Source organism: Pinus tabuliformis, chromosome 4_1 (assembly GCF_031772625.1).
Source record: "Pinus tabuliformis cultivar Carrire ecotype Pingquan chromosome 4_1, CPIR1, whole genome shotgun sequence".
NCBI lineage: Eukaryota > Viridiplantae > Streptophyta > Pinopsida > Pinales > Pinaceae > Pinus > Pinus tabuliformis.
Window position 1 is genome coordinate 881,542,544 of NC_142303.1, and position 72,089 is coordinate 881,614,632.

General features: G+C 36.3%; 3 protein-coding genes and 2 pseudogenes across 5 annotated transcripts; 2 read left to right on the plus strand and 3 right to left on the minus strand.

Moving 5' to 3' along the window:
* Positions 1-30,662: 30,662 nt before the first annotated feature.
* On the minus strand, positions 30,663-34,422 carry LOC149179003 (uncharacterized). Of its 2 annotated transcripts, none has more exons than XM_089420487.1 (2): positions 33,690-34,422; positions 30,663-32,920 (listed from the first exon to the last, which is right to left on the minus strand). In XM_089420487.1, exon 2 carries the CDS (start codon positions 32,792-32,794, stop codon positions 31,370-31,372), a length of 1,425 nt encoding a protein of 474 aa, XP_089276613.1. In that variant the 5' UTR covers positions 32,795-32,920; positions 33,690-34,422; the 3' UTR covers positions 30,663-31,369. The 2 variants fall into 2 exon arrangements, with proteins under 2 accessions (XP_089276613.1, XP_089276612.1); XM_089420486.1 differs by having other exon boundaries at positions 30,663-32,923.
* A 5,051-nt stretch (positions 34,423-39,473) lies between these two features.
* Positions 39,474-39,956, minus strand: LOC149179004 (protein SRC2-like). Its single transcript, XM_089422321.1, has one exon. It carries the CDS (start codon positions 39,954-39,956, stop codon positions 39,474-39,476), a length of 483 nt encoding a protein of 160 aa, XP_089278447.1.
* Positions 39,957-42,000: 2,044 nt separating this feature from the next.
* LOC149179005 (pentatricopeptide repeat-containing protein At2g13600-like) lies at positions 42,001-45,702 on the plus strand. The gene is made up of 5 exons (XM_089422322.1): positions 42,001-42,184; positions 42,272-43,680; positions 43,831-43,898; positions 44,620-44,693; positions 45,374-45,702. The coding sequence occupies exons 1-5, from the start codon at positions 42,001-42,003 to the stop codon at positions 45,700-45,702; spliced, it is 2,064 nt and encodes a 687-aa protein (XP_089278448.1).
* Positions 45,703-45,808: 106 nt separating this feature from the next.
* Positions 45,809-47,299, plus strand: LOC149179006 (pentatricopeptide repeat-containing protein At2g13600 pseudogene; annotated as a pseudogene).
* A 4,480-nt stretch (positions 47,300-51,779) lies between these two features.
* Positions 51,780-54,053, minus strand: LOC149179007 (uncharacterized; annotated as a pseudogene). The gene is made up of 2 exons (XR_016258889.1): positions 53,634-54,053; positions 51,780-53,533 (listed from the first exon to the last, which is right to left on the minus strand). The product of XR_016258889.1 is annotated as an uncharacterized LOC149179007 (transcript).
* Between the last annotated feature and the right edge of the window lie 18,036 nt (positions 54,054-72,089).

A 72,089-nucleotide genomic window follows, 5' to 3' on the forward strand; every position in this document is an offset into this window, starting at 1 on the left:
TCCTTCTAGTCAATGCATTCAACCCATCCTCAACATATAGTAGGATCTTAGCTACTGGCATTGCTAATTGTATAAGGAAAATTTCAGCTTTCCCATACACTAATTGAAAAGGAAAGTTACCATTGGTCCTCTTGGTGGTAACCCTATTAGCCCATAGGGAAAACTTCAGCTGTGAATCCCAGTTCTTCTGATTTTCTGTTATTGTCTTCTTTAAAATCCTTACTAAGGTTTTATTAGAGGATTCAACCAATCCATTTCCCTGTGGGTAATAGGTAGTGGAATGGCCTACTATAATGTTGTACCTTTGGAAAAAATCAATAAATTTGGCTGACTTGAACACCTGAGCATTGTCAGTGACAATTTTATTTGGGTAATTGAACCTGGCAAGGATGTTTTCCTCCAGAAACTTGATGACTACTGCATCAGTTGCATTCCTAGCTAGGGTAGATTCCACCCACTTGGTGAAATAACTAGTAGTTGTGAGTATCCATTTGTGATGGCCACTGGAAGGTGAATGTATTTCTCCGATGAATTCTAACCCCCATTTCCTCAAAGGTTATTCTACAAAAACATCGATTAAAGGAAGGGGATCCAACCTCTATTTTTCTGCAAACAATTGACACTTCTCACAGGCCCGAACATAGGTATTTACTTCACCAAACAACTTAGGCCAATAAAAGCCTACTTTGAGAATTTTGTGGGTTGTTACTCTCAAAGTAAAATGTCCTCCATGGACACAATTATGGAACTCATTAATCACTTTATGAATCTCTTCTTCAACCATACATAAGAGAAAAATCCCCATTGGGTCTTTCCAATGCCGTTGGCCATTTGAAATCAAATATTTCTGGGCTTGTAGCCTCAAAGCCCTGTATTTAACTTTATCAAAATTAACTAGTCAATTCAAAAAAAGTAAGTAATGAACTATATGTTGATACCAATGTGAGACAAGCTACTTCATTTGAATTCATTATGTTGAAGTCTTGACATTATTCTGAACCTCTTCTCTTTTTCTTTCTCCTTCCTTATCAGTAAGCAAATTTATATCCAAGGCTTGGTAGTTTGCTTCAGATAATATTTTAGCAAACCCCTGCCCTTTTATCAACTTGGTGGGCTTAATATCCATTTCATATTCTTGTATTTTAGCAATCAAATTACCCCTTTTTCATTCATTATCCCCTTGCACATGGATCTCTTTTACTACATCTATAGGAACATAAGTTGTTATACTGGATTTTAGGACATAGATTTTGAGAGCTTTTAGGGCTTTGACTAAAGCATAGGCTTGCTTCTCCAAAATATTATATTTTAAATCAGCATCTCGTAGCACTTAGCTGAAGAATTTGATTGGTTTCTCGTGTCCTTCCTCATTTTTTTTCAACAAGATCATAGCCACCGTGTGGGGAGAAGCAAAAGAAAAAATGAAAAATGGTTTATGACAATCTGGGTTGACTAGCACTAGGGCCTCTAGAAAAGCCTTTTTTATTCTCGAGAATGATTCCCGAGATTCTACTATCCACTTTACTTCCCTGCCTTTTTTTTAACATCTTTGTGATTTCTCTGACCATCTCAGCATAATTTGGTATAAAGCTTCTTAAAAAGGTAATTATGCCCAATAATGTTGAAAATGGCAACAAGAAATGCTAAAAATAGAAGTGCTAAAAATAGCACTTCTAGAAATAGCATTTCGGGATACATTCCAATTTCAGTTAGTCCCTGAACTAAAATTGAGAATTAAAATTCGAATTTGATCTTAGCAGCTGTTTGTAAAATAATTAATTAATTCATCTTGAGTTAGTTAGTTGTAGGAAATCAAACATGAAGTCTATGTGAAGACATGCAACAATTTCTCCATTGATTGAGGAAGTTATCCCTTGATTAGGGAGGTCAGGATGAGTTGTACTTTGAGTTGTAATTAATTAGCTCAGTTATCTGAGTTAAGTCCAGTTAGATTAGTTCCAACAGTTTGTGGAACTGATTGTGAGTTCAGTTAGTTAATGCATGCATGCATGTAACTGCTACACTTCAAATAACTGAATATTCTCTCATAAATAACTCATGCATGTCAGTTCAGTCAGAGATCCAGTTGAGATCAGATGATGGGACAGTGTACTATCAGTTTTAGGAATATTCCATTGAGGATATCTCTTACATGCAAAAGGAATTCATTCCTTGGAGATTACGCAATTACTTTTGAGTTTGATGAGTTGTGTGAAAGGCCAATTCACACAGGTGGCAGCATTGGACCCCAAGAGAAACTGCGCAAGGAAATAGGAGGCTTGGAGGGTTGAGGGAAGGCATATGTTGTGTCTATTCAGTCTGTGAGCTGTATTGAGGGATTGTATTGAGAGCTTGATAGCTTGTGAGCTAAATCTTTGTGTAATCCATTCATATTTCCACTTGTATGATATTACAAAGATCGGGGTTTTTAGCTAAGGCTTTCCCCAGAGTATTCTTCTTTGTTCATGTGTGATTGCTTTCTCATTCTCAGTTATATGTGTTCTATTTGATCTTGCTCAAAATCGATTAAGCTTCCGCAAGTTTGTTGTAGAAGTAGATCTAGTATTTTGCTTTAGTATATTGCATAATATGTTGATCTACAGTGGGAAATTCTACATGGTATCAGAGAAAAGGTGATCAAAGTGAAGAACAGTATATAAAGAAGGGAGAAGTTCGAAGTTTGAAGTTCCTGATTTAGAAATCGAATTCTTATCACATCTCAAATTTCATCAATGGCATTCAACAGTTTAAGACTTGAGTATGCCCTTGATGGCAGTTTGAATTATATAGCCTGGAAGGATCGCATGGAAGCAGTATTAGAGGACAACGGTCTAAAGGACTTCATTGATCAAGAAGTCCCCAAGCCAGCAGCGGCTAATGCTACAGAATTGGCAGAATGGAAGAAATGTGTGGCTAGAGCGAGGAGAATCCTTCTGGAGGGAGTTTGAGACCACATAGTCTCGAGTCTCCATGGGAAGGAGACGTCATTTTCAATGTGGAAAACATTGAAAGATCTATATCAGAACAGCAGCGATTAGAGGAAGTTGGTGCTGAAAGACAAGCTTCGGAAAATCAAGTGTGAAAAGGGCGACATGATCTCTACATATCTGAATAAGCTCACCACCTGCAGGGATGAGCTTGGAAGTGTAGGGATCATGATAGCCGATGATGACATGGTGAGTCTTGCTCTCCTCAGTCTTCCTAAGAGCTGGCATAGCTACCAAGACTCAGTAAATGGAAGAGAGAAACTGCCAGATTGGGAATGACTTTGGTCAGATCTGATGCAGGAGGAGATAAGGAGAAGCACCAGAGATGGATCTTCATCAAAGAAAGATGATGAAGAAAATCTAGCCTTAGCGAGTAAGGCGAGGAAAGGGAAAGGGAAGGCATCCCATTCCAAATCCAGTTCTTCCCATGGTGGGAAGAAGTTTGACAAATCGAAAGTGCAATGCTTTCATTGTCATGAGGTGGGCCATTATGCTACGAATTGTCCACAAAAGAAATCCAAGAAGGGATCCTCGAAGGGATCAAATGGTGAGGCACTAGCCTCACAGTTCGAGTTGGATTTCTCTCTCATCGCATGCATGGTTTCATCCATGGTGGGATGTGTTTGGTACTTAGATAGTGGAGCTTCATTCCACATGATCGGCGACAAGAATCGTTTCAGTACCTTGGAGAAAAAGAATCTCCAGATGCGGATCGAATGGGCGATGATGGAAAGTACCATGTTCAGGTGAAGGTATGATTGTGTTTTAGAGGGAGCATGGAGCTCCTCTCACCTTGACTGATGTAAAGTATGTACCAGGTCTAAAGAAGAATCTTGTATTCGTCGCTATGCTAGAAGACAAAGGCTATGATGTAGTCTTTAGTAAAGGAAAGGTATTCCTGAGGCATATCGGCACTGGACGGAACAAGGGGATTGGGATTCGAGTAAAGAATCTCTACAAGCTAGAGGTATACAACTACGCTACATTGAGTTCCAAAGCAAATTTGGTGCAGAGCCAAGATGTTGGCTAGCTATGGCATAGAAGATTGGGCCACTTGCACCATGGGGCCTTGAAGATCATGCAGCATATTTCTACCAGACTTCCCAAGGGAAAACTGGAGCAGACGGATACATGCAAAGGTTGTATCTTGGGTAAGTATGTGAAAGCTTCCTTTCAAGATCGAGATAGTAGAGCTGGAGCAATCCTGGAGCGAGTTCACACAGATATTTGTGAACCACTCTCTACTGCCTCCACCGCTAAACAAAGGTACTATGTTATTTTTATTGATGATTTTTCTCATAGATGTTGGATCTACTTTATGCAAAAGAAGGATCAGACCTTCTTAAGGTTTTGTGAGTTTAAAGCCTTGGCAGAGAAAGAATCTGGAAAGAAAATAAGGGCCTTGCGTAGCGACAATGGTGGAGAGTATGTCTCCCAACAGTTTAAGGACTTCTATGCTACTGAAGGAATTAAACGGGAGTTGATGGCACCCCATAACCCACAGCAAAATGGGGTGGCCGAAAGGAAGAACAGATCGATTGTGGGAGCAGCTTGAGTGATGTTGCATGACCAAAGCCTACCACTTCATTTGTGGGCTGAGGCTTGCAATACATTAGTATACTTGCAGAACAGAGCCCGCACCATATACTGGGAATGAAGACACCTATGGAGGCCTTCTCCGGGAAGCGACCAGTTGTGAGTCACTTCAAGATCTTTGGATCATTGGTTTATTGCCATGTGACCAAAGATGCCCAGAAGAAGCTAGATCCAAGAACTGAGTTGGGGATACTTGTGGGGTACGTTAATACACCCCACAACTATCGGGTGTTCCTGCCTACCAGTCAGAGGACAGTGGTACGCAAAGATCTGAAGTTTGACTAGCAGAAAGCCATGCGAGTATCACTTGATAGGGAGCTCAAGTTGCATGCAAAGGAGGACCTTTCAGTTCCTAAGGAGGAGGAGCCTCAAACTGATGCAGAGCAGCCACATGCAGAGGATCCCGGAGTGGAGATATCCACTCATGCTGAGTCTTCTAGAGATGGGCGAAAACACTCAAGGGACGCTGACAGGTTGATGCTAGATGCGCAAGAGAATGTGGTACAGCCATATTCTCAGCACAAACATAGGAGGTCACCCAAGCGATACGCTGGTTACATGGCCCTGGTTGGGGAATGTGTAGAGTCCGAAACTTCTTCATTCGAGGAGGCAGTGCAGCAACCAGTCTGGGTTGATGCAATGGTGGAGGATTACGACTCCGTCGTTCGGAACTGTGTTTGGGATGTTGTGCCAAGACCTCAAGACAAGTTAGTAGTGAGTTCCCGATGGCTTTACAAGGTAAAGCAGGCAGCTGGCGGCAGTGCTGAGAAACATAAGGCAAGGTTTGTTGCCCGTGGTTTCTCACAGGTCGATGGGATCAACTACGATGAGACTTTTTTATCCTGTAGCAAGGTACTCATCTATCATATCGATGTTGGCACTATCAGCTCAAACAGGTTGGAAGATCCATCAAATGGATGTGAAGACTATGTTCCTCAATGGGAAGATTAAGGAAGAAGTGTACAATGAGCAGCCGGAAGGTTTTGAGACCTTTGATCGTGAGTCGCATGTGTGCTGACTCAAGAGGGCTTTGTACGGGCTGAAGCAAGCACCTCATGCTTGGTACACCAGGATCGACAGTTATTTCACCGAGTTGGGATTCACCAAGAGTGAAGCAGATGCGAACCTTTACCACATCATGGTTGAAGGTAAGCCATTGATCATTGTTATTTATGTCAATGATCTGATTTTGATAGGTGATGATGAATTGATCAAGTCTTGCAAGGAGGACCTTGCAAGAGAGTTTGAGATGAAAGACATGGGTCTTATGCACTACTTTCTAAGCATGGAAGTGTAGCAGAAGGATGGGGAAGTGTTTGTGTCTCAAGGCAAGTATGCCAATGAGATACTCAGGCGATTCCACATGGAGAAGTGGAAGCCCATGCAGACTCCTCTAGCTGGTAACTGGAGGAAGGAGGATGCTACTTCAGGTGAGGTAGTAACTGCTACTGTTTATTGGCAACTTGTGGGTTCACTAGCGTATCTAGTGAACACATGACCAGACTTATGCTTTGCAGTGAACTAGCTGAGTCAAGTTATGGTTCAGCCTACCAAGCTATTTTGGAAGGCAGCAAAGCATGTGCTGAGATACCTCAAAGGCACATCTCAGTATGGATTATGGTATAGACGAATAGAGGGAGTGAAGCTTCAGGGCTTCACAGATGCAGATTGGGCAGGGAGTCCATCAGACCGAAGAGCACTTTTGGAGGAATCTTCAACCTTGGTTCAGCTGCAGTTTCCTGGTATAGCAGGAAATAGAGGTCAGTTGCACTTAGCTCAACAGAGGCTAAATACATGGCTGCCACTTAGGCAGCATGCGAGGCCATTTGGATGTGGAAGATTCTAGTGGGATTGTTTGGTCAGACGATGGATCCAACTGTAATCTACTATGATAATCAGAGTTGTATCAAACTCTCTGAGAATCCAGTTTTTCATGATAGGTCCAGGCACATTGATATCCGGTATCATCACCTTCGAGACTGTGTGGTGAAGAGGATCATGTTTTTGATGTATGTTTCGATCAAGGAACAGGATTCAGATATTTTGACTAAGGCATTGTCAAAATGCAAGTTTGAGTTCCACAGAGACAGGATTGGGGTGACTAATAATCCCTTTCTTGTTGAGAGGGAGTGTTGAAAATAGCAACAAGAAATGCTAAAAATATAAGTGCTAAATATAGCACTGCTATAAATAGCATTTCGGGATACATTCCAATTTTAGTTAGTCCCTGAACTAAAATTGAGAATTAAAATTTGAATTTGATCTTAGCAGTTGTTTGTAAAATAATTAGTTAATTCATCTTGAGTTATTTAGTTGTAGGAAATCAAACATGAAGTCTATGTGAAGACATGCAACAGTTTCTCCATTGATTGAGGAAGTTATCCCTTGATTAAGGAGATTAGGATGAGTTGTACTTTTAGTTGTAATTAATTAGCTCAGTTATCTTAGTTAAGTCCAGTTAGATTAGTTCCAACAGTTTGTGGAACTGATTGTGAGTTCAGTTAGTTAATGCATGCATGCATGTAACTGTTGCACTTCAGATAACTGAATATTCTCTCATAAATAACTCATGCATGTCAGTTCAGTCAGAGATCCAGTTGAGATCAGATGATGGGACAGTGTACTATCAGTTGCGGGAATATTCCATTGAGGATATCTCTTACATGCAGAAGGAATTCATTCTTTGGAGATTGCGCAGTTACTTTTGAGTTTGATGAGTTGTGTGAAAGGCCAATTCACATAGGTAGCAACATTGGACCCCAGGAGAAACTGCACAAGGAAATAGGAGGCTTGGAGGGCTGAGGGAAGGCATATGTTTTGTCTATTCAGTCTGTGAGCTGTATTGAGGGATTGTACTGAGAGCTGGATAGCTTGTGAGCTAAAGCTTTGTGTAATCCTTTCATATTTCCACTTGTATGATATTACAGAGATCAGGTTTTTTAGCTCAGGCTTTCCCCAGAGTATTCTTTTGTGTTCATGTGTGATTGCTTTCTCATTCTCAGTTATATGTGTTCTATTTGATCTTGCTCAAAATTGATTAAGCTTCCGCAAGTTTTTTGTAGAAGTAGATTTAGTGTTTTGCTTTAGTATATTGCATAATCTGTTGATCTACAGTGGGAAATTCTACAAAGAAGACCTAGATTTATTTCTTACTTCTTAGTAATGGAATGTTATTGATGGCTTCCACCTTTTTGGGATCAATCTTTACTCCTTCCTTTTCTACAATATTTCCCAGCAACTTGCCTTCACTTAGAGAAAATTGATATTTCTTGGGGTTTAGGAACAAACCATACTTTCTGCATTTTGCGAATGTGAACTACAAATGCTTGAATTTCTCTTCATATGACTCGGAGAAAACAGTTATGTCATCCACCTATATTACTACAAAATTATCTCGCTCTGCAAGAAATTATATGTCCATGGCTCTCTGAAAAGTGGCTCCTACATTTATAAGGCCAAAGGGAATTCTGGCATACATAAATGTTCCCTAGGGTGTAGTGAAAGCAGTTTTTTTCTGATCTTTTGGGTGCACAATGACTTGGTTGCATCTAGAGAAGCCATCCATCATGGACATCTGAGTAGACCCTACCACCTTGTGCAGAATGCATTCCACCTTAGGCAAAGTGTAATTATGTTTTAGTGGGGCCATGTTTAATAGATTCCTGAAGTCAACACATAACCTTATTTCTCAATTCTTCTTCTGGACAGGAACCATATTTTTTATCCACTCAGAGTACCTTAACGGCACAATCATCTTAGCCTTTAAAATTTTCTTTCCCTCTTTTTCAATGGATGGGAGCAACATAGGATTAATCTACCTGATCTTCTGCTTATATGGATTCACCCCATCTTTTAAGGGAATTTGTGTTGTATGACACCACGATCAAAAGTTTTTAAATCATCATATGGCCAGGAAAACACATCCATGTACTCCTTAAAAAAGGTTTAGGTACCTTTGTTTGTATTCCCTATGAACTCCTTTATCCAATTTTATTATTATCGAATCTCTTTCGGTGCCAATGTTACAATCTTCTACATATTCTTCAAGCTCTTGCTTAGTTTTCTTAGCCACGTCATTTGAGTTAAAGAGCCTTTCCAAAGGAACCAATCCTTTGGGGATGATACTACCCTTCAGCTAACTTGTTTTTCATCTATTACTTCCTCATCCTCCTAGTCAATAAATGAGTTTGAAAACTCTCCAATAACCTCCATGAATCGTTTGATTTGTTCCTCATCTTCAAACACCTGCCAATACTTGACATTGTCTGGAATTGAAGGTTTGAACCTAACCTCAACTTCGTATCTGAGCAAGGGATTTTGAGGAGGCTTGAATTTACTAGCAACTACAGCCAAGGAATCATCCATCTGATTTATATCTCTAGGAAAAAATTGGATATTAAAGGCTATGAAAGAAATTCTCAATCACATCCCATACCTCATTTTGGTAAGCCTTTAATCTTGGATGTTTAGTTTGGCATTGATTTCTGATTTGCTTCACCACCAACTCTAAATCTCCAAACACTGCCAAGCACCCAATGTTGATATTTCTGGAAGCTTGCAGCCCTAACAACAAAGTTTCATATTTAGCAACATTATTAGTGGCTTCAAACTCTAGCTTGAAAGAAAGAGGAATCAGGCTGCCTTCTGGAGACACTAGCAGTACACCTACCCAATTTCCTTCCTTGGAATAAGCACCATCAAATTATAACTTCCATACTTTATTACACTCTAGTGATTGTTTATTTAGTTGGACATAACATTCCACCTATGTTTCATCCATGATTTGATCATTTTCCTCTAACAAAAAAACAAGAGAAATCCTTCCCTTTATCATACACTAGAGAATTATTTGAACAATCATCCCTTGTAACTATATTTATAAATATTGATTCTCTATACAATTGTCATTCCTCTCCATCAAACACGGGAATGTTGGCATATGTCAAATCGAGTTTGATATATCCCCCAATTGTTGATCCCATGACCTGGACAAAAGCATACCAAACCTTGCAAGGATGTCAACAACTACAATATCCATTACAACACTTTTTACAAGGATCTAAGCCAAATTCACCACCAGGTATTTAATCATCCCTGGACATTTTACTCTCTCAGAATCAAAGAAGCATAGATCTTTATATGGTTTTGTTATTTTCAACCCCAACTTCTCCATGACAAACAAGGGCATCGGATTATGAGAAGCTCATGAGTCAAGCATACAATTATGCAGTAGAAGCTCATGGATTACCAAGGTAACATAGAAAGGGGCAGCGGAAGAGTCTTTCTCCTCATCATAAGGTCCAAATACAACCATGGGTCTTTCTTCTTGGGGGTTCAGGCTATTTTGCATAAGAGATATGGTAGGTGGACACATGAACTGAGATACTTGAGCTTTATAATTAGGATGTTTTAACAATTCAGTTAAGGGAACAGAGATCTTGACCTTCTCCAACTCTTTTTGAAGATTAAAGGTAGAGGGGTTCAGTGCATCTAGATCTATCTTTATCTTGTTGGATTGCTCTGGCTTTGAGTCGGCATCCTTCGGTACTGCATGCATCTCAATCAGTAGATACATTAGCGGGACACAATACTAAATGGGAGGGAGGTCATTCTACACCTGATCTACTATTGAAGGAAACGTTTGAGCCACATACTACATTGGGGCATTTGAATCACGTGCGTGCACCCCATCAGTGGATTTTGAGGAAAGTTTTGTCGTCGTATGCATCTCCATGTTCATTGATTTGATTAAATTGGGGCTTTTATCCAAGTTTAAGATGTTAGTGGATCAAACCTATTTTCCACCCCTTCTTTCCATTCCGTTGTACTTGGACATTGGGGTTGATGATTTTTGTTTTTTCGGCCTCTATTTACCATCGTAAACCCATCTTCAGCATAGGGCAACATTGTTTCTGGGGTTTCAATTTTCTTGACCATTGGGAAGTCACGGTATAAGTTCTCATACTCATGAAATCCTCTACACATGAAAGGGATGTGCTCATAGTTGATCATTTTCTTCCATAGCCCATCTTGGAAGTATATATCAATCAATTTCAGGAGGGGCTTAGATATGTTCATATACATGCATATGCATGTGTATGATGTATATTAGCCTAGCTTCATGCCCTCAAGGGATTTAACATATTTCCCTAAGGCATTTCCAATTCCATCCAAAGTCTCGCCCTCCCATAATTCTCTTGGTAGTGAGTACAATATCCATACCAGAGATATCATGAAATATTCTTTATCTAGGTTAAACTTTTCCATCCACTAGTGGAGGTATAAACTAGCATAATTGAAGAAATATGGAACATTTTCAAATATTTTATCTTGATCTTCCACATTGGCAAAGATGAAAGTAAAGAAACCTCTGGCACCAAGCTCTAGCTTGATCTCCCTTTGGCTTCCACTTGATCTCCCTTTGGCTTCCACTTGATCTCGATCCATCGATAAAAGGTTTTTTCATTGGTCAGATCCCAAAAATTATCCTATAAGCACATGCTCATGTATGTATGGTATGAATTCTCTGATCTGGTTAGATCGGGCCTCGTATTTGGGATCTACAACTACTTTCAGAAAATAGATACACAGTCTTTGTTATTTATACTGGTTTTCTTGTAGTTGTTGTTCCAACTAATCAAGAGTCTGAGTGACTCCAAAAAAATTTGGAATTGAGGCTTTTTGCTTGCCAATTCCTTGTCCATTCACAGTGATCCAACTACATGAGGGATTTTCACTCCCACCGATGGCCTTCACCATAGGAAGAGTGGTTGAGGGTAGAAATTTGCCACAAAACTAGGGTTTGAAGGATTTTCTAGTCAGGAACTTCAGAGTGCTCCTTGAGTTGTCATCAACATAGTCCAAAGAGTTAGCTACACTTACTAGGAATTTTGTGAGGACCAATAAAAATATAATTTGAATCTTGTTAAGGTAGGGGTAATAATATATTTTAAGACATATTAGAGATTCTATATGTTGTAGCTCCTAGAGACAAGCCATGTGTTGAGGAGAGGTCAGTGCCTAGGACATCTTAGTCTCTCTTAAAAAAATTCATTTCTGCTCAAGATATAAATGAAAATGATTTTAGATATGGTTCAATTACCTTTTATCAAAGGAAGATATGGTATATGCAATAACAGGACATCATTCTCAAGAATAAATTCTTCAGGTCCGGTGGCCAACACAGAGAATGAAGTTTATATTTTTTGTTGTAGCAAATATGGAAAGGAGAAATATAAGGGAAGAACCTAGTGTAGAGGGTTGGATAAACACAAAATCCTATGCAATAAATCCCAATAGAAATAGGGAAGAATAAGGAAATGAAATGAAGAAATTATGGAGTTCATTTTAAATTTTCCAACACAATATTTCATGGTTATATTCTGTCACAATATAACATAGTAAATCTTTAACCTCACAGGTACTTTCTGCTACAATATAACATAGTAAATCCATGATTTATAAGTGAAACCAACAGCTACTATTTACACAATTTCTGAGGAAGAGAAACACATATGAAATAAAATAGAAAGGAAGAACACATCCCAAATTCTTGGAATCACCAACACTTCTTCAATAATATTCTAGAATGAAAATAGATCGCAGGCCTAAATTGGTGAAATTTTCCACAGAAACAATAAAAACCTCAGGAATAAGACATTAGAACCAAATTTGGAAACTCCTCTAAAAATAGAGTTCAGAACTCTAGAACACTGACTTCAAAACCTCTGAGAGTATAATTTGGGAACCTTGTTAATGAGTTCCATCCCTATTTCTATAGGGAGAAACAAAGAAAAGAAACTTACAAAATATTTCCCATTATTACATTTGTCTAATCGACTCAGTTGTCTAAGCATGCGAAAATCCTAATGATTAAAAAATAGAACTAATTCACTACTTGAAAATGCAAAAAATTACAAAAATAACAGAAATATGAAAAACATGAGGTGTCATGATGGACACAACAAAATATACCCATGTCGATTTCCCTTATTTAATTAGGTAGAGTCAGGCTCTGATGTCTGGATTAGTGGTGGGATGATGATCTGGCAATATTTTTGTTGCGGTATTCCCCATGATTTCTAGTCAGTTCTCTTGTCTCTTCCCCCCTTTAATAGCTTCAATTTCCTCTTTCTGGAGTGGACCATGATTTGGTGTGGCGGAGTGGTGATGCCATGTACTTAGATGTCGACCCATTTTTCCTTCGTATTCTCTATATTTCAGTCTCAAAGATCAATACATCATAACTCCTTTAAAAGAAACGTTATGAGATCATTAAATTACAATGCCTTCAACCTCTTTTTGTTAACCCCCCTATTTCTTATTCATCATAGAACCACTACCTGTGATTGGGGGCTTTCATACAATACAACATTTGAGGTTTCAAAGCCCCTTTGCACTGTAACTCTATTAAAATAGAAGTTATAAAATCACATTATCCTGATGCTCTTAGTTTCTTTTCTATTAGCCTCCTTATCGTAACTCTGCCATAGAACCAGGTGTCGTGACCAGTGGATTGGGTGCTTGGGTGCTTAAGCCTGCGGGCTCCTGTCGAGGATCTATCTCCCTTTGGTATTTGTGCTTCACCCTTGGTTCTTTGAATTCTTGCAACCAAGAGACACATAACATCGGAGCTCCTTATTATCATAACCTTTTCAAAATGGAATTAGAATAGAGTTCTAATATTTCCTAGCTCTAATATTTCTTCTTAGCCCTTAGGTGCTCTTCCCACCCTAAGCCCTTGGTTCTTTTGAGCTATCGTGACCCAGTGCTAACAACATCATAACCCCTCTCATTGGAACACTTTCGAGAAATATTTATAAATAATTTTTTATTTCTCTCTCTTCAAATAGGCTCCATAGCGCTTGGGTGTTTGTCCTTGGTCTGTGCCCTTGGTTCTTTGGGCCCTCAAAAGAAATTGCTAACTACACATTGGAAACCCCTCTCATTGGGATCTTTTCAAAAATGCAACTTAAAAAGGGGTTCGAGATTTCTGAACTCTGATATTCAACATAGCACCTAGGTGCTCCACCTTCTCTACACCCTTGGTCCCCTAAGTCCTCATGACCAAGTGCTAATAACATCGAAACCCCTCCATCGGATAAGAATTTTTTTAAAACGATTTAAACAGGGGGATTACGAAATCCATTTCCTCCAAATAGCTGACCTCTGAAATTACGTCCTACTGACATCATCATCTCCACATGGAGCCTCCTTAGTGGTGACACATGTCACCTAGATTTTCCCCATTAGGCCCTCAAAATTGCCAAAATCAGCTTACACGTGTCCACCATAGGGCCACAGCACGTTGACTTCATCTACCTCATCAGCTCCTCAGAGCCAATTATATGTTGCTAACTGTCAGGTCTTGAGGAGACAGAAAGGGTCCTTGGGGTCCTCGGATTTTCAACAATTTCCTTTAATTTTTCCCCTTATCAGCAATATCGGGGCTTATAAAGAATTATATATTTTAAAAGGTTAAGAGGTCCTGATCTCTAATGTCCAGCCTTCTGGTACCAGGCCCCAATATAACTTCCTTCTCGTTCTTCTGATATCGGGTCTCGATGTGATTGCCTCCTAAATTTCGGCACTCCCCTTTTCATTTCAGCCTTTGATATTTCGACACTTTCTTTTTTAGCTCTCCCTTGAATTTCAGCACCTGAAATTTTGGACCTCCCATTTGATATTGGCCCCCGATATGTTGATCGTTCTCTAGAATGGTTGTTCAATATGTTGCCTTTCCCTTTTGATTTCCCTTTGAACAACCAAGACTGCACCTTTTATTTGTTGTATCGGGGATGGAAAATAGGACCATTCGATAGAAATACAAGAAAGTATGACATATACAACATATTGGCCCCAATTGGGGACAATGTATTGCAAGAAATGCATTGAGAAACTACATATTAGTGCCTTTTATCCATTAGGCATGGAGTCATTTTATTCAAGTACATGAAAAGCTAAAATATAAACATTAAGAACTTAAAGCATTATAAGTATGTACAATGGCTCACCGGTATATACAGTGGATGAAAATGGACCTCTTTAATGTTGGGAATAAAGATTGAGAAATTGTTCATTCAAAGGCAGTTCAAGCACCTTGCCATCCAAATTTTCCAACAAGAAGGTGTTGTTTCCCTTTTCTTCAAATATCTTGAAGGGTCAAAACCATAAGGGGTAGAACTTCCCATGTTTTCCTTTGTCCTCTCTTTTGACATCCCATCTAAGTACCAAATCTCATGGCTGCAGGGATCTATCCCTTGCTTTTCTATCAAAGGGAGATTTCATTATTTCCTGATAATTTATCGAATTCTAATTTACATGTTCCCTACTTTCTTGAAGTTCTACCAACTGATCGATCCTTCTAGTCAATGCATTCAACTCCTCCTCAACATATAGTAGGATCTTAGCTACTGGCATTGTTAATTGTATAAGGAAAATTTTAGCTTTCCCATACACTAATTGAAAAGGAAATTTACCAGTGGAACTCTTGGTGGTAACCCTATTAGCCCATAGGAAAATCTTCAGCTGTGAATCCCAGTTCTTCTGATTTTATGCTATTGTCTTCTTCTAAATCCTTACTAAGGTTTTATTGGGGAATTCAACCAATCCATTTCCCTGTGGGTAATAGGTAGTGTAATGGCCTACTATAATGTTGTACCTTTAGAAAAAATGAATAAATTTGGCTGACTTGAACACCTGAGCATTGTCAATGACAATTTTATTTGGGTAATTGAAACTGGCAAGGATGTTTTCCTCCAAAAACTTGATGATTATTGAATCAATTGCATTCCTAGCTAGGGTAGCTTCCACCCACTTGGTGAATAATCAGTGGTATGTGAGTATCGATTTGTGATGGCCACTAGAAGGTGGATGTATTTATCCAATGAATTCTAACCCCCATTTCCTCAAAAGTTCTTCTACAAAAACATGGATTAAAGGAAGGGGATCCAACCTCTATTTTTCTACAAACATTTGACACTTCTCACAGGCCCAGACATAGGTATTTACTTCACCAAACAACTTAGGCCAATAAAAGCCTACTTTGAGAATTTTGTGGGTTGTAGCTCTCCAACTATAATGTCCTCCATGGACACAATTATGGAACTCATCAATCACTTTATGAATCTCTTCTCCAAGCATACATAAGAGAAAAATCCTCATTGGGTCTTTCCAATATAGTTGGCCATTTGAAATCAAAAATTTCTGGGGTTGTAGCCTAAAAGCCCTGTATTTAACTTTATCAAAATTAACTGGTCAACTCAAAAGAAGTAAGTAATGAACTATATGTTTATACCAAAGTGAGACAAGCTACTTCATTTGAATTCGTTGTGTTGAAGTCTTGACATTATTCTGCACCTCTTCTCTTTTTATTTCTCCTTCCTTATCTATCGGCAAATTTATACCCAAGGCTTCGTAGTTTGCTTCAGAAAATATTTTAGCTAACCCCTGCCCTTTGATCAACTTGGTGGACTTAATATCCATTTCATATCCCTGTATTTTAGCAATCCACTTACCATTTATTCCTTCATTAGCCCCTTGCACCTGGATCTCTTTCACTACAGCTATAGGAACATAAGTTGTTATACTGGATTGTAGGACATAGTTTTTGAAAGATTTCAGGGCTTTGACTAAAGAATAGTCTTACGTCTCCAAAATATTAAATTTTAAATCGGCATCTCGTAGCACTTAGCTGAAGAATTTGATTGGTTTCTCGTGTCCTTCCTCATTTTTTTGCAACAAGACCGTAGCCACCATGTGGGGAGAAGCTAAAGAAAAAATGAAAAATGGTTTATGACAATCTAGGTTGACTAGTACTGGGGCCTCTGAAAAGCCTTTTTGATTTTGGAGAATGATTCCTGATATTGTACTATCCACTTTACTGCCCTGCCTTTTTTTCAACATCTCTGTGATTTCTCTGACCATTGCAACATAATTTGGTATAAACCTTCTTAAAAAGTTGATTATGCCCAATAAGACCTGGATTTCTTTCTTATTTCTTAGTAATGGAATGTTATTGATGGCTTCCACCCTTTTGGGATCAATCTTTACTCCTTCCTTTTCTACAATATTGCCCAGCAACTTGCCTTCACTTAGAGAAAATTGATATTTCTTGGGGTTTAAGGACAAGCCATACCTTCTACATTTTGCAAATGTGAGCTGCAAATGCTTGAAGTTCTCTTCATCTGACTCGGAGAAAACAGTTATGCCATCCACCTAGATTACTACAAATTTATCTTGCTCTGCAAGAAATGATATGTCCATAGCTCTCTGAAAAGTGGCTCCTACATTTATAAGGAAAAAGGTAATTCTGGCATACATAAATGTTCCCCAGGGTGTAGTGAAAGTGGTGTTCTTCTAATCTTCTAGGTGCACAATGACTTGGTTACATTTAGAGAAGCCATCCATCATGGACATCCGAGCAGACCCTACCACCTTTTTAAAAATGCATTCCATCTTAGGCAAAGGGTAATTATCTTTTAGTGAGGCCATGTTTAATAGATTCCTGAAGTCAACACATAACCTTATTTCTCAATTCTTCTTCTGGACAGGAACCATATTATTATCCATTCGGAGTACTTTAATGTCACAATCATCTTAGCCTGTAAAATTTTCTTTATCTCTTTTTCAATGGATAGGAGCAACATAGGATTAATCTACCTGAGCTTCTGCTTATATGGATTCACCCCATATTTTAAGGGAATTTTGTGTTGTATGACACCATAATCAAAAGTTTTTAAATCATCATATGGCCAGGAAAACACATCCATGTACTCCTTAAAAAGGTCTAGGTACCTTTGTTTGTATTCCGTAGGAACTCCTTTAGCCAATTTTATTATTCTTGGATCTCCTTCGGTGCCAATGTTACAATCTTCTACATCTTCTCCAAGCTCTTTCTTAGTTGTCTTAGCCACATCATTTGAGTTAAAGAGCCTTTCCAAAGGAACCAATCCTTTGGGGATGATATTACCCTTCAACTGTAAAATCTTGTGTCCAACAATATTTTCTCCCAAACTGAATTGTTTTTCATCTATTAGTTACGCATCCTCCTGGTCAATCACTTAGTTTGAAAACTCCCCAGTAACCTCCATGAAGCGTTTGATTTGTTCCTCATCTTCAAACACCTACCAATACTTGACATTGTCTAGAATTGAAGGTTTGAACTTGACCTCAACTTTGTATCTGAGAAAGGGGTTTTGAGGAGGCTTGAAGTTACTAGCAACTACAACCAAGGAATCATCCATTTGATTTCTATCTCTAGGAAAAAATTGGATATTAAAGGCTAAGAAAAAATTCTCAATCAGATCCCATACCTCATTTCGGTAAGCCTTCAATCTTGGATGTTTAGTTTGGCATTGATTTCTGATTTTCTTCACCATCAATTCTAAATATCCAAACACTGCCAAGCACCCGATGTTGATATTTCTAGAAGCTTGTTACCCTAACAACAAAGCTTCATATTCAGCAACATTATTAGTGGCTTCAAACTCTAGCTTGAAAGAAAGAGGAATTATGCTTCCTTCTGCAGACACTAGTAGTACACCTATCCAATTTCCTTCCTTGGAATAAGCACCATCAAAGCATAACTTCCATACTTTATTACACTAGTGATTTTTTATTTAGTTGGATAGAACATTCCACCTATGTTTCATCCATGATTTGATCATTTTCCTCTAACAAAAAACAAGAGAAATCCTTCCCTTTACCATACACTAGAGAATTATTTGAACAATCGTCCCTTGTAACTATATTTACAAATATTGATTCACTATACAATCATCATTCCTCTCCATCAAACATGGGAATGTTGGCATATGTCAAATCTAGTTTGATAGATTCCCCAATTTTCGATCCCATGACCTAGACAAAAGCATACCAAACCTTGCAGGGATGTCAACAACTACAATATCCATTACAACGCTTTTTACAAGGATCTAAGCCAAATTGACCACCGGGTATTTAATCATCCCCGGAAATTTTACTCTCTTCGAATCAACGGAGTATAGATCTTTATGTGGTTTTGTTATTTACAACCCCAACTGATCCATGACAAACAAGGGCATCAGATTATGAGAAGCTCATGAGTCAACCATACAATTATGCAGTAGAAGCTCATGGATTACCAAGGTAACATAGAAAAGGGTTGTGGAAGAGTCTTTCTCCTCGACATAAGGTCCAGCTACAACCATGGGTATTTCTTCGTCGGGGTTCAGGCTATTTTTCATTAGAGATATGATAGGTGGACACATGAACTGAGCTACTAGAGATTTATAATTAGGTTGTTTTAACAATTCAGTTAATGGAATAGAGGTCTTAACCTTCTCCAACTCTTTTTGAAGATTAAAGGTAGAGGGTTTCCTATTAGTTGATGCAGCTTCAATAGATTCCTTCTCCTTACTGCAAACTGGCTTGGTTTGGGGAGAAAATTGCTCTATTTTAGGAACTTCAATATTATTAGAAATAGACCTAAGGACTCCTTCTTACTTGATGGGATTGGGTCAAGAAGTTTCATTCCTTTCTCTATTGATTTAGGGGGATTTGAGTGGGGAGGCTCTTCATTTTTCTCTTGCATTCTAGACCTTTTCCTAGAAGAACAGAGGTCATATTTTCTATGTAACTGAGCATGCACGAAGTCAGCAAACTCTCTACAATATTTTCCAATCTCACCATCATCCAGCAAGGCATCCAAGTCATCCCCTTCTTCCTCGTGTGCTTCTATTTCATGTTCCTCATGAGAAAGAGAAAAGAACTAGTTTTCTTGAACCTCTATGGTTTCTTCAACATGTTCCTCTGGATCATCCTCCAAATACAAAGATGGTTGAATATGATCTTGATGATCCTTTCTATCCCTTTGAAATAGCTGCAAGGATGGTCTTCTATATTGAGGGCTGAAATTTCGGTTTGGAGATGGTTGACTTTGTCTAGGAGGATTTTGGTTTTCCAACTCTAGTTTTACAATTTTGTTACAAAAATTTCTTATCAACTTATTCATCTCCTCGAGCTTATGTTCTTGGGTTTCCTTCCCATGGATCAAAGAGTTTCCTTCCTCTTTCCCCTCCTCCTATCACCATACTCAGTTTTCCCTTTCCATTTCCCGGTGGAGGTGAAATTTGCTTCAACTTCTAAAGCATCTATTTGAATCTAGTCCAGGGTATGGTACTTTCTTTCTCTAATAGTGAAACCAAATTTAGGTTCAAAAGCCCCAGAAAAACCCACTTTAGCAGCAGTGTGTGGAGGTTTAATTTCAGCTGGAAGACTATTGTATAATTTGTTAAACCTTTTTATGAATTCTGAAACATCTTCATTATGTTTTTTCTTCATTGCAATGAACTTAGTGAGGATGTACCCATGGTCCCTTTTCTCTCCCCATTTTTGCATAAAAGAATTATCCATCTCCTCCCAGGTAGTGATTGAATCATTGGTGAGGGCTTTGAACCATTTCCTTCCCTCTCCATCTAGGGACTAGAAAAAAATTCTTAACACCACATCCAAGTGTTCTACATTCAAATTTTTTGCAAATGCATAGAATATTTATGAATGTCTTTGAGCTGAGATATCATCTTCTCCAATGAATATTTGCAAGAGCTTAAAATAATCTTGTGGCAAGTCTAGTGGAGCATATTTATTTAGGAGGAAACCAGGGATAGCGATGTTTTGCAAGGGAGGTGGTAAGAGGTTTATAATAGGGCCTTGTTGAGGATTTGTCTGAGTCACAGCTGACAGGAGCTGAGTTGGGAAACTGTTAATGTTCTATGTTTAACTATTTATGAGAATATCTTTAACTTCCTCAAGTTCTGGGAAGGTATGAAATGTGAAGGGAGGTGAACTAACAGAAGCTTCTTCGATTTTGACTCTTGAGGAAAATGGGCCAAACAGTGCACAACGTTCCTTAGGATAATCCAAAACTTTGGAGGAAGACTCAGAGTAATTTATCACAACCTTTTGAGAGCTAGAGGATGATACTTCTGGAAAAGAGGTCACAAGAACTGGAGTGACATGAGTTCTTTCTTTCCAGAATTTCCTAGATATTATATTTTCACATTCGAACACAGGGGGAGTTCTCCGTTGTGAAGTATCGGAGCAAGTGTGTGGCCTTTTGGAAGCTAGGATGCTCAAAATACGTTTTAAATAGTGGGGTCGCCACAGTGAGAGATCTTCAACGCACACCCCTTTCTGCTCACCTTACCAAAGGGTGTATAAATGTCGTACCCAGGGAAAATATTCTTATTCGTCCCTGACAATGACACTAAAATATGTTGTAGCTCCTAGAGACAACCCCTAGGTTGAGGAGAGGTCAGTACCTAGGACATCTTAATCTCTCTTGAAAAAAATAGTTTCTACTTTAGAATCTAGTTCAATTACCTTTTCTCATAGGCAGATATAGTATATGTAGTAACAGGACATCATTCTCAAGAATAAATTCTTCAAGTTTGGTGGCCAACACACAGAAAATGCAACTTAGGTTTTTCGTTGCAACAAAGATGGAAAGGAGAAATATAAGGGAGGAACCTAGTGTGAGGGTTGGATAAACACAGAATACTATGCAACAAATTCCAACAAAATTATGGAAGAATAAGGAAATGAAATGCAGAAATTATGGAGCGCATTTTAAGGTTTCTAGCTCAAAATTTCATGGGTACAATCTGTCACTATATAACATAGTAAATTTTTAACCTCATTGGTATTGTCTGCTACAATATAACATAGTAAATCCATGATTTATAAGTGAAACAAACAGCTACTACTTACACAATTTCCAAGGAAGAGAAACACATATGAAATGACATACAAAGGAAGAACGCATACTGCAAATTCCAAATGCTTGGAATTTCTAGCACTTCTTCATTAATATTCCAGAATGAAAATAGATTGCAGGCCTAAACCGACAAAATTTACCAAAGAAATAGTAATAGCCTCAGGAATAAGACATTAGAACCAAATTTGGAACCTCCTCTGAAAACAAAGTTCAGAACTCTAGAAAACTGACTTCGGAACCTTTTTAATGAGTTTCATCCCTCTTTTTATAGGGAGAACCAAAGCAAAACAACTTACAAAATATCTCCCAATGTTACAACTATCTAATCGACTCAGTTGTTTGAGCATGCGAAAATCCTAATGATTACAAAACAGAACCGATTCTATTCTTGAAAATGCAAAAATTTACAAAATAACATAAATATGAAAAACGTGAGGTGTCATGATGGACACAGGAAAATATCTCCATGTCGATTTCCCTAATTTCATTACGTAGATTTAGGCTTCGATGTCTAGATTAGTGGTGGGTAATGATCTGGCATTACTTCTATTATGGTATTCCCCACGATATTCAGCCAATTCGCCTATTGCTTTCCCCCCTTTAACAACTTGAATTTCCTCTTTCTAGAGTGGGCCATGATTTGATGTGGCAAAGTGGAGGTGCCCTATACTTAGTTGTTGACCCATTTGTCCTTCATATTCTATGTATTTCAGTATTGGAGATCAATACATCATAACTCCTTTAAAAGAAACATTACGAAATCATCAAATTTTGATGCCCTTAACTCCTTTTTTCTTAACTCCCCTATTTCTTATTCATCATAGAACCACTGCCTATGATCAGGGGCTTTCATACAATACAACATTCAAGGTTTCAAAGCCCCTTTGCATCATAACTCTATTAAAATAGAAGTTACGAAATCACATTATCCCGATGCTCTTAATCCCTTTTCTATTAGCCTCCTTATCGCAACTCCACCATAGAACCGGGTGTCATGACTAGTGGCTTGGGCGCTTGGGCACTTGGGTGCTTAAGCCTGTTGGCTCCTGTCAGTGGCTTATCTCCCTTTGTATTCATGCTTCGCCCTTGGTTCTTTGAATTCTTGTGACCAAGAGACACATAACATCATAGCTCCTTATTATCGTAACCTTTTCAAAAAGGAATTAGAACAGTGTTCCAATATCTCCTGGCTCTTATATTCCTTCTTAGCCCTTAGGTGCTTTGCCCACACTACGTCCACAGTTCTTTTGAGCTCTCATGACCCAGTGCTAACAACATTGGAACCCCTCTCATCGGAACACTTTCGAGAAAGCTTTATAAAGAAGTTTTGATTTCTCTCTCTTTTGATGGGCTCCATAGCACTTGGGTGTTCGTCCTTGGTACACGCCCTCGGTCCTTCAAGCCCTTGAAACCAACCACCAACTACACATCGGAAACCCCTCTCATCAGGATCTTTTCAAAAATGCAACTTCAAAAGGGGTTCGAGATTTTCGACCTCCGATATTCAACATAGCACCTGGGTGCTCTGCGTTCTCTATGCCCTTGGTCCCCTGAGTCCTCATGACGAAGTGCTAACAACATTGGAGCCCCTCCATTAGTTTAGAATTTTTATAAAACAATTTAAACAGCTTGGGGGTTACGAAATCCCTTTCCTCCGAACATTTGACCTTCGAAATGACATCGCACTGACATCATCATCTCCACGCGGAGCCTCCTTAGTGGTGACACATGTCAATCAGATTTGCCCCATTAGGCCCTCAAAATTCCGAAATCAACTTTCACGTGTCCACCATATGGCCACATCACGCTAATGTCATCTTCCTTGTTAGCTCCTTAAAGCTAATTATCTGTTTCCAAGTGTCTTGTCTTGAGGAGAGAGAAAGGGTCTTTGGGATCCTTGGATTTTCAATGTTTTCCTTGTTTTTTCCCCTTTTCAGCGATATCGGAACTTATAAAGAATTATATATTTTAAAAGGTTACAAGGTCCCGATCTCTGATGTCTCGAAATCACTGACCCTCCTATATTTGGGTTTCTATGTGGCCTCTACTTCGATGTCCAGCCTTCCGGTATCGGGCCCCGATATACCTTCCTTCATGTTCTTCTGATATCAGGTCCCGATTTGATCGCCTCCTAAATCTCGACACTCCCCTTTTCATTTCGGCCTTTGATATTTCAGCACTTTATTTTTAGCTCTCCTCTGAATTTTGGCGCCCGAAATTTCGGGACTCCCATTTGATATTGGCCCTCGATATGCTAAGCCTTCTCCAAAATGGGTCTTCAATGTGCTACCTTTCCCTTTGATTTCCTTGTTGTATCAAGGATGGAAAATGGGACCATTCGACAAAAATACAAGAAAGTATTACAAATATAACACTATCCACATATATGTTTTCGGTGTTTTTGGTGGAACTCTGTGGATAAGATTATGATCTTTAATTGTTTTAAATGTGTTTTTAAATACATAAATAAATTTAGTACTCTGAAAAACCCCTTAAACACCTAAATTATGTAAATTTGATAACTCAAACTTGTAATTTTAACAAATATTTACTAGATGAAAATTTTCAATTTTTCAAATATTATACTATTGTCTAAAAACACTTACCCAATTTTATAATATATTATTAAAAATATTTATTTAAATATAAATAATCTAATTTTAAGTTTAATAATCAGAGAAAAATACTCCTATTTATATTTTCTTCCCAATTTCGCACATCCTTTCCTCTATATGGCCTATCTAAATTATAGGCTCAACTATAATATGTTTTAAATAATAAAAAATAATAATACATCTAACCATAATAACAAAGATTCCTGGGTATGGGATTGCCTGTTGAGAGATGTACATTCATCTTTAGTTTTGTTTAATATTATAAAGCCTCCATGGTCACCCAAACCCAGAAAATCTTAATTTTTAGAAACTAATGTGATCTGATTTTGTGGTTTAATGGTCACGTATTAAATAGTTAAATATAATTAGTGATTATTTTAATATTTAATTTAAATAAGTAAATACAATTTGTGATTATTTTAATATTTAAATTAGTTAATTTATAAGATGTTAAATAGTTGTTTGCAAATGCTTTGCGAAGGGATTTTGTGTGAAAGTTGTCGGGTATAAAATTTTGTAAATGGGCAAAATATATTTATATTAAATACAAATCTTGAAGTAATTTTAATAATTTAATATTAGATCATTTAAATACTATTAATATAATACATTAGATATTTTTATTATGATAATAAACTATTAAATATTAAATTTTGATAACCATGTTATGGTTTGGTTATTATTTTAGGGTTTATTAATAAAGATATGTATTATATTATTATTTTTAGGAGGTAGTGTTTCTGTTTGGATCTAGATTTTTTTAAACGTTTGATTTTGGTTTTGGACTAATGTTGATTTGATTTTTGAAGTTTTTTATATTTTTTATCTTTATATTATTTATTTTTTAGATGAATGAAATTTTTTTATGATAATGATGAATTATATTAATAAGTTTGATTTAAAAAATTGATTAAAAATTAATTATTATAATTTATTTTTAAAAATATAATAATAATAATAATAAAATCTTAATTTTTTAATAAAAAATAATCCACGAATATTTTATAAACCTAAAATATTTTGTAAATATATTATTAATTTAAATTCTTAAAAAAAATTCATATTAAATACCATTCTTAAATAATTTTCTCCTCAATTTCAATTTCTTAATTAAAAACTAATCCGCCCATTATAAACAAACTAACCAACAAAACAACATTTCAAAATACTTTAAAAATAATTTCCTTATAAATTACACATTATTTTAGAGTGCCGTGTTTCCTAAGCTTCCTAGATGTTATATTTTATTTTCCCTTGATTATTTTTATTGCGGAACGCCCACGTGCAGGAGGTACAGTGAGTGATAAGATTTCAGGCCTTCCATTTAGTGAAGACTGTGAAAACAAAACCGGGAATGATAATCTCATAAAGGAAATAATAAGTTGCATAATGAAGAATCAGTGGATTGTCGAAAATTGAAGCCACCTTCAAATATTAAATGGACCATATGAACTAAAGGAAATTCAGGATGAAATGAAAGCATAATATACTTCATTTTCATGTCTATGTGTAAATGGAAAATTAAATAAAATAACAATTTTTTTCATTTTATTTTGTTATTTTTAAAGTTGGATCATTTTAAGAATTTAATATATAAATTATTATTTTTATATTTATTATAAATTTTATTTAAAAAATATATTTTTTTTTCAATTGAAAATAAAAATGAGAGTTAATATAATAATATTTCTAGATTTGTAACTATCATAACAATATTTTTTATTTTTATGTTACTAAGATAGAATTGAATTTAAGTAGTGAAAATAATAATTATTCAGTTCAATCATCAAGGTAATCCCAATTAATTACATTTATTTATTTATAAAAGATATTCATCTTTTTATTTTTATTTTGTTTACTTAAAAATTAATTATTTCTATTTTGTTTGAGAAGTCTTAAGCAATATGAATATGCAGCGTGAGTGGGCATAATGGTTAAAAGCATGTGTTTCCTCCTAAGAGTTCACAGGTTCAAAACCAAAAGGGGGTAGAGTATGTATGTCTTCGTTGACTTAACAGTGAAATTGTTATGCGAAGGTGGGTCCCTTGTCCCACAAACAAAGGGGTCTCGTACACCAATTTGGTGACAAGGGGGTCTGATACACCAATTTTTAGCAGTGAAATCGTTGTGCGGAGGTGGGTCCCTTGTCTCACAAACAAGGGGGTCTCATACACCAATTTTTAGCATCCAAATCGTTGTCCGGAGGTGGGTCTCTTGTCCCACAAACAAGGGCGTCTCATACACCAATTTGGTGACAAGGGAGTCTCATACATGGGTCCCTTGTCCCATAAACAAGGGGGTCTCATACACCAATTTGGTGACAAGGGAGTCTTATACACCAATTTTTAGGAGTCAAATCGTTGTGCGGAGGTGGGCCCTTTGTCCCACAAACAAGGGGGTCTCATACACCAATTTGGTGACAAGGGAGTCTCATATGCCAATTTGGTGTCTGGGTTGGCCGTGACCTTAAAAATGGATAATAATAATAATAATTTTGTTTCATCACACTCGCTCTATTTAATCCGATGTCATGCTCTGATTCTCCATCTTCACTTGACGATGAACAACATTGGATGATGAGATGATGAACCACATTGAATGATGAACCGCACTGGATGGTTCATGCGTCTTCAAATAAGGAATTATGATGTGATTATTATCGGAATGGTCCATTATCCCACAAACAAGGGGTCTCATACACCAATTTGGTGTTTGGATTGGTCGTGACCTTAAAAATGGATAATAATAATAATAATTTTGTTTCGTCACTCTCTATATTTAATCTGATGTCATGATCTTATTCTCCATCTGCTCTTGATGATGAACCACACTAGATGATGAGACAATGAACCACACTAGATGATGAGACAATGAACCACACTGAACGATGAACCGCACTGGATGGTTTATTTGTCTTCAAATAAGGAATTATGATGTGATTATCACTAGAAAGGTCCCTTAAAAATCGTAGACTTAACAATCAAATCGTTCTGCGGAGGTGGGTCCCTTGTCCCACAAACAAGGGGGTCTCATACACCAATTTGGTGACAAGGGGGTCGCATACGCCAATTTTTAGGAGTCAAATCGTTGTGCAGAGGTGGGTCCCTTGTCCCACAAACAAGGGGGTCTCATACACCAATTTGGTGACAAGGGAGTCTCATACACCAATTTGGTGTCTGGCTTGGTCGTGACCTTAAAAATGGATAATAATAATAATAATTTTGTTTCATCACACTCTCTCTATTTAATCCGATGTCACGATCTAATTCTCCATCTTCACTTGACGATGAACAACATTGGATGATGAGATGATGAACCACACTGAATGATGAACCGCATTGGATGGTTCATGCGTCTTCAAATAAGGAATTTTGATGTGATCATCATCAGAAGGGTCCCTTGTCCCACAAACAAGGGGGTCTCATACACCAATTTGGTCTCTGGCTTGGCCGTGACCTTAAAAATGGATAGTAATAATAATAATCATTTTGTTTCATCACACTCTCTATTTAATCCGATGTCATGCTCTGATTCTCCATCTTCACTTGACGATGAACACTGTATGATGAGATGATGAACCACACTGAATGATGAACCGCATTGGATGGTTAATGTGTCTTCAAATAAGGAATTCTGATGTGATTATCATCAGAAAGGTCCTTTGTCCCACAAACAAGGGGGTCTCATACACCAATTTGGTGTTTGGCTTGGTCGTGACCTTAAAAATAGATGATAATAGAAATAATTTGGTTTCATCACTCTCTCTATTTAATCCGATGTCATGATCTCATTCTCCATCTTCTCTTGACGATGAACCACACTAGATGATCTTCTCTTGACAATGAACCACACTAGATGATGAGACGATGAACCACGCTAAATGATGAACCACACTGGATGGTTTATGTGTCTTCAAATAAGGAATTATGATGTGATTATCACCAAAAAGGTCCCTTAAAAATGGATAATCATAATAATAATTTTGTTTCATCACACTCTCTATATTTAATCTAATGCAATGCCCTGATTCTTCATCTTCTCTTAACAATGAACCCTACTAGATGATTTATGTGTCTTCAAATAAGAAATTCTGATGTGATTATCACCAGAAATTTTCTCAGAAATAATTATATTATTAAGATTTTTTAATTTTATTATAAATTTTGTAAGGTTAAGAATTTATACCATTAATTTTATTTATTTTTTATTTTTTAGTTATAGTTAATTATTATATTAAATCGAACGTTTAAATTTTATAAGTCCATTTCCATTTGTATTCGATTAGCATTTACCTTATGTTAAATTGAATATTTATATAATAAATTTATATAATAACTTTAAAATATATTTTGTTTATAATTTTTTTTCCATTGAATCGATGGACTCGTTTATCTTTTATATTCATCATTTTTCTATATTTTTTTATTGAAGAAAATTAAAAGTAATATATAAAACATTTTAAAATAGCATTGTTTCCAATATATATATTCTTATTTTTTTCACTATGTTTATGATTTGATTTTTTGGTCTAGATATGGCTCGCAAAAAATCATTTATAAATAAAAGTTAGAAATAAAAAATTTAAAATTTAAAAAATTTAAAATTTAAAATATATAGCATTTTCAATTCAAAGATATTTCTTTATTCTCTAAACTAAAAAAAAAATTGTCGTCAAACTTTTGAAGCCGAACTTGTGAAAGGTTTTACGATATTGCTTAATATCTAATTAATCATTCATGTAAAAGGTTCTGGGTATTATAAAATGAAACAGTTCCTCTTTAATTTTCTAATATCTTACGAGATTTCTTAATACCTAATTAATCAAACACCTCTTCTTTAATTTTAATATTATAAAATGAAGAAAAAAAAATTAAAGTAAAGTTAAACATTAAAACTAAAATTGAAATATGAGACATTCTTATTTAAAAAAAAAAACAGTTTTAAGGTTATTACACCCACTAAAACTAAAGCATACCATGATTAGGTTAGACCTGTTTATAAATCATAAACCATGATGAGACTGCATCAATAAATTGCATGCATACTAAGAGTATGCTCTTAGAAATATTTTCAATGCAATAAGAGAGAAGAATTGAGTGACTTACATGATTTTTAAATCAGATTTCATGGTAATGAATAAGCAGCATCAATACTACAACACAAAGAAAAGGAAAGGTAAGGCCTTCTGGATAATGTCACTCTTGGGAGGGTGACTTGTATGATTTTTAACTCAGGTTTCATGATAATGGATAAGCAGCATCAATACTACAGCACAAAGAAAAGGAAAGGCAATGCCTTCTGGATAATGTCACTCTGGGGAGGTCTGCATATAGCAGGCCTGCAACCAAAAGGAAAAGGGAAAGCCAAGGCATTCAAATGATGTCACTTGGGGAAGGCGAGACCCTATAGAGGTTGGAATATATGTTTGGTACCATAAAGGAAAATTTGAGCCAATTGTCATTGGAATAGTTATGATTCGAGCCAAGTGCCATTGGACTAGTCATGATTCCCAGAGAAAGCATGGCACTTTAGAATGTGTTTGTACAAATTGATTCTCAAGAATGTTGCATGTAAACCTTGTATCGTTTGATTCGCCCACAATTGGCTCCACTATCATTATTGGATCCCTCACTTATTCTTTCTCTATCATCATTGGATCTCTCACTCATTCGCTTTAAAGATGTGTACTTATCCATTTATCTATCACTCACTCATTGCCTCTGAAAGTTCTGAATTGCTTCAGATACAAAATAAGCACATCTTTCAATCCTAGATTTGTTGGACTGCATAGAAAAGTTCATCAAATTCTTTCCCAACGGTTGGTGATGAATCAACCAATGTCACCCAATTTCCAAAACTTTGAGCTGTCCAACTTTTGTAATGATATACTGTAAACAATATTCAAATTTAGCTGAAGATACATCCTCTATATAAATAAACAAGAGACTTATCAATTTGGAGAGTGCTTATGATTGTGCGTCCATTGGCCTGTTATTTTTAAATGGCAATAAGTCCAGTGAGCTCAGTTCAAAGTCATTAGAATCTGTTTTCATTTGGGTATAGCAACTATTAATTTGTCTTGCAGCAGGCTGAGTGGCTAAGGATTGCCTCAGCCAATCAGACACCTCCTTGAAGATCAGGACTCCAGGAAAATGAATATTGCATAACAGTGAATCCATTATATGTGATCAACAATTATCTCAATGAATATTGCACAGCACTAGATTTATAATTTATTATCAACAATGCCCAACAGCTCATTAGGTTGATTTCAATGAATATTGCACAGCACTGGATTTGTGATTTGAGCTCATTAGGTTGGCATGACTAGGAAACCCACAGAAACAAACATGCCCCAGTGTTTTACATACATAGACACTTTAACTTCTGATACATACACACAGATGAGCAGAGATACACCCACCCTAATGTGACTTGTTTTAGAGCAGATAATCTTCAATATGGGTTTTTCTCACCGGTGGAGACATACAAAAACAGATGGGCCTCCAAAGCCACCGTGATAAAATTGATTGTTCTCCATCAACATCACAACTAAATATTGAATGTATGGTCAAAAAAATAAATTTGATTCAGTGGTTTCAGGGTGATTTGTTACAAAACTATCATGTCTACACGTTAATTTTATCTGATATTATAGGCCCAAAAGCACATTTGAAGAGAAGAAAGAATAAGGGATAACAGCAATAATTTCATATCTTAACAGCCAAACAACATTATATATTATCCAATTATAAATCTTGTACATAATTGTTTGTGGGCGGTAAGTTCCTTTCATCGCCCCAATACAAAGACATGTGTTCCCAGTTCATCCATGATAATGTATAGTATAAAGAATGCATTACTCACTACTACCTAGAAGTACTAGACAACAAGCTGATATTTTCTATGGATTAGGCTCAATCAGGGAGACACACTAAGCTCTTCTTCTTCTAGAGGAGATGACAAAGCCTCACAATCAATCAGTCACCTGGAAGGCTCTAAAGCACCAAGAAAACCCAACTGACTGACTGATATGATGCATCCATTACTCAATAAATCATCTCCTGCTCCACAAGGAAAATGTCATCCTCATCAAAACTTATAATATTCTACAGACTAACTAGCAAGTTGGAAAATAAACAATCCACCGTATCCAAGGATTGTTTCCATGGACAATTTATGAGCTGAAAAGTAATCAGGTAGAACAGCATTGCTAAGCAATTACTCTGGACACTTAAACTCAATGTGCAGGATTGTCACTTTGAACAATGATGCAGGATTGACACGCCGAACAATTTATGAGTTGCAAGTAATCAGGTAAAACAGCAATGCTTAGCAATTACTCCAGACCCTTCACTCAGTGACAACAAAGACTAGTACAAAATTGTGCAGGGCCTCTCATCTTAAATTTCTCCCTAAATGTTGAGATTCATCCAAGACATGGCTTCAGCATCAAGATCAAAATTTAGGTTGGACATGGCATTATCTCCATCCAGTAGATCAAGGGAGTCTGGCAAGGAGACTAAATCTTTTGGATCACTGTCGCCCATGTCAAAAACTTGTCCAAACTCCTCCAGGAAATATGATTCGGGGTAGGTTAATTCAAGCTCATTGCAGCAATGTTCACTGATAGGAGGTATGAGGAAATCCACGAGAGCATTGCCATCATTTTCTGTATTAAGCTGTTCAATGAGATCAAGTGTGTCATCCAATAAGAGATTGGAATTATCCAATTTAGGCAAAAACTCGTTATGAGAACCTTGATGGGCATTATCCTCCAAACAATCTGCTAGGAAATCGGAGGAGATACTGCAGGATGTACTGTGCTCAATCATGAGAGAACAGCTTGCATCTTCAGAACCAACATCATCAATCAATGAATAAGATGTAGACACAGTCGCGGCCGGAGCAGGCGAAGAAACCGGAATCCAATCTTCATCTGAACCTTCCTCAGACCCCTCTTCAGATATACAAGATAAAGAAGCAGAAGATGATGTCATATTGCTTTCTACTGTAATTGGTTTCAACTTGGCATTTGCAGAAGACCTCGTCATCACTGAATGGGCTGCAACCCACTGTCTATCATAGATTTGCTTCTTAGCTGCCCTTGGAGGATTCCTCTCAGAAATACATGAAGTACATGAACTAGAGAAGTTAGTGGGAGCAGAGGGGCCGTTAATTTTCCTAGCTGCTTTATCATAAGCTTGAGCAGCCTCTTCTGCAGTGTCGTAAGTACCTAGCCACAGTCTAACCCCTTTTGAAGGATCTCTTATCTCAGCAGCCCACTTACCCCATCTCCTCTGCCTAACTCCTTTGTATTTAGAGGTCTTATCTGCAAAAGACCTCAGTGCTGGGCTAGACTTGGAAACTCTCCCTGTTTTGACTCTCTCAAAAGCCTTCAACATCGTTCTCTGCTTCCTGGAGACTTTTTTCCCTTTGCTCTTCTTCTTGGGTTTCTTCTCACGAGCGTCATAAAATTCTTGCCATACATCTTTAGACTCTTCTTCAATCTGACTGAAGGGCAGGCTGGAGCAAATAGGCAGTTGATATTCATCTTCAGAATCAGAGACAGAGGGAGAACAGTCAGCTGGAATGTAAATCTCCCTAACCACTCTCTTCGGTTCGAGTCTCACTGCCTCCTCATCGCTTGACGAATCTGTGGCATCTGGGTCCGTGCAGATTACTCGGACTGTCCTTGTCAAGGTGGCCAAATGGTGCTGAACTCTTTCATTATCTGGATCATATTGTTTATTAACCTTATTCTGCCCTCTCGCCTTTTTGGATGTCTTGAGAGCTGTACTAGTACAAAGAGACTCTGGAAAGATCTGAGGTCCAGGCATCTTCTCTTGTGATCTGAACTCTACAAATCAAAATCTTGCTATTTGAGTATATAAATGCCAAAGATAAGGATCTCTGATTTCAACTTGCCAAGGTCTCCAGGTCGCCTTCTGCATAGTTTAGACCAGCTACTACATACAACAAAGGAGACAGCAGAGACTATTAGACACAGATCTCAGAAACTCTGTCCTATCCAATAAACTGAAACAGAGTGTCATGAGTCACAGTGACAGCAAGAGCACACAGTTCGGCAAAACTATAGAAATCAATTTTAGAATACATAATGCAGAGAATAAAACAAAAAAAAGACTGCAAACAAAATATCAAAACGCTTTAGGAAAAACCCTTTATAAACCCTACAGCGTTGAATATCTTCACACTGAAACCCGGCCTCAAGTATTCACAGACCAATTAAAGCCCCCATAAATCTTAACAAACCCACAAGCACTTTCTCCAAGAAAGCACCCATCTCACAAACCTATCTCAGATCTTGACCAAACCAAGAATACCCACCTTCCATCTGGAATTAACCTTTAACAGACCCACAAAACCCGACCTCCAACCCAAAAATCCCAATCCCGTGGCCCAATGAAATAGTTAGCATAAGCCTTGACATATGAAATGACAACACCCTTAAGCCCTGAATCTTGGCAATAGCAGACCGAGGGAAATGAAAGTGCAGTTTCAGGATAGGGAACCAAGCCCTCCCCAAAACTAGAACTTTCATGGTCAATACAGCAAGAAAGAAGCAACCCAATGCAAAAACACAAACGAAACCCTCGTATACCTAAAAGTACAACCATGTTCATCTCTGAACTCGCCCATAGCATACACAAACGCTATAAAACAATGGAAAAGAGGACACACTGACCTACTGAAAGTATATGTAAGACTTACTAGATGGTTAGTAAATTTGAGGGCGGTTGAGCCCCAAAATAGCAGTATTGAGTAGCAGAACTGACTGTGATGAAGAAACCTTGACCCGAAATTGCAGAAAGGCCACAGTACCAGCGCCGAAAGAGGAGTGTTAGGGAGATGAACAGCCAGAGCTTTTGAGCTCTAACGAAAAAATCACGAGAGGATGAAGAGGAGGAGGAAGTTGTACTCGACATAAATTCAATGCAGCAAATACGACAACCACCACTCGGAGATCCTCCACACAACCAGAAGTGGCAAAAATCTTGGAACGAAGGCAGAGGGACAGATCCGGCCCTCTTACCCCTTTTCTTTCGGAGCCAACAGACGGAGCCAACAGACAAAAGTACTAGCAGAAATTGAAGGGCTGGGAACCTTCTGCAACCAGTTTAGAGGATGACAAAAGGATAATGAATCTCATCCAAACAACAGCCCTACAAAGGTAGATAAATTTTCCTCGTCCCCTTCTGCCCTGGCGGGGAATTGAAAGGGAAAATCAGAGCAAATGGTCTAGCCTGGATCCGTTAACAACCAAATGGGTCACGAAGGTATATTGGGTTTGACGCATGGATTCTCAGACCCGGGAATGAGCCCTCAGAGCTCCATTGAATGAAAATGAAAACAACAAATGAGCAAGTGAGCGAGGGCAGTGGTGGAGTGGTTGATTAAAAGAGAGAAAAAGGTGAAGGGCAGGGAGACTTACCGGGTCAATCTTGGCTCATTTTTTATTATTATTAAAATAGAAAACACAGGTTAGTTGGGGCAAAGGGGGTACATGTATATGATTGATTAATGGTGGCACCGACATATGCCATGCGATTGGATATGGGCATGCCATGGGCTCACGATGGGCCATGGACATTACCATTACCATGACCATCCCCATGCCCATATGGATCATCACATGACATGGGGAACTTCATAAGCCTATGTTTCATGCTTTTTGATACTCTGTTTTCTCACGGTACCTTGTATGGAGGCCACTTTCTCATTTTTAATAATTAAACAAAATTAGACCACCACACCACATTTACTTAGGTGCTTGACTTCGGTCGCCTTGGAAAAACAACACAAGTTCTTGAATTTTTCAAATGGATTAGGGAAAGTGTGTTTTTCTTGGAATTTTCAAATGTCAAGTTTAAATACCTGAAGAGTGCAGAGTAGTTGTAATGAAAATTAGCGCCACTGAGATTTTGTCACAGCTTTTGAAGGATAAGATTAAATGGGTGGTTGTTTAATTATCGTGCAGTGTAATTAGTTTAATTAATAGATGGAAATTTGCAAAAGAATAAATAGGATTATGATGAAATTTGAGGAATATTTTGGAAATTTGGGTATAGTTGTTATGTTTCAGAATTTTAGTTGTTTTAGGAATTTTGAATTTTTCAGGGTGTTAAATTTATTTTCATCATTAAAATATTATTCAAACACTCTCGTGTTATGATCAAAAAGTTGCCATCTAAGCATAATCTTTGCTTTTCTACAACCATTTTTTTCAAGGCATTTTTCCTGCTCAATTTTAATCAAAATCTAGTAAAGATTTTTAAAGACTTAATTTTAAGTTAGAGAAAGATTTCGGCCAAAATCACATGGAATCTTATTTGTCGATGCGTTTCGAACCAACTAGTGTGGTTCATCGTCAGGACAAGTTGAAGAAACAGATCTAGCTCATCATGCTAAATAGTCTAAGCGGAGCCTCCAACAGCTATCATCTCTAAAGGCTAGTTTGACTTAAGGACAGGGGTCAAAATTATTATAATATTTTAATTCGTAAAAAAAATAAAAAAAAAATAAAGGTAAATGGTACGAGACCTAATAATTAAAAACTATAAGTTAATTAATAATTGGTCAAATAAATGACCTTGAAAGGCCTAAAAATATAAAAAAAAATATATATATATATATATATATATTATTTAAAAGTATTAAGAATAAAAGGTAATAAAGAGAATCAAAGTTAATAATTAAAATTATAATTTAATTAATAAATAAAAGGAAAATTAGTTAATCAAATGACCTAATGGATGAATAAAAAATTATATTCGACATGAGACCTAGTAAATAAATTTTTTTATAAATTAATTAATAATTTAAAAAGGAAATTGGTTAAATGAAGAAAATATAATCTTATTTAAAAGGTAATAAAAGGTAATAAAGGGAATCAAGGTTTATAAGTTAGTTAATAATTCAAAAGGAAATTAGTAAATTAAGTTTAAGTTGTTTAATTTATAGAATTCAAGCACCCAATTATTTTTCAAGGTATTGAATCTATTTATGCATTTTAAACAACAAAAAATCACAATCTTCTTTAAAATTGTATTGTGGGCTTCTCTTGAAAAGATTTTGTCTATTTAACTATTATATGTTTTTAAGTTTTTGTTAGAATTTGGAAAAAAAAAAATAGTCAAATTATTATATTTTGTTATTTAAAAAGTGCTTTTGATTACATATATGAATTATATGTTTTGAAGTTTTTGTTAGAATTTGGGAAAAAAAAATTAGTAAAATTATTAGTTTTTGTTATTTAAAAAGTGCCTTTGATTATATATATGAATTCAACTGTTTAAAAAAAAATTGACGCTCTGGAATTGTGAAGAACTTATAACTCAAACTTGTGATTCAAGCAAATCTCTACCAAATTATGACAAATTTAATCGTAAAATATGCTTAAAAACTCTAAAACATATAAATATCCAAATTGTATAAATAGTTTATCTTAAATAAATACTAGCCTAGATCCATCTTTACTCTGGTTTTACTAAAACTTTCAAGGGATCAAGTCTTTTTAACTCTAAAAGAAGTTTGCACCTCAAACGATTTCATCCCTCAAAAGATTTCATCCCTCTTTAATACTTGGTAAATCCAAAATTAAAATGAATCTAAATTAGTTTAGTTATTAATTATAATTATAATTGTTTTTTATTTAATTAATTTTTATTTTTATATAATTTGATAGCAAAAAAAATTTATATATAGATAGATATATAATTTGATTTCCACAAAATATTTAATAAAATAAAATATTAATCATTATCGAACATTATTCAAAAAAAACTTTGTTGTATTCCACCCTGATTAATATTCAAACTTTCTCTATTTTATAAATATCTAAATATATTTAACTCGAGATAAGTTGTTATCCACTCAAATGAAAAATAAAATTGTGAAATATATTATTACACTGCAGACATTTGTAATCGCATAAAATTGTGAAATATATCATTACGTTGCAGAAATTTCTAATCAAATTTTTATTGCACGTTTAGTGCAAGTGGTTAGAATATTGAATTAAAACTAGCATTTGCACCAGATGTTGCAAAGAAAACGCCGTAAGGCATAAAGTGCGGAAATCCATTATCCATGTAGTGTGTGCATTACTCAACAAGGTGGATCTCTTTAAATTTGTTGTAAACATTTATGTTATTGCATTGCTAATTTATTTAGAATCTACTACTACCTCCTCTTCTTGGAATATTAAATTTCTTATCACCCCATGATGACAATCCTCTAATTATTGGAATCACAATTTTTTCCACTTTAGTGGGTTTACCGTCAACCTAAAGAAACATGAATTTGAGTCACTCAACTAAAAAGAAATTGCTAAATTGTTATTTATCATGTTTTGAGTAAAAACAATTAATAACTCATATTTACAACCCTTGAAATATTTACAACCTTTTAAGTCTTGTATTTATAACTCATATTTATAACCCTTTAAAATGAAACTAACTATCTATATTTTTATTAATAATAAAAAGAATCTTCTTTATAAAACTGACACTCACATGCTACTCCTATTGAAAAGGAATCAATACTCTTTGATAAGCAAGGAAAGCATTATACTCGACCTCAGGGAACTCAGTGGGCAAAATTATCAATAACTAATTAATATTGATTTGCATCAATTTCTTTTGGTCCAACCAACAATTAAAATCCATCCCCTGCCACTACAACAATAATACACCATATATCACCTTCCCATTAAAACTGAGAATGAGCTGCAAGTAACTGTGAGAACGCGGATCCCTGATAAGCATGGAGTTAAGTTTGATCCCTGAGCTTTGCTACAATCCTCAACTATAGAAATATTGAATTTTTTAAAAAGACTCTGGCCATTTCATAAGCAGCTGAGTTGACAGCAAAGTTTGTCTGTTGCTGAGTCCCAATCATAGAGATGTCTATATAAGTTATGTCAATGTCTAAGTAGAGCTGTTGAATATGGAATGTCTGTGTAAGTCCTCATCTCTGTCCAACTTATGTCAAAGCAAGGATGCTACATAGGAAGAAAGAATTGGTTAATTGGTTGTGGATGATGGCATTTTTGCTAGAAAATGCAATATCTCCTTCATTGATTTCAAAACTCCATTGCTTCACTTGCACCTATCTTCTCAGGCTTTCATATTGATAAAAGCAATGTAGAAAATTTTGGTTGAGTTAGTTTCAAACCATAAAATCTACCCCAACTTCATCTAAAGGGCTTGTAATATAGCCTTCTTTCCCACATTTTCTTGATTATAAAATAATGTCAAATTAAAACGAGAGTTAGAAATATTTTTCAACAATAGTCACTTGCATCAGATGATTATTATCTCGCTTGGTTTTCATCCTTATGGCTTAATATGGACGGACCATTTTCTGCAAGATTAGGAAAGCCTACTGTGTCTTTGAAAGATCGATTTGATTAATGGACATAAGTTAAAAACGCAGTGATCATCCTGTAAACAAATATATATACTCTATATATATCAAAGCAGCAGACTGAAGGCACTGAATTTGCCCATTTCAGACTCATATATGATATATCTATTCAAATGTTTACATAAACCAATATTTCATCCACAGTGGCTAAGAGTAGTATATATCAAAGACTGAAGGCACTGAAATTGCCCAATTCACTCATATATCTACTCAAATTTCTACACAAACCAATATTTCATTCACAGTGGCTAAGAGTATATATCAAAGTAGCAGACTGAAGGCAATGAACTTGCCCATTTGAGACTTATATATCTATTCAAATTTTTAAACAAACCAATGTGTGATCCACAGTGGCTAAGACTATCTATCAAAGTAGCAGACTGAAGGCACTGAACATGCCCATTGCAAAATTCAGACTCATATCTATTCAAACTTTTACACAAACCAATGTTCATCCACATAGGCTAAGAATATATATCGAAGTAGCAGATTGAAGGCACTGAACTTGCCCTTTTCAGATTCATATATCTATTCAAACTTTTACATAAACCAGTCTTTCATCCACAGTGGCTCGTGATTTTCAAAATTGTTATGTATGCCATAATAAGCACTTCACGAATCAACTAGGAATTGAAGGCACTTGCACAAAGAATATAATAACAGAAAACCAACGTATTCTTGCACAATAATATTATTGATGATAACACTATGCATAAATTGCTATTGCTTTGTTGTAAGCCACAGCAGGATCTTGATCTTCCTTGGCACAGATGTTACTGTCAGATGGACTGAGATGAATTTTTGCAGCCCCATTCTTCAATCCAACTTTATTCCTTTTCAATTTTGGGGCCATGAGAATCTGATAGCAGCCAACAAGTTTCTCCTTCTCCTTCTCAACCATCTCACCACCATCTTTTTGCTTTTCTTGACCTTTGCCCTGTTCCTTGCATGCACTACTGTTGAAGTCTTGACAGCGGGATTGCTGTTCTTGGGCATCAACAACATTATTAGGTTCAATGGACAGTAATTTTCTCACAAATGAAGGCCTGGGTTCGATAGGATTCCCCATCAAATCTCTGAAACCCACAACCCCCCAGTTGCAGGGATGAATCTGTTCATTCTGTGAAGATCTACTCCATCAAGAATCATGGTGCCAAGGTTGAGAATGCCCTGTGGGTGACCAGAAGGACGACGGACCTGCAGTGCCAAGAAACTCATCCCACTGAAATCTGTGCTCCCGTAGCCCTTGAGGAGAGTGGAAAGCAAGACCCTCACAGTGCCTAGCAGGGTATCCCTGAGGCAACCCACGCAGTATATCTCCATAATCACAGCAGAGGTTTCACAGTGGAGCAAACTCTCTTCCACTCTGAATATGGCCTTGTCGTTCCAAGTAGGGTTTGCGCCCCCTGTTCTGTCAATTTGCATCGTCAGTTTTTTCTCGAAATTGATCCATACAACACAGTAGGTCTGCGTCATGCCAAAAAGATGCATCTCCTTCAGATCTTGAGCTGAGATGATGTTAAGCTCTAGCTGTGTGTAAGCTTCCCCCATGATGTAGAGTGAATTTACTGCACAAGGAAACGCAATATTCAGAGACCACCCTGATTGAAATTATAGGAGCAGAAACGCCGTGAATGAAATCTTTTGAAATCTGAACATTGTATAGAACTGACTTATAAGACAAAACACATCATAGACTCTCTAGCTCATGATGATGAAAGCAGATGGAAATCAGTGCAGAAGGCCACCCCAAATGGTCATGATCGAAGCCAAGAAGCAGAAAAACCCATTCATAGATACAACAATAATGGAACAAACAAAAAAAAATTGTACCAAATCCATTTGTTGTTTCATTTTAGAATTTTATTGCTGTGATTTCCATTTCAAAACTCCATTACTTCACCTGCACCTATAGTCTCAGGCTCTCATATTCATAAAAACAATGTACAAAATTTTGCTTGAGTTAGTTTTAGATTATAAAATCTACCCATTTCAAAACTCCATTGCTTCACTTGCACCTATCTTCTCAGAATCTCATATTGATAAAAGCAATGTAGAAAATTTTGGTTGTTAGTGTTAGACTATAAAATATACCCATTTCAAAACTCCATTGCTTCACCTGCACCTATCTTCTCAGGCTTTCATATTGATAAAAACAATGTAGAAAATTTCAGTTGAGTTAGTTTCAAACCATAAAATCTACCCCAACTTCATCTAATGGGCTTGTAATATAGCCTTCTTTCCCACATTTTCTTGATTATATAATAATGTCAAAGTAAAACGAGAGTTAGAAATATTTTTCAACAATAGTCACTTGCATTAGCTGATTATTATATCGCTTGGTTTTCATCCTTATGGCTTAATATTGACGAACCATTTTCTGCAAGATTAGGAAAGCCTTGTGAATCCTTTAGCTTCAAAGTAATTCTTTCAGATCACTTGCCTATCTATCTGGAGTCTAGACCTCTCAAACGAAGAGGCCTAAAAACATACCATTTTCATTTGAAAAGTTGCAGTTTGGCAACCCAGACATAGAAAATAAAATCCAGTATTAGTGAAATGAAGACACTCACATTACATGAACAAAAATGTGAAGTTTCAAAGTAATTCTTTCAGATCACTTGCCTATCTATCTGGAATCTAGACCTCTCAAACGAAGAGGCCTAAAAACATACCATTTTCATTTGAACAACTGCAGTTTGGCAACCCAGACATAGAAAATAAAATCCAGTATTAGTGAAATGAAGACACTCACATTACATGAACAAAAATGTGAATCCTTTCTAAGAAGCTTCATAATGTAAAGAAAAAAGCGGAACAACTAGGTTTTTGTAAACATATTCAAAAGAAACATGAACTGGAGATAGAGATGGTCAGTGTTGTAAAAGAAAAGGAATTGATATTGTGGCTTGAAAACGACAGATGCTTCCTTTATACTTTTTAAGTGCCAAGCATAAACCACCTTCCAATCTAAGGAAGGATAACAGTAAGTACAAGGAAGACCACAGATGCTTCCTTTATACTTCAATTGTCAAGCATTAACCAACATTCATAAGGTAGGTGCTTCCATAGACTCTATCTGACCATGTGACCAACCAGCCCAACTTAACAGCCATGACAGCATCAACAGATCAGTGGCCCCTTGCGGGGCCACACCAGCCCAACTTAACAGCCATGACAGCATCAGCTGATCAATGGCCCCTTGTGGGGCCACACCAGCCCACCTTTGGGCAAACCACTATGTAAGAAAATGAAAACTTGGTGGAAACTGTAGCAGCAAGCCACTTTCACCTACCCATCTTGTCTCTCATGGCTAGTCTTCAAATGAATAGAGGAAAGATTACCGAGTCATGAACTTTTAAATGAGGGCATATTATCAAAAACCTTCAATGAGACTCATGAGAATCTATAAAAGAAAAGAAGAAGTCAGACATGCCTAACTTAGTGGTTGATACAGTGCTTAACCACATTAATCACCCTCGTTCAAATACTGGAAGGCATAAAGCCCTGCGTTAGTAAAAAGTTCAGGAATGCGATTCTAGCTGCATATGTCAGGAATAGTAAATTAGAGGACGGCCAAAAGTTGTTCGACAAAATGCCTGAACGAAATGTAGTTTCATGGAATACAATGATAGCAGGATATGCTCAGATTGGACGCATGGAGGATGCACGCCAATTATTTGAGAAAATGCCCAAACGAGATGTTGTGTCATGGACTTCGGTTATTACCGGATATGCCAAGAATGGATGCTTTCAAGAGTCATTGGATCTATTTTCCTGTATGCATGAGGGGTGTGTTTACCGGAACTAATTTACATTCACCGGTGTTTTGAGTGCATGTGCCAGCCTTGAAGTCTTGCTACCAGGCAAGCAGGTCCATGCTGACAGTATTAAAATGGGTTTTCAATTTCATATTTCCGTGGGTAATGCAGCAATTAACATGTATGCCAAATTTGGAAGCATAGATAATGCACGGCAACTGTTTGATACAATGCCTGAACGAGATGTAGTTTCGTGGACTTCAGTGATCGCAGGATATGCCCAGAATGAGCATGGCAAAGATGCATTGGAATTCTTTGCCCGAATGCTTAGTATTGGTACAATGCCTAACCAGTCCAACCTAACTTGTGTCCTGGGCATATGCACGAGCCTAGCAGCCCTTGAAGATGGCAAGCAAATCCATGCTCACACTGTCAAAACTGGTTTTGTGTCAAATGTAAACGTGGGCAATGTCCTTGTTAGTATGTATGCGAAATGTGGGGAAATTGATGATGCGCGCCTGTTCTTGGAGAGGATGTGTGAAAGTAATGTGCTGTCATGGAATTCTATGATTGTGGGATATGCAGAGAATGGAAGAACAGATGAGGCACGACAGCTCTTTGATGAAATGCCTGAAAGATATGTGGAATCTTGGAATGTGATGATTGTGGGATATGCTCGGAATAAAGAAACATTTGATGCCCGGGTACTATTTGAGAAAATGCCCGAGGCAAATGTCATATCATGGACTGCTATCCTTACAGGATATGTTCAAAATGGACAAGATGAGGAAGCCCTGCAGCTTTTTTCTCGAATGGGACAATCTTGTGTGAAACCTAATAACTCCACCTGGGCAGTTGTTTTAAGTTCATGTGCTGGCCTAGCAACCCTGGAACAGGGCAAACAGGTTCATGCTCAAATAATCAAAGTGGGATTCGAGTCAGATGTTTTTGTGAGAAGTGCCATAGTTGATATGTATGCTAAATGTGGGAACCTAGATGATGCACGGCTATCATTTGATAAAATTTACAAACCTGACACGGTCTTATGGACCACAATTATATCAGCATATGCTCAGCATGGACATGGCAGGGAGGCATTACTACTCTTTGAAGAAATGCAACAAGCAGGCTTGACTCCAAATCACGTTACATTTCTTGGTGTTCTGGCTGCATGTAGTCATACAGGCCTAGTGGACAAAGGCTGGCACTATTTCTTATCCATGAGTCAGCATCATGGTATTAGACCAAGAGTGGAGCACTATGTCTGCATGGTAGATATTCTTGGTCGTTCAGGGCACTTGGATGAAGCAGAGGACCTTATCAACTCCATCCCTTATGAGCCTGATGCTATTCTGTGGAAGGCCTTGCTTGGTGCTTGCAGAGTCCATGGAAACCTTGATATAGGCAGACGTGCAGCAGAACACCTTTTTGATTTGGAACCTCAAAATGCAGCTGCCTATGTCTTGCTGTCAAATATTTATGCTGCTGCAGGCAAGTGGGATGATGTTGCAAAGGTGAGAAGAATGATGAAAGATAGGGAGATAAAGAAGAATCATGGATGTAGTTGGATTGAAATCAAGAATGTGGCGCACAAATTTATTGTAGGAGATAGATCACACCCATAGTCAGAAAGAATTTATGCAATGCTGGATCACTTGTCTAAGCGGATGAAGGAGGCAAGATATATGCCTGACACAAAATCTGTACTGCTTGATGTGGAGGAGAAGCGCAAGTAACAGAGTTTCGTTGTCACCACAGTGAGAAGTTGGACGTTGCCTTAGGGCTTGACAATACAGTTCCATGGTTGCTTACTTGTATAGTCACAAACCTTTGAATTTGTTGTGATTGCCACAACAAATTCATCGGGGGTGAAATTGTTGCTCTCGATGCATACTGATTCCATTATCTCAATTGTGGAATTTGATTTTCGGGGGATTATGATTTATCTATGATAATAATTTAAACTCCCCTCATTCATTAATTCTTCATTTATGATGTAATATTGGAGAAATGACTCAAAACTGCAAAATATTATCTGATATATAAACGGTGCCATCAACAACACAGACCTCTTTATTTTTAAATCAAGGTACAGGATTTATGTGAGAACACTTCTCAAATGGCATGTCACCTTTAGGACAACTTTTTATGCCATTCTTAGTATAAACATATTAGAAGAGCTTGATTTCTATCACATTAACAGGAAACAATGAAACAGCTGAATATCTTTGATGCCTAGGTATGTCTGCTACTTCTGACAGAAGCTCTTGTATTATTGGGTTCTTCTCTCATAGATTTTTGGATCTCTGTTAAACACCATTATTTTTCTACTCATGCACCTTAAGCCTATCTACTAATTTCTATTAACAGAAGAAAGCTTGTGGCTAAACATTTTTGAAAGTGATGAACTTGAACTTTTAAGTTTTTCTGATTTGAGTTTTGGCACATACCAGGAGAAAGTCACAGAACGCAGCATCATATTTTCTGATCTTGTGTCGAGTACTCTATGAACGGAGCTTTCCCAAAGGTAAGAGACAGACATTTTAAAGCAAGTAGGCTGACAAAACAAATATAATGTCCAACTGAATAGATATAAATGGAATTTGAATTTATGCATCACATTAGGGTAAAGTAAACTAAATTTAAAAATGGTACACTTGCAATTTTTTTTTGATGTTACAGGGAAGACAAACCTCGCTAGGATGCATCCATCAATAAGCAGCTATATTGTAGGTTGATAAGAGTTCAAAACTTCAAACTTTCAAAACAAGCTAAATTCAAAATTTTGATCAATCTTTCTGTAGGAACACGGTTGACGAACATTGTTAAGATTCACAATCCCTCATTGCTGATTGCTTTTTCTTATCCTTCTGTAGGTTATTGCTTTTTCTTATCCCTCATTGCTTATTGGAATTTATGGTCCATCGTTTGTATAATCCAGAGGAAACAAATGTGAATAGGATAGGGTTAGGGTTAATGAACAATACAGTGATCGATCCGGGCGCTAGAGAGTGCCTTCTTCTTCGAGCAACTCTACCAATAGGCCTTCATCTTAGCAAGCTTATGAGTACGAGACACTTATTTTTTCTTTAATTTCTGTTTGAAATGTCCAGAAATGTTTTTAAGTGAAACTTTATGTTCTGCGCTTTAGGGATTATAGGTTGGGCTAGTCGTTCATTGCTAATTCTCTTAGAATTAAATGTTCAGGACGAGTAACTCACATGTTGTTACTCTTCGCTAGGGTTTTAGGAGAGGTAGCTTACTTGTGCGAGGTATTGCAACTTCGTTCGATTCTAGCTGCATATGTCAGGAATAGTAAATTAGAGGACGGCCAAAAGTTGTTCGACAAAATGCCTGAACGAAATGTAGTTTCATGGAATACAATGATAGCAGGATATGCTCAGATTGGACGCATGGAGGATGCACGCCAATTATTTGAGAAAATGCCCAAACGAGATGTTGTGTCATGGACTTACCGGATATGCCAAGAATGGATGCTTTCAAGAGTCATTGGATCTCTTTTCCTGTATGCATGAGGGGTGTGTTTACCGGAACTAATTTACATTCACCGGTGTTTTGAGTGCATGTGCCAGCCTTGAAGTCTTGCTACCAGGCAAGCAGGTCCATGCTGGCAGTATTAAAATGGGTTTTCAATTTCATATTTCTGTGGGTAATGCAGCAATTAACATGTATGCCAAATTTGGAAGCATAGATAATGCACGGCAACTGTTTGATACAATGCCTGAACGAGATGTAGTTTCGTGGACTTCAGTGATCGCAGGATATGCCCAAAATGAGCATGGCAAAGATGCATTGGAATTCTTTGCCCGAATGCTTAGTATTGGTACAATGCCTAACCAGTCCAACCTAACTTGTGTCCTGGGCATATGCACGAGCCTAGCAGCCCTTGAAGATGGCAAGCAAATCCATGCTCACACTGTCAAAACTGGTTTTGTGTCAAATGTAAACGTGGGCAATGTCCTTGTTAGTATGTATGCGAAATGTGGGGAAATTGATGATGCGCGCCTGTTCTTGGAGAGGATGTGTGAAAGTAATGTGCTGTCATGGAATTCTATGATTGTGGGATATGCAGAGAATGGAAGAACAGATGAGGCACGACAGCTCTTTGATGAAATGCCTGAAAGATATGTGGAATCTTGGAATGTGATGATTGTGGGATATGCTCGGAATAAAGAAACATTTGATGCCCGGGTACTATTTGAGAAAATGCCCGAGGCAAATGTCATATCATGGACTGCTGTCCTTACAGGATATGTTCAGAATGGACAAGATGAGGAAGCCCTGCAGCTTTTTTCTCGAATGGGACAATCTTGTGTGAAACCTAATAACTCCACCTGGGCAGTTGTTTTAAGTTCATGTGCTGGCCTAGCAACCCTGGAACAGGGCAAACAGGTTCATGCTCAAATAATCAAAGTGGGATTCGAGTCAGATGTTTTTGTGAGAAGTGGCATAGTTGATATGTATGCTAAATGTGGGAACCTAGATGATGCACGGCTATCATTTGATAAAATTTACAAACCTGACACGGTCTTATGGACCACAATTATATCAGCATATGCTCAGCATGGACATGGCAGGGAGGCATTACTACTCTTTGAAGAAATGCAACAAGTAGGCTTGACTCCAAATCACGTTACATTTCTTGGTGTTCTGGCTGCATGTAGTCATACAGGCCTAGTGGACAAAGGCTGGCACTATTTCTTATCCATGAGTCAGCATCATGGTATTAGACCAAGAGTGGAGCACTATGTCTGCATGGTAGATATTCTTGGTCGTTCAGGGCACTTGGATGAAGCAGAGGACCTTATCAACTCCATCCCTTATGAGCCTGATGCTATTCTGTGGAAGGCCTTGCTTGGTGCTTGCAGAGTCCATGGAAACCTTGATATAGGCAGACGTGCAGCAGAACACCTTTTTGATTTGGAACCTCAAAATGCAGCTGCCTATGTCTTGCTGTCAAATATTTATGCTGCTGCAGGCAAGTGGGATGATGTTGCAAAGGTGAGAAGAATGATGAAAGATAGGGAGATAAAGAAGAATCCTGGATGTAGTTGGATTGAAATCAAGAATGTGGCGCACAAATTTATTGTAGGAGATAGATCACACCCATAGTCAGAAAGAATTTATGCAATGCTGGATCACTTGTCTAAGCGGATGAAGGAGGCAGGATATATGCCTGACACAAAATTTGTACTGCTTGATGTGGAGGAGAAGCGCAAGTAACAGAGTTTCGTTGTCACCACAGTGAGAAGCTGGACGTTGCCTTAGGGCTTGACAATACAGTTCCATGGTTGCTTACTTGTATAGTCACAAACCTTTGAATTTGTTGTGATTGCCACAACAAATTCATCGGGGGTGAAATTGTTGCTGTCGATGCATACTGATTCCATTATCTCAATTGTGGAATTTGATTTTCGGGGGATTATGATTTATCTATGATAATAATTTAAACTCCCCTCATTCATTAATTCTTCATTTATGATGTAATATTGGAGAAATGACTCAAAACTGCAAAATATTATCTGATATATAAACGGTGCCATCAACAACACAGACCTCTTTATTTTTAAATCAAGGTACAGGATTTATGTGAGAACACTTCTCAAATGGCATGTCACCTTTAGGACAACTTTTCATGCCATTCTTAGTATAAACATATTAGAAGAGCTTGATTTCTATCACATTAACAGGAAACAATGAAACAACTGAATATCTTTGATGCCTAGGTATGTCTGCTACTTCTGACAGAAGCTCTTGTATTATTGGGTTCTTCTCTCATAGATTTTTGGATCTCTGTTAAACACCATTATTTTTCTGCTCATGCACCTTAAGCCTATCTACTAATTTCTATTAACAGAAGAAAGCTTGTGGCTAAACATTTTTGAAAGTGATGAACTTGAACTTTTAAGTTTTTCTGATTTGAGTTTTGGCACATACCAAGAGAAAGTCACAGAACGCAGCATCATATTTTCTGATCTTGTGTCGAGTACTCTATGAACGGAGCTTTCCCAAAGGTAAGAGACAGACATTTTAAAGCAAGTAGGCTGATAAAACAAATATAATGTCCAACTGAATAGATATAAATGGAATTTGAATTTATGCATCACATTAGGGTAAAGTAAACTAAATTTAAAAATGGTACACTTGCAATTTTTTTTTTGATGTTACAGGGAAGACAAACCTCGCTAGGATGCATCCATCAATAAGCAGCTATATTGTAGGTTGATAAGAGTTCAAAACTTTAAACTTTCAAAACAAGCTAAATTCAAAATTTTGATCAATCTTTCTATAGGAACACGGTTGACGAACATTGTTAAGATTCACAATCCCTCATTGCTGCTTGCTTTTTCTTATCCTTCTGCAGGTTATTGCTTTTTCTTATCCCTCATTGCTTATTGGAATTTATGGTCCATCGTTTGTATAATCCAGAGGAAACAAATGTGAATAGGATAGGGTTAGGGTTAATGAACAATACAGTGATCGATCCGGGCGCTAGAGAGTGCCTTCTTCTTCGAGCAACTCTACCAATAGGCCTTCATCTTAGCAAGCTTATGAGTACGAGACACTTATTTTTTCTTTAATTTATGTTTGAAATGTCCAGAAATGTTTTTAAGTGAAACTTTATGTTCTGCGCTTTAGGGATTATAGGTTGGGCTAGTCGTTCATTGCTAATTCTCTTAGAATTAAATGTTCAGGACGAGTAACTCACATGTTGTTACTCTTCGCTAGGGTTTTAGGAGAGGTAGCTTACTTGTGCGAGGTATTGCAACTTCGTTTAATATTCCCATTCGCGATTTCCTTCTTTTAATATGCGAGCTCCGGTATGGTGATTCTACCCTAACTGCTCTAGCCATAACTTGGCTTTGCCTATTCCACAAAGCCTGGATAGTTTCTCCGGCACTTCTGCTGCAACGAACCGGCTGAAAATAGTGCCATAAATATATAGTTAGCCTTCTGAACGTTTAAATCGCTTTAAATTGAATGAATTCCATCGAAATCCTCTCTCAGGCATTTGCAAGTCATGCACATGCAAGGGGGTAAGAGTACAATAATACGATATCTACCTTACAAATTTGAGCCAGGAAAACCACTGATCCGCTGCAGGGGATTAATGATCTGATCTGCAATAGATGCGCCTCTGCCTTCGAAATACCAGCTGCATAACCTGAAAATATGAAGAAAACCCTTGTTCATGGAGCAAAATATTATCGATATAATAAATTAAATCGGTTGACGGTTCGTAAGGAAGATAGCGGACAGTTATTGCAGGATCGAACGAACAGTCGCAGTTAGTGCAGGATCGAACGAACAGTCAATTCAAATCAACGGATAAGGATTACCTAATCGTCTAACACTAAAATCCAATGGCACATATTTTGACACGAAAGCAATTTGGGGAGTTAATCTCAGAACGTTTAAATCGCTTTAAATTGAATGAATTCCATCGAAATCCTCTCTCAGGCATTTGCAAGTCATGCACATGCAAGGGGGTAAGAGTACAATAATACGATATCTACCTTACAAATTTGAGCCAGGAAAACCACTGATCCACTGCAGGGGATTAATGATCTGATCTGCAATAGATGCGCCTCTGCCTTCGAAATACTAGCTGCATAACCTGAAAATATGAAGAAAACCCTTGTTCATGGAGCAAAATATTATCCGATATAATAAATTAAATCGATTGACGGTTCGTAAGGAAGATAGCAGACAGTTATTGCAGGATCGAACGAACAGTCGCAGTTAGTGCAAGATCGAACGAACAGTCGCAGTTAGTGCAGGATGGAACGAACAGTCAATTCAAATCAACGGATAAGGATTACCTAATCGTCTAACACTAAAATCCAATGGCACATATTTTGACACGAAAGCAATTTGGGGAGTTAATCTCAAAGGGAAACGCCTTACGGCATAAATATTGAAAAAAGGAACAAAACATAGCATATTCAAATACACTAAACTATCATTCTCATCGTAATCTACATTCAGTGCAGTCACAAAATAGCTAAAATCCTTTAAAACCCGTTAACAGTTTGCGAAGTGTGTGTTGAAGCAAATATTTGGCCCCGTAGGGACAGCATCCATATGCAATTAAAACCTGCAAACTACATTATATGTGAAGTGAAATACACTGGTGCATCACATAAAAATATGTTTGTTACTGATATTGTTGATTTGGGCTAAGCACCCGGGAGTTATTATCCCTACACTGAAATGACCGAGCTTCATGAAATACGCTGTCTATTCCTCTCAGCACGAGGAATGCCTGAGATTCTGTTGGCAGTTTGGTTATTTTCCAAACTTTATTTCCTTTGTTTGCCTTGAGAGATTATTTATAGAAGAGTTTACGGTATACAATAAAGAAAGCAGACCAAACTTAATCTTGAATACTTGACCTTGATAGATAAAGAAACCCCAGAAAATACGCTGAAAATCCTCTTTATTGCACTGCAGATTGCAGTGATACACTAATCTCAAAAGTATAAGAGCCCTCCCTCTTTACTCTACTGCAGATTACAGAGATATCCTCCCTCAAAAGCATAAGAACCCTCCCTCTTTACTGTATTGCATATTAAAGAGGTAATTTTCTGAAAAAACAACATAATAAAGCGTTTGCAAAACCCTTTGACAGGATACTTCTTGAGAAGAATTTAAAAACTGTTACCATTTGGAATGGAAGGGTAAAGAAGAAATCTGTTTTGTGAAAGTTGAATGTAATAAAAGCTGGGTTAACCTTACAAGCATTAGAAAACTGTTACCATTTGTAATGCAAGGTTAAAGAAGAAAACATTTGTAATGCAAGGTTAAAGAAGAAATATGTTTTGTGAAAGTTGCTTGTAATAAAAGCAAGGGTAGCCTTACAAGCATTAGAAGTAACGGGATGATTAGATCTCATAGAACAAGGACATATTTCCATTACAGTATCTTTAACCTTCCACCTGGTATTGGACACAAATCATCAGTGAAACCAAGGATACTTAATCATAGGGAGAAAGTTACTATAAAAATTGTGTCATCCCGGTAAAACCTGTAACCAGAGATAATGCTTCAAGTTGGTGATTAACGGAAAGAATCCAGCTTCGATGGCAAATATTTTCCTCTACTTCCCCATTCATGTCTGGGCATGAATTGTAAGTGTTGAAGGAAGCACTTTCTTCTGTAAAACAAAATAGCATTTAACATTTTTTTAACGAGGAAAAGTCCCCTATTACTGGATGCTAGTGTTGTAATAGCATTTCTATTTACCTTACATAAAGCTGCATTACATTGTAAAAACAAAGCCTCACTGCATGTCCCCTATTACTGGATGCTACTGAGTAATACTACTGGATGCTAGTGTTTAAGTAGCATTTCTATTTACCTTAACATAAAGCTGCATTACATTGTAAAAACAAAGCATCACCACATGTCTAACATATATATGGATGGAGTTACAGACTTCAACTCCTACTATATGTTTTTGGAGTTTGGACTATTTATTTACAAGAAAAACAATCTTTTAATTAAATAAAAGCAGTTTGAAATCCTACTTCAAGACATTTTCAATGAATCCTGAAAGCAGTTTCAGCATCTTATTTCAAGACACTTTCAATTGATCTCTGAAAACAGTTTCAACTTATGCATTACATTGTAAAAACAAAACCTCACCACATATATAACATATATATGTGTGGAGGTACAGATTTCCATTCCTTTTGGAGTTTGGACTATTCTATTTCCAAGAAAAGCAAGCTTTTAATTAAATAAAAGCAGTTTAAAATCTTACTTCAATATACTTTCACTTTATCTCTGTAAGCAGTTTCAGCAGCTTACTTCAAGATACTCAGTTCATCTCTGAAAGCAGTTTCAGCTCATCTCTGAAACCCATTATCCAATGATTATTAAAGTAAAACTCATACAGTTATCTAGTTTCCTTGAACCACTTGGGCTTAACACCAATGTTGAAGTTAAGATACCAGAACCCAATTGAACTTCATGTCCAAGAGGAAAAATACAAAACAATACTCTCAATTATTTTAAATTGAACTTCAACCAGACCTAATTTAATTACAGAGGAAATAGTCATTTATATCTTTCTGTCATCATCCTAATCTCTTGCACATCGATTTCAACTCATGGAATATCTAACGCCACATTTCTCAAGGATTCGATTGCCACCAAACGCTACATTTCCCTATCTTGCACATGAAGCTGCCAATGCCAGGGATGTCATGCTCAACACGAAGCTAATGAAAAGCCCTCTCTTCATTGTAGGTAATACCCAGCGACATGATAAGATTCAGAGAGCTGAAACTTCGCATCTTTCCAGACCAAGGAAAAGATAATTACAGGGAAGCAGAACTGTGTTTGGAAGACCAGGAGTCACTATTCACAGCAGGTCTTGTTAGGGAAGAAACGTTGCTCATTGCAGAGATGGAGAGTGGAATTGAATAAGCAGATAAAGGGGCCCTCATGGGAGTTCAGGGAGGAGTATCGTGCTCACAGGGGGATGAAACAGCAGTGCCTAATGCGGTAGGTAATGAAGACATTTTATCAGTATCATAGATGGGATTCGAAGTAACAGCATAGACGCTCTGCCGCTTACCATATTGCCTCAAAGATTCATTTTTTGAAGAGGCCGAGAGTGTATGATTACTTCGCCATGGGGAAGACCTGGGAGATGAGAGGGAAGCGAATCGACCAGGTGCCGAACGAGGGGAAGTGCCGCATGAAAACGGTTGGGAAAGCAAGTCTGACAAGTTCATGGGTTGAGGAGACGGGGAAGGGGGCTTCCAATAGCAACCGGATTCTTGCATCCTCTGTTGCTGCCGCAGCAATCCAATCGAATACAGGTCCCGCCATTGCTTCTGTAGTTGATAACAACGTTCCCGCGTATTGTTCTTAGGAGGCAACTTAGATTGTTCTTAGGAGGCATCTTTAGAGCGAACAGGGCATTGAGATTTTGCCATCCCTTGCTCTGAAACAGAGGATGCAATCTATCTTCACCCACAGATTCTTCGTCCTGCATATCCTCTTTATTCTCTTCTTTGATAGTAAACAGCAACCTCGGTCCTCCCGCACCCCTGCATATAGAGACTATCGTTGCTACTAATAACGTTGGGAGTAGTCCGGAATAGAGTTGCTGAAATCTCTGGATCTGATGCCTCCCGTATCAAGTGAGAACCCAATGAACCCACCAGTCCTTCACGAGTAAAGTTGAAGCCATTAACGGGGGAGCGTTGGATTATCCAATTCCCAACTGTTGAAGCCTCCCTCCATGGATTTAGGGACAACATTAGTGATCCTCCTATTTCAAGGACGCCGGCACTTCCAGTAAAATAAGTAGTAGACTTCAGCCAGGAGCACCTGCACGAATGACTAGAATACAATAATCAGGCCACTGCCATGGTTGAATTATCACTTCCTATTTAGAACGCTGAACAAGACCATTGTATAAAAAAAATACCATTTTTTTTGCCGCCATTGTCTCTCTGGTCCAAAGCCCGCCATTTCAATTCTTGCATGCTGTGAACAAGCATCGCCAGAAAGCACAAAAGTCCAGGTCTATTGTTCAACTTTTCAACCGGATACAAATGCCTGATTAGCTAAATAATAGTTAAGTTAACAAACACCATAGTTGCAAACCCACCTCTGCTCTTTATGAATCTGCTCTCTAGTGCTTATGGCGCGGCAGTGTTCTGAATGCAGAGTCGAACTGAAAATTCCCAAAACACACATATCAATACAAAAAAAGTTCAGGTGTTCAGTGCATACCTGTAAAGCACCGCCAGAGTAGCATGCTCGGGCCACGGGCGAAGCAAAAACATTTGCGTTGAGTGTAAATTAAAAATAGTTCGTGTCAAAAACCCTTGTTCATGGAGGAAAATATTATCGATATAATAAATTAAATCGGTTGACGGTTCGTAAGGGTGATAGCGGACAGTTATCGCAGGATGGAACGAACAGTCGCAGTTAGTGCAGGATCGAACGAACAGTCAATTCAAATCAACGGATAAGGATTACCTAATCGTCTAACACTAAAATCCAATGGTACATATTTTGACACGAAAGCAATTTGGGGAGTTAATCTCAGAGAGAAACGCCTTACGGCGTAATTAATAATCGTCAGTGTTGCATTACTCATATTCTAATACTCCCCTGATATTACACGTCTATTGCAAGTGGAAAGAGTATTGACTCTCATTAGTAAATTAACTAGTGTCGGGATTATTCATTTATAAAAACACAAACCCCGTGCAGGATTATTCATTTATATTTAAGACTCAAACCCCATGCTATGCTAGATTCTGGTAGATCTGTTTGGGTCAGAGCTAAATTAATGTTATCGTTTGTCACCTCGTCTGCGCATATCCATCCTATGCTTTTGGTATGGAGAGGGAATCACTTTATATAATAATAAGAATTTGACATTGAAAGACCCACAACCCCATACTAGATTCCTGAAGAGGTAAGCTCTAAATTAATGTTATTGTTCGTTACATTTTGTGCAAATATTCATCTTATGCTTCTTTTTTAATGGCTCAAATTATTTAGTGAGGTATCTTAATGTACATAAGGTTTATTATTGTTTAATTTAATTAGAATTTTATATTATTATTATTATTATTATTATTATTATTATTATTATTATTATTATTATCATCATCGTTTAAATTTAATATTAATATCGATGGAATAATTTTCTGTGTTATTGTAAATATTATATTATTTTTAATTTGATATATTATTTTTAATATTTTTGGATTTTAATTATTTTTTATATTAATTTGAAAAGGTTTTTTATTATACTTATTTTTAATAATTATTTTATTTCATTTATTTTTTTTATACCAAAGGTTTTAGAATTGATAATTATATTGTTATTCATCTTTTTTATTTATAATATATATAAATATATTAATGTTATTATTTAAAAATATATTTTTTTAAATTAATTTAAAATTAATTTTTTCTATGTTTTTATTTATTAATCTATTTTTCATATTTCTTAATTATAGTTCTTTTCTTTTTTTACTATAAGTTGGATTAAGCTTATCTCTTTAATATAAAATATATATCTTGGAAGTATATACTAATATGTACCATATTAACAAAACTTCCTATTTCTCTAAACAATATATATAATAACTTTAAAACTTATCATCATAGCTTTCACTCTTTTACATCCCTAAAGTCATTTTTTTTTGTCTCTTTACTATCCTCTTTTACTATAAGTTGGATGAAGTTGGTCCCTTTAAATTTATAGTATATCTCTTGGAAGCATATACTAATGTGGATCATATTAACAAAACTTCCAACTTCGGTAAACAGTATGGATAATAACTTTAAAACTTATCATCATAACATTCACTTGGATGAAGTTGGTCACTTTAAATTTATAGTATATCTCTTGGAAGCATATACTAATGTGGATCACATTAACAAAACTTCCAACTTGATAAACAATATGGATAATAACTTTAAAACTTATCATCATAACATTCACTCTTTTTCTTTGAAGTCTTACAGTCTTTTTTTTTCTCTCTTTTGTTTAGCTCAATGATGATTATGAAAATCTTCCTAGACTTATTCACTCTACCATCCTATCTCATGTGCATAATGCTATAAAGTTAGTTTCATAAAGAGAGAGTGTGTATCAACCTCCTAGGAAGATGAAATGAAATCTCATTTTAAACTCAAAGGAAAAAGCTTCTTGTTATGTTTAAATTCATCCTTAAAGCTTTTCACAATACATTCTCACTTAACAAATTTACATTTCTTTTCATCCCTATCTTGTGAATCATTTTCTCTTGAATACCATGTTCTAAAAATTTATTTGAAGCACAACACTACTTAAGTGATTTTAGTATTTGAATATCTCAAATTCAAATTTCTCAAATATAACCAATCATTTTAGTTAACCATATTATTAATATTTTAAATCATATGGTATTTTATTGTTTTCTTTTTTAGAATTCTACCATTATTCATCTCATTTTCAAAGTCAAGAATCATAATCTTAATGGTTTGTCACATTATTGAGTAAGTAAATTTCAAAAAATATGAAAATTACGAGGTGTGGTAAGAAAATGTAAAATTTTGTTTTCTTATCTTTCAATCTATGTATATGACCAAATAAGGTTACTAGCACTCATTGTGTCTAAAGGCTATAACTCCTTTTACTTTAATATATAAAAAGTTCCACTATCTAATATTTTCATTCTTAATACCAAAACATTCAAAAGAGCCAATTATATAATAACTTTAGAAGAGGTCAATAAAGCTTATTTGGAGTATACTTGAATTTTATTAAGAGCGTTATTTTTCCTTTAGGTTCATTATGATTACAATACTTGTCCATATATTAAAAATGATTATATTATCACCCTAAGTTGTTTCAGGAGTTGAATTTATCATAGCCTTTGCTCATAGGGTAAGTAGTTTAAGTTTAATCTCACAAAAAAGGTTTTGGAGACTAATAATAACATATCTTGTGACAAATATGTAGTTAAGGGAACCAAAAAATTACCAATTTTAATAGTAAATTACATTTTTTTATTGATTAAATAGACTATGTATAGGAAAAATATTTTATCCTTAAAAAATACCTTAATGTAGTTTAGAACTCAAATAGAAAAAAAAAAATTATTTTGTTTCTTATTTAGCTTATCAAGCAACTAATGTAGAAATTTCTCTATAAATCAGCTAGCTTTGGTACCATGTAGAAATTCTCAGTGTAGATTAATCTGATTATGCAATGTACTAAAGCAAAATACTTAATCTACTTCTACTATCAAACTTGCGGAAGCTTAATCGATTTTGAGCAAGATCAAACAGAACACATATAACAGAGAAGAAGATTCAATCACACATGAAACATAGAAAATACTTAGGGGAAAGCCTCAGCTAAAAACCCCACTATATGTATTATCATACAAGGTGGAAATACATCAGAATTACACAAAGCTTTAGCTCTCACAGCTAGCCAGCTCTTAATACAATCCACCTGGATGCTCACAGGCAATTAAATCTTCTCACAAGCCTTCTCCTCTGCCCTCAAAGCTCCTATTTCCTTGCGCAGTTACCTATGGGATGGTCTCCTTCACCCAATGTAACACTGCTCTAACACACTGTCAGAACTACGCAATCCTCAAGGAACCTTCTTCCTTCTGCATGGATGAGTTTCCTTTATAGGAAAATTCCTCCAACTGATACTACAATGTCCCTTTCTTTAATCTCAACAAGGTCTTTGTCTAAACTGACATGCATGAATTATTTATGAGAGAATATTCAGTTATCTAGAGTACACTAGTTGCATGCATGCATGCATTCACTGACTGAACTCACAATTAGTTCCCCAAACTGTTTCGAACTAATTTAACTGGACTTAACTCAGTTAACTGAGCTAATTAATTACAACTCATCCTTATCTCCTTAATTAATGGATAACTTCCTCAATCAAAGGGATAACTGTTGCATGTCTTCACAAAGACTTCATGTTTGATTTTCACCAACTAATTAACTCAATATGAATTAATTAATTATTTTTCAAACAGCTGGTGAGACTAAATTCAAATTTTAATTCTCAATTTTAATTCAAGGGCAAATTAAAATTGGAATATATCCTGAAATTCTATCTATAGCAATGTTATTTTTTAGCATTTCTATTTTTAACATTTCTTGTTGCCATTTTCAACACTCCCTCTAACAAGAAAGGGATTATCTATCACCCCAATCCTGTCTCTGTGGAACTCGAATTTACACTTTGACAATGCCTTAGTCAAAATGTTAACATCTTGCTCCTCGGTTGAAATATACTGCAACAACATGATCCTCCTCGCCACACAGTCTCTAAGATGATGATACCGAATGTCGATATGCTTAGACCAGTCATGAAACACTGGATTCTGAGAGAGTTTGATACAACTCTAATTATCACAATAGATCACAGTTGGATCCATCCTCTGATCGAACAAACCAACTAGAATTTTCCGCATCCAAATGGCCTCACATGCTACTTGACTTACAGCCATGTATTCAGCTTCTGCTGAGCTAAGTGCAACTGACCTTTGTTTCCTGCTATACCAAGAAACTGCAGCTGAACCAAGGTTGAAAATTCCTCCTGATGTGCTCTTCCGATCTGATGGATTCCCTGCCCAATCTGCATCTGTGAAGCCCTGCAGCTTCACTCCCTTTGACCATCTGTACCATAATCCATATTGATATGTGCCTCTGAGGTATCTCAAAACATGCTTCGCTACCTTCCAAAATAGCTTGGTAGGCTGAACCATAGCTTGACTCAGCTGGTTCACTGCAAAGCACAAATCTGGTCCTATGTTCACTAAGTACATTAGTAAACCCACATGCTGTCGATACACAGTAGCTTCTACTACTTCTCCTAAAGTAGCATCCTCCTTCCTCTAGTTACCTGCTAGAGGAGTCTGCATGGGCTTGCACTTCTCCATGTGGAATCTCTTGAGTATTTCATTGGCATACTTGCCTTCAGACAAAAACACTTCCCCATCCTTTTGCCACACTTCCATGCCTAGAAAGTAGTGCATGAGACCCATGTCTTTCATCTTGAACTCTTTTGCAAGGTCCTCCTTGCAAGACATGATCAACTGATCATCACCTGTCAATATCAGATCATCAACATAAAGAACAATGATCAACTACTTACCTTCCACCATGATGTGGTATAAGTTCACATTAGCTTCACTCTTTGTGAAGCCCAACCTAGTGAAGTAGTTGTCGATCCTGGTGTACCAAGCACGCGGTGCTTGCTTAAGCCCATACAAAGATCTCTTGAGTCGGCACACATGCGACTCATGATCGAAGGTCTGAAATCCTTCTAGCTACTCTATGTACACCTCTTCCTGCATCCGTGCTGTTGCTAGTCCTTTCTCCCAGCACTGCATCCACACTGTACCTCCTCTCATCATGTTGCATCGTGTTGCCCACTGCTGCACTGCAACTCAGTTACTGAGAAGTAAGTAATTGATCTCCCAACTGACCTCCCTGTTGGGCTAGAAACACCCTCTAATGTTGAAGCTCCCTTTGCCACTCCATCTGCATCTGTCTCTACCCACTCAGCTAGTGCTGTTACTCCTTGTCGGGGCTCCCGTAGCAAGGTCTAATCAAAGAGGTTGGGTACCTCAAGGATCCTGCCCCTATTTCAACCTTCTTGAGACTATCACTTCACATCACCCCACCTCCCACCTGGAGGTATGGCTGCATGTGATCCCTTTGCTGACTTCTCCAATTGTGGCTCCTCCATAATTGTCTGAGACTTCTTCTAGTGCTACATGTTGAGAGGTAATGTACTTTCCCTCTCAACCACCAAGTCTCTAACATTTGCCTTGCTCCTCAAGGCTTTGCATGCATCTTGAACCTCAAGAGCATACATGTTTTGTACCCATGAACCGATCTATTTCACTTGACCCGTGGTGATGTGTCTAAGGAAAATCTTTCCCTTACTAAAGACAACATCGTAGCCTTTGTCCTCCAACATCGCGATCGATACCAAGTTTTTCTTTAGTCCATGCACATAATTTACATCAGTCAGGGTGAGAGAAGCTCCATGCTCCCTCTGAAACACAATCGTACCTTCACCTGAAACACGGTACTTTCCATCATCGCCCATCTCTATGCTCATCTAGAGGTCCTTCTCCTCCAAGGTAATGAATAAACTCTTATCGCCAGTCATGTGCAATGAGGATCCACTATCTAGAAACCAACCACAACCCATCATCGATGAAACCATGCATGCGATGAGGGTGAAGTCCATCTCGAAATGAGAGGCCAATGCCTCACCTTCAGATCCTTCCGAGGATCCCTTCTTAGACTTCTTCGATGGACAATTAGTTGCATAATGACCCACCTCATGACAATTAAAGCATCTCACTTTAGATTTGTTAATCTTCTTCCCACCATGGGAAGAACTCAATTTGGAATGGGAAGCCTTCCCTTTCCCTTTCTGTGGCTTACTTGCTAAGGCTAGATTTTCTTCATCATCATGATTTGATGAAGAACCATCCCTGGTGCTTCTCCTGATCTCCTCTTGCATTAGATCCGACCATAGTCGTTCCCAATCTAGCAATTTCTCTCTTCCATTCACTGAGTCCTGGTAGCTATGCCAACTCTTAGGAAGACCAAGGAGAGTAAGACTTACCATGTCATCATCGGCTATTGTGATTCCTACACTTCCAAGCTCATCTCTGCAGGTGGTGAGCTTGTTCAGATATGTAGAGATCGTGTCACCCTTTTCACACTTGATTTTCCGAAGCTTGTCCTTCAGCGCTAGCTTCCTCTGGTCATTGTTGTTCTGATATAGATCCTTCAACGTCTTCCACATTGAAAACGGAGTCTCCTTCCCATGGAGACTCGAGACAATATGGTCTTGAACTCCCTCCAAAAGAATCCTCCTCGCTCTTGCCACACATTTCTTCCATTCCGCCAATTCTTGGACATTAGCTGTTGCTGGCTTGGGGACTTCTTGATCAATGATGTCCTTCAAACCATTATCTTCTAATACCACTTCCATGTGATCCTTCCATGCTATGTAATTCGAGCTGCCATCTAGGGCATACTCGAGTCTCAAGCCATTGAATGCCATTGGTGAACTTTGAGATGTGATAAGAAATCGATTTTTTTTGTACCTACAATCAAGAACTATAATGTTCTCCGCTTTGATCACCTTTTCTCTGATACCATGTAGAAATTTCTCTATAGATCAGCTAGCTCTGATACCATGTAGAAATTCTCACTGTAGATTAATCTGATTAAGCAATGTACTAAAGAAAAATACTTAATCTACTTCTACTATCAAACTTGCGGAAGCTTAATCGATTTGGAGCAAGATCAAATAGAACACATATAACAAAGAAGAAGATTCAATCATACATGAAACACAGAAAATACTCAGGGGAAAGCCTCAGCTAAAAACCTCGCTATCTGTATTATCATACAAGGTGGAAATACATCAGAATTACACAAAGCTTTAGCTCTCACAGCTAGCCAGCTCTCAGTACAATCCTCCTGGATGCTCACAGGCAATCAAAGCTTCTCACAAGCCTTTTCTTCTACCTTCCAAGCTCCTATTTCCTTGTGCAATTACCTTTGGGATGATCTCCTTCACCCAGTGTAACACTGCTCTAACACACTGTTAGAACTACGCAATTCTCAAGGAACCTTCTTCTTTATGCATGGATGAGTTTCCTTTATAGGAAAATTCCTCCAACTGATAGTACAATGTCCCTATCTTTAATCTCAACTGGGTCTTTGTTTGAACTGACATGCATGAATTATTTATGAGAGAATATTCAGTTATCTAGAGTACACTAATTGCATGCATGCATGCATTAACTGACTGAACTTACAATCAGTTCCTCAAACTGTTTGGAACTAATTTAACTGGACTTAACTCAGTTAATTGAGCTAACTAATTACAACTCAAAAACAACTCATTCTTATCTCCTTAATTAAGTGATAACTTTCTCAATCAACGGGATAACTATTGCATGTCTTCACAAAGACTTCATGTTTGATTTTCACCAACTAATTAACTCAAGATGAATTAATTAATTATTTTTCAAACAGCTAGTGAGACTAAATTCGAATTCTAATTCTCAATTTTAATTCGACAAATTAAAATTGGAATATATCTTGAAATGCTATCTATAGCAATGCTATTTTTTAGTATTTCCATTTTTAGCATTTCTTGTTGCTATTTTCAACAACTAATGGGAAATTATTATCCATTAATTTTTATTTTTTTTTGGTTGATAAGTGGGTGAATCTTGAAAATCACTCTTACCCTGTGGCTGAGAGGCCACGACTCAGGGGCATCTAAGCCGTCAAAGTCACCCGGGGATCGCACCTGGCCTGAGCCGCACCAGCGGAAACCGTGCTGGATTTTTTGATATCGGTGAGACTAGAACCAATGACCTTTGCTTACGAAGCGCCTTAACAACGCGCTCCTTCACCCAGTGTTCTAAATCTCTTTGATTATTATCCATTAAAAATTTATCATACATCAAAATTTTGAATTCATTATGAAAATAGTACACGTACATGTATTGTCATTTTCATTACAAAGCTTAATCATCTACCAAGAAAATTGTAGCACATCTCTAGAGCTAATAAAATCCAGAACCCTTCAAGTTACTATCCCAGATAAATAAGAAAAAATACATGAAATTATTGACTTTTAAAATAATATTTAATATTAAATTTCTTACACATTCAAAACCTCGAAAATATATTAAAAACTATAATAAATTCATCTCATACCCTTCACTTTTCCTCAATCTCAAATATTAAAAAATATTAAACTTCTCTTCCCTCACATATGGTAACGGGTTTTAAGTGACATTAGTCTTATATTTGTATATCTTTGTTCTCTTCCTCATTTTTAACTCTTTTCACACTAATTATAAATATACTTATTTCCATATTTTAAAAATATGTTTTATTCTTTAAAATTGTAAATTCATGCAAAATCAGATCGCTGATCATACTATGCACGGCAAGACTACGCATGAAAGACAATATGCAAATGAGTGGAATAACGTTTTTATCACTCAAAATCAATAGTTTTGAAATGTATGGGTGATTGCTCACCTTTCCAATGCACGTCTACCGCAAGTGGAACTTTGTAAGTTTTAAAGTCTTGCAAATAATTAATCCCAACAGTCTCAGTCTCGGAAGTTTCTAAGTTGTGAAGTCTTTGAAGACAGTGTTGGAAGTTTCTAAATTGTGAAGTTTTTTAAGTTTATAAATCCGCATTATCGCACAACAATTACCATGAAATTATTGTATGTCATCCATCGTCCATGATGATAGGGTCAAGATTGGGAGTTTCCTTATTTTCAAATTGTTAAATTAATTACATTTTTTTTTCAAAGCTATTGACATTATTGAAGAGGGATTTTAAAGTGACATTATTGAAGAGGGAATTTAAAGTAGAGATTGGGAGTTTTTTTTTTTTTTTTTTTAATCATTACGAAAAAGTATAATTGTATTTATATCAGAAATATAAACATAACATATATATACAAATACATTAGAGGATATATGTTTCATATGGGAATTTATTTATTTTTATATTAATTATATTTTTGTGTTAAGTGGTTGATATATGAGGTTAATGTATATTTTAATCAATTTTGGTTTTGGTAATATTATTATTGGCTTAGATCTATTTTAAATTTAGATTTATCTTAAATCCGAATATACTAAATTTCAAAAAAAGTTAAATTCAGAGTTAAGATAGATCTAAGTTGATTCTCTTGTATTCCATAATAGATTTTCCATAATAAAATTTTGCAAGCTTTTAAATAGACTTTATCCTAATAAATATTATAAGCAAATACCATAAACTACTTAATAAGCTTCTAAATTAAAATAATTTTATAATTTAATTTAACTTTATAATTTTAATTACTATTATTTTTATTTTTATAATTTATTAATATTACACTATATTAGAAGAGTGTCTTTAGGCACAATTATTTATATTAATTTTTTTATAACTATAATTATTATCTATATAATAAGTAAATTTGAAAAATCTAATAAATATTATATTTATTTAAAAAAATCTAATAAATATTATATTAATTTAAAAAATCTTGTAATATTAATTGTTACTTTTTAATGAAATATATATAATTCACAAATTATGGATTATGTGATATAATTTTTTAACTAACAACCTTTAAGAAAAAGTTTTAGTTCTCATTTGGTTTATTACATGTGTTAGATAACATACAATGTAGAATAGGAAAGCCTCCACTAATCGTGCGTTGTCTTACCAACATGGAAGAGCTCGAGTACAAAAGATTTAGTACTAATTTGAGAAGTGAAAGGTATCAAGGGAGTGGGCTATTCCTTGAGAAATTAAATTGTGGAACTAGGGGTTTTAAATTTGTCTGAATAGTAGAATCGAGGTTCTCAAAGTTGGCTATAAATTTGGGATAAGATGTGTTATGCATGGCCATTGGGTTGATATTTTTTTAACAAATTTTGATGGCAGAATAATATTGATGATGGAGTGATTTGTATATATTGAGTTAGTTTTTAAGGTTTTTTATTTCAATTTAAGGTGGATGAAGATTTGTTGATTTTTTAATTGATAGTCTAGATTGATTTTCAAGGGAATATGCTCAGCATATGCTTCGTATGAATGATTATCAATAGTTGTAGTGTGTTACAGAGTTTGTTAGGTTGCATTGACTTTTATTAAATTAAAAAAAATAGATTCGCGCCAAGTGGCTCCCTTCCCACCAATTTCCTAGGGATTTGAGATTATTCCAATTCTAATAAATTCATGTTCTAATCAGATGGGGAAATTAATATATAAGCAAATTTTATTCAGCAAAATTGTCCATTTTACAATAAAATGTGTAATTTTTATTTATTTTTTTATTTTTTCTCAAGTTCTCACGAACCACCAATTTTCTAGGGATTTGAGATTATGCCAATTCTAATAAGTTCATATTCTAATTAAATGGGTAAATTAATATATAAGCAAAATTTATTTAACAAAATAGTCCATTTTACAATCAAATGTGTAATTCCTTTTTTTCCTCAAGTTAAAATTGACTTATAACCTTTTTATACATCGTTTATCAAAATAAATATATACATTAGTAAAATATTCTTCATATTATGATTAGTAAAATATTCTTCATATTATAATAATTTTTCTGATTATATTTATAAAATTTTCAACTATATCAACTACATTAATATTTTTAATGTGATTATACTAATTAAATACTCTATTATTCTATACCATAATATATAATAAAATAAAAACTTAAAAAATGATGACTCTAGGTACTTATATGTCGATTTAGCGACAATAAAGATCAAAGAATACCAAGTACTGGTTTTTGGTTGTATGCGTGTAATAAGGTTATAAAGAAATTAACAAATTAATCGTGATAATGTAAGGGTGAAGATAAATATCACCCTTCAAATGTGTGATTTATTTATTGATTTGATGTTATATTGTATAGGTAGTGTTACTTTACGAGTGCTGCATGTCATAATTTCAAAGGTATTCATAGATTTTATTTGTATAATTTTTCAATATTATTACATAGGGCAATGTTTTAACCTCATACCCATCCTTTATCAATTGAATTATCTTTATTCTCTCCCAGGATAACATAACAAACTAATTAAACATCACTGACTTAAGTCATTCTATCACATAATCTCAATTGTTACTATAACGATTTATATGTAACATATGTGTCCAGAGAGTTAGTCATAAAAATGTAAAAGATTATGAAAACAACTTTAAGCATAAAGCTTTAAAAGAGAAGTATATAGAAAGTCTCATAAACATATGTTTAAGGGACATTATTCTTTTTGTGTTACTTAGTAGTTTGTCGAGGTGTCTTCCTTGATTCATGGCATATAATGAATACACGAATGAAGGATTGTCATTAAAAGAGAACTATAATGAGAAGTTGCATTCAAAATAGATGTAATATGTTATGTGATTCTAGTATATTGATGGTCACCATTATAAGAAAATTGATGATAAAATTTTGTATGCATTAAGAAGTATAATTTTGGGAAGACTTATAATGAAATTTTGAAAATGTTGCAATGTATGACTAAATGAGGTGATTTATGAATTATAATTGTAGTAGGATAACCAAAATTAATGAAGGAATGGAAACTTAGAAATAGTTCTAGCAATTTCTTCGTTTTTAAAGAGTAATGGTTTTCCATACAAATATTAACAACATACTTTGAAGTATAACAACTTGACCATATGGATTGATTCAAATGTTGTGCAACCCTACAAATTTGTTCAAAGTTAATGAATTTCAACATTGTATAGTGTTCTTGTCTTATGCACCAACGATACAATTAGTTAGAAAAGTTGTTAAGTGCTCAAGATCTTCGAAGTTGGTTAGTAAATATACCAAGTGGGGCTTGAGCAAAGTTATCATGTATGGCTTGATACATTTAATGTGTTAAATTCTGGATGTGCCAATATAAGTTGAAAAAAAAAAAACAAAAGCATTGCAACCTAATAACTTATTAATCCTTTTCTAAATAGGAATTATAATAATTGGCTTGTTGTTTCTTTTATTTCCTTAACATTTGTTCATTCAATTCTAGCTAGTCAAAACTAATTTTTTTTATTCATGCATAAGTTTAAACTAATGTTTTCAACTAAGAATATATATAATTCTTTACATCACTTAATGAAATATTTTTCATATTAATTTTCCTCATAATTGTTAGGAAAAACACTTGGGGGTGAATCAGTATTTTTATTTCATTTTTTCTACAATTTCATATTCAGAATTCTATACGCTATTGTTATTCAGACAACCCAGGTGTGTATGTGCTTTTAATTAATGAGACCCACATATATTTTGATTACCATTTTTTCATAATATCTATCAGTTGTTTAACTTTAATTATTATATCATCATTTCATTATCCATTTATTAAGCAATAACCATGAGCAGTAAAATGCAGATAAACCATAACACATGAGAAACACATCAACACATGAGGACATAGGGATTTTAGGTGGAAACCCAATGTGGGAGAAAACCACCATTGTTTTCATCTATGTCTTCTTCTCTTATTATAATGAAAAATCATTACAACACGGTCTTGTATTGGCGCAGACTCTTGTTAACATGCAAGCACCCACCTAAAGGAAGCTACAACCTCCACTCGTTCTCCAGCACCCACTGGAAGGGAGATACAACCCCTTAATCTCGTTTACTGGCTCCTACCGAAAGGGAGCTCCTACCCCCCCACTGAAGGATACAACCCATAGTACCTTGAGGACTGTGTTTCATAATGTTTCATATTGGATTCACATGTTAATCAACCATCACAAGTCATGCATGCCACCTTTCATCAAATTTCCACACTGGAACCACACCAACAATAAGCCCAAACCAATATACCAAACTAAATACAAAATCACAAAATCTTAATCACTGAAGCACTGTAAACAAACTGAATCACTAAAACATCAATCCACTGAATACTGAAGCAAATCAATCACTGAATTAAATATCAACCAACCACTGCAACCAGATCAAATCAATGCATAACCAAAGATATAGAAGATAACATTGTCACACATTAACCATCTTGATCAAGACATCATTGACAAACAACAACAAACAAAAACATAACTCATCAACTGTCATCATCAAGCAACAATTCTAATCTTGATCAAATTCAACTCAGAATAAATACACGACTATTATTAAGTAGACCTATGTATATACACACTTATCATGTGTTAAACCTGCGTGTATATTTCAACATACATAATAGATTATCACAAAATTTATATGTGACAATACTTAAGAAGATATGTGTATGTATGCAACATTACTGAAGCAAACCTGCATACAAATCTTAAACCAGTGAATCAAATATTCGCTGCAAATTACATCTGTCACACCCAGATTTCTTCTTACATACTGTCAGAAAATTACAAATCTCAACAAATATATTCAGATCATAGCACCATTATAATCACAGATCCTACATTGTTAGGAACTTAAACATTTTGCAACAAACAAATCAATCAAGCATATATTTCAACATATCTTCATTCTCCTTGCTCACTGGTGCATACATGTTTTAGATCAAATCAAACATGAATAATATTTCAAATGCATACTCAATTCCTTGATCTCCATCTCTTTATATTGTTTTTTTATTTTACCAATACCTCAGGCAAATCCTTTAGTAATGTTGTTGGTATTTGTTGATAGGACCAAATAGACGTTGTTGACACAATACCATGGGTAATTATCATGGTAATGGCCCTTGGTATCCAATTTTCCATGGTTCAAATTATGTACGTGACTTTTATTTACAGAACCTACATATGTATGTGACTTTTTTTCATAGGGGTCGCGTATACTTTTCAAACTTCACATTTTTCATTCCTTCTGTAGCTAAACTACCAATTCTCTTTCATATCCTCTGTAAAATTTGTAGCATCAAACATGTCATCTGCAATAGTTCCAAAATCATCATATTATAACCAAATTTACATCAAGGACATATTTGTCAAGCAGGTTTCCATCAAGGACAACACATTAGCCATAATGCCAACAATATTGAGGTGATATATATGATGAGTTGCCTTTTTCGTGACCTTTTACACATTTCATTTTGTAAATTACAAAATTTAATGTATGTTCTCATTCTCAATCAAGGTAAAGTTAGCCTTCACTTTAACATTAATTGGGTTCTCAATATTTTATCCTAACATAGGTTTGATATTTGAAATGGTCAATTTTTTGACTTGATGAGTAATCCAAAAAAAAAAATCGAAATATAATTTTCAAATTAATGTGCAAACTACCATCTTTACACCACCTTTGCATCATCTCCATTTCATTGCCTTGTTCAATCATAGTTATCACCTACATATTACCTTCCCATCACTATCATTGCACAACCTTCTTCATCCACAACTTTATAATTAAATACAATTTCCAAGTGCATAGCTTTCATATTGAGATCTAAATCTATTTCCAATTGTTGATTAATAAGTTTACTAAGCTCAGAGGCACACAACAATGATAGTTCAAGTACTAATAAATTTTGGCCTTCAAGAATTGTTCTTCATGTAATCTTCATGATATGTTTCCTTATTATTCATGATTGTTTCACTTCTTCATTTCAATGTGAAAATGGTTGATATGATAATTTTGCATCAACTTATTCAGGTGTTGGAGAGAATCATTTAGATTTTAGAGTAAGAAAGTTGGATAAACAAAATCCCTCTCTATTTTTTGGTAGTTGTATAGCATCATTTCCATCCCTACACATTTTCATCATTTACAATTTCCATCAGAACTTCATAACTTGAAAAAATTACTACTGCATAAGGAATAAATAATTTTATCCTTGTTATTATTAAGATTGATGTTATGGTATGTCATACTAACTATTCAAGTACACAATAAGAAGCATGTTGTTGTTATTGTAGATGGTAATTATAACCCCGCCCCTCCCATATCTTCCCACTTTCACTAGCCTATCGAGGTAAACATGAGAGGAAGAGCTACTATGACATGGGTCAACCTCCTAAGCATAGTTAAGGAAGTGGAATTGACAAATTGAAACTTTACTGATCTTCCTCAGGAGCTACAGGACCCTCAAGAACCAAACAACCACTCCAGGTGCCCAAACCTTGAGCTAACTTGCCTTATTAGGAATCCAGTCTCCCAGTCACTTGGATAACAAGGCAAGCCAACAGCTGCAACCCTCCAATCACATGGATAACCCTACCTCCTAGCGACTGCAGTCTATATTTCCCAGGTCGGAGCATGTGACCTCTAAATCTGAACCACTTTTTCAGGGCTAGTACCCATAACTCTGCCTAGAACTTGATATAACTTTCCAAAATTGTGAATGACATAAGGAAAGAACCATTAATACAAAACTTAGTCAAGAACTTGACCTATCCAAGCCTAACCATGACAGGCATTTCGTCAAACACATTGTGAATGTGTAATCTACAGGTCATAAATGCATATCTGATCATAAGGATTTGATACTTATCTGAGAATCGTCAAGAAGGTCTAATGACCTCTCACAATTGCTGCAATAACATCTATTAGGTGATGCATTCAATAACCATTCATTTACCAATCAAACATGATAAGAGCCATAACTAGAATCTGTCATAAAACCACGCTTATAACCAGCATACAACCAGAATAATAACCTTGATAGAACGACCATCAAATCCACATAATAAAAAGTGAAAATACTCATGAAATACAAGAGGAAAAGAGCTCTTATTAACATATGCAAAATCCAACTGAGTCAGGGACTTACACATACCACCTAACCATAGATTGGGTTGAACCAAATCTCTCTTTCAGCCAATAACCCCTCTACCATATTCCAAGCATGAATGTGAGATCTCATGGAATAAACCAATAAAAACCAAACTAGGGCTTCCAGAGGCCAAGCCACCTCAACCCTCAACCAGTGATTCCACCTCATGGTCAGACATCACTAACCATCACTAGATCGGTCTCTACCCAAGTTGTCTAGGGCTCTAGAGCGCTTGTTCCAACCTGAGTCCCAGACTAGTAACTCAACCCACAACTGCCACAAGGCTCCAGAGCATTTGTCCAACCAAGCCTCTAGGAATAGTAACTCAACCCACCAAGGGCTCCAGAGCATTTTTCCAACCAAGGCTTCCAAGACTAGTAACTCAACCCAAACTATTCCAAGTCTTCTAGAGAATTTTTCCAACCAAGGCTCCAAGAACTAGTAACTCAACCAACATCCATGAGGAACATTAGCACCAATAAGAAAAAAATCGATTGGGAAACCCACAACACCATAACTATATAGGAAATGGAAAGGCTAGGAAAGACCACTGTTAATCCAGGAAATCCTCCATGCCAATGATAGATCATAACCAAATAACCACATGCACATACCGTGTATGCCAAAACTAGCAAGGAAATCATACATGCAAATCAGTACCTACAAAGAAATCCAGTTATAGCCACTGATCCCACTATCCCCTTGCACTTCCTACTTTTCCTTTGCCTTCTTTCTCTAATCCAATGAAAACTATAGTGTTCCAAGCTTGCTCCAACAATGCTCCAAAATTTCTCTAAGTGTGCGAGAGTATGAGAGAGAGAATAGAATGAGAGTGCCAAATACCAAACTGAGTAAAGATGTGAACTGGTCCTTAGAAGCCTTTTTATCATTGAGGCCTCTATTTTCTTCATTTTCCTCTATTTTCCTTCAATTTGTCTCACATGCAATTTTGTGACCTTTCACCTTCCTTTTCTCCTATTTTCCTTTATTTTCATAAATTAATGCCAATTAATGCCTCTTTGCCTTTCAAACACCTTTTCCAATTTCCATAGTCGTTAATTAATCACAAGTGATCCCCACTACTATGTTTTTCCCAACATTTAGCTTGGAATACATGTCCCATGACCTTGGTCTTATTTTGCCTTTATTAAATTTATTACATTGATTTTTAACTGGGGCTATTATAGAACCCTCCCCCTTGGGGGAACATTGTCCTCAATGTTCAATGACACCTATAAACCAACAAAACACATGTTGCCCATGGAGCTTTATAACACAACTCGATGCAACATTTACATCATATCCATTTGCTGAAAACATAACCAACATATCATGAACATAATAATGCTTATTGGAGCTTTATAACACATCTCTATGCGGTATTTACAACATACATATGCATATAGACATAGCCAAAACACAACATCAAAACATATATTAAAAGGCATCCGCTCAACCAGTGAATAGAGAATGATACATAACCCGCATCTGATCAACCATATCCCATGTAGCTTCATCGGGCCCAAAGTGCTTCCACTGCACTTTAACTTGCTCGACTGCTCGATTCCGGAGCATGAACATATTTCGCTGCAAAATGCACTGAGGTTCCAGCTAGAATTTTCCTTTTGGTTCCATCTATAATACAGACCAATCAATCACATGATCAACATCTTTCACATACTTTTTAAGAAATGACACATGGAAAACATCATGGAATTTCAATGTCAAAGACAATGCAAGTCGGTAGGCTACTAGTTCAATCCTCTCAAGAATCTTGAAAGGCCCACAATAACGAGGTGCCATCTTGGCACATGATCCAATCCTCAAGGAGATCTTCTTGGGCTTGATGCACAAGTACACCTGTTCCCCAACCTAAAACTCCTTAAACACCCTGTGTTGATCTGCATAACTCTTTTTGCCTATCTTGTGCTACCTTTAGATTCTTCTTGATTACTTTCATTTCTTGTTCCATCTCTACCAACATGTCCGATCCAATCAATACCATGTTCACTGGATCACTCCAACTGATAGGAATATTACAATTTCTCCCATAAGG

Bases quoted from the DNA above. Each gene is read 5' to 3' on its own strand.
- LOC149179004 (XM_089422321.1), bottom strand. From the start codon at position 39,956: ATGGGGGAAGCTTACACACAGCTAGAGCTTAACATCATCTCAGCTCAA.
- LOC149179005 (XM_089422322.1), top strand. From the start codon at position 42,001: ATGCCTGAACGAAATGTAGTTTCATGGAATACAATGATAGCAGGATAT. The intron at 42,185-42,271 runs GTATGCATGAGG...TCTTGCTACCAG, and splicing joins GTCATTGGATCTATTTTCCT to GCAAGCAGGTCCATGCTGAC. The intron at 44,694-45,373 runs GTAAGAGACAGA...TTAAATGTTCAG, and splicing joins TGAACGGAGCTTTCCCAAAG to GACGAGTAACTCACATGTTG.
- LOC149179003 (XM_089420487.1), bottom strand. From the start codon at position 32,794: ATGCCTGGACCTCAGATCTTTCCAGAGTCTCTTTGTACTAGTACAGCT.